Source organism: Schistocerca gregaria, chromosome 9 (assembly GCF_023897955.1).
Source record: "Schistocerca gregaria isolate iqSchGreg1 chromosome 9, iqSchGreg1.2, whole genome shotgun sequence".
Lineage (NCBI taxonomy): Eukaryota > Metazoa > Arthropoda > Insecta > Orthoptera > Acrididae > Schistocerca > Schistocerca gregaria.
The window spans coordinates 145,162,098-145,234,186 of record NC_064928.1 but is presented as its reverse complement, the minus strand read 5'-3'; the positions used below and the strand labels follow the sequence as shown (position 1 = coordinate 145,234,186).

At 42.6% G+C, this 72,089-nt stretch overlaps 1 protein-coding gene across 1 annotated transcript; it reads right to left on the bottom strand.

The window, feature by feature from the left end:
- Positions 1-21,171: 21,171 nt before the first annotated feature.
- On the bottom strand, positions 21,172-52,623 carry LOC126291716 (uncharacterized). The gene is made up of 7 exons (XM_049985372.1): positions 52,433-52,623; positions 31,897-31,954; positions 29,073-29,125; positions 28,032-28,067; positions 26,728-26,854; positions 25,856-25,938; positions 21,172-21,487 (listed from the first exon to the last, which is right to left on the bottom strand). Exons 1-7 carry the CDS (start codon positions 52,559-52,561, stop codon positions 21,440-21,442), a joined length of 534 nt encoding a protein of 177 aa, XP_049841329.1. The 5' UTR covers positions 52,562-52,623; the 3' UTR covers positions 21,172-21,439.
- Between the last annotated feature and the right edge of the window lie 19,466 nt (positions 52,624-72,089).

Genomic DNA, 72,089 nt, shown 5'->3' with positions numbered 1-72,089 from the left:
CTTGTATGTTCGCGGGCTGCTCCCACTCGGCCCCACCGCATTTTCATTACCGGCAACCCCACGACCATCCCTGTTGCGGATGCAACATTTTGGCAACGAGATAAACCGTAGTAATTGTTAGCATAGAGGCTAAGTTGGTCTGTCATCTGGAACAATGGCAGCAGCTTATGCAGCAGCAGCAGCTCCAGTTAGACATCTTACAACAGTCGATGTGGCTGCTAATGGAAAAAGTTGATGACCAGGATGCAATAGCACAACAGCTTCCGAGTTCGCAGGTGTCCGATGCTTTCCCACATCCGCCGTCGTTCACACCATTTAATGACGCTAAAGAAGACTGGGAAACATACTTAAATCACCTGAAACAACATTTCACCGCTTTTCAAGTCACGAATTCCTTGCAGCGGTCGTTGTTCTTATCTTGGGCCTCCTCAGACACATTCATTCTTCTCCACAAGTTGGCGTCTTTGTCCGATCCTGCGGCTCTCTCTTTCCAGGAGACATGTCTTTTGCTGACAAACTATTATTCACAGTGCTACCACGTGGTCAATTGTCGGCAGGAGTTCCACCAGTGACATAAACAGCCTGATCAATCATATCGTTCCTGGGTCACGGACTTTCAGGGTCTCAGCCGTCGATGCAGTTTTACACGCTCCAAATCAGTAGTGTAAGGCTTCGTATGCGGACTCCCTGATCCAGGATGTAGTGGTTCAGCTGGCTCCCGATCTAGGGGTCCGCACTGCGGCATTGAAAGTCGATAATCCCTCATTGGAAGAGATTCTTTCCATTGACGATTGATTTGAAATTGCTCCGGCGGATAACGAGCGTCTCATGGCACGGCTGCAAGTGGCGGCGATCGATGCATCTCGGCGGGTTCCGCCCTCGCGACGTCGACGTGGCCCGCCCAACAGAGGCCAGCGCCGTCGGGACTCCTCTTTGTCCGACGTTTCTATGGCATCAGAGCCTCCGGTTGCCCCTCGTCGCCGATCGCGTGGCCCACTTCCATCTTGCCCACAGTGCCTTACCACACACTCTCGAGCTGATTGCCCCCAACGCTCGAAAACGTGCACGTTGTGTGAGAAGGAGGGCCACATATGATCTGTTTGTCGTAGTCACTCGACTTGCTCCCGTCCTGTCACTACTGGGCCTCAGGATACAGTCAGTACATGCTCTGCAATCAGTCGTCCCGCTGGAGGACCCATCAGCATGGAAGCTCTTCCTCACGCTCCGCCTTTTTACTGAGGATGTCAGTTTTCAGGTGGACACTGGGGCCACCGTCTCCCTGATTAATTTTGTGACATATGCCCGCCTGGGCTCGACAGCATAGTCACCTCCCTCTCCGCTTTTGGTCGCCTACGGCGACGGTTCCATTCCCTTTCGTGTGCAGTTCGTCTCCCAGGCGACATACAAATATGTTCCCCGGATCCTTACCCTGCTTGTAGTCCACCATCCGTCGGCTTCGAATATTTTTGGCCTGGATGCGTTTCAGCTGTTCGGTTTTCCAATTTCCGATGAAATTTAGGTCATTTCCACAGCTATTCCCTTTCAGCACTTGGACGGTCTGTGCTCGGCCTTTGCATCATTGTTTGCAACGGATCTCGGGGGTGCTTCACGTTTTCAGGCACACACCACACTTCGGCCGGATGCGCAGCCTCGCTTTTTTTGGGCCAGACCCATTCTGGTCGCCTTATTCTGGTCGCCTTATTCTGGTCGCCTTAGGGCTAGCAGTCAAGCAGGAACTTGACCGGCTCCAGGCTGCTGGTGTCCTCGAACTGGTGACATACAGTGCTTGGGCGACACTATTTGTGGTCGTATGGAAACCCAATGGGTCCCTTCAACTGTGTGGGGACTTCAGTGCCACTGTCAATGCTCAGTCCTTGGTAGACACTTACCCCAGTCCCTGACAGGAAGACCTTCTCGCCAAGCATATGGGGGGAGAGTACTTTTCTAAGATCGACCTGACTAGGGCATACCACCAGTTGCCCTTGGATGCCGATTCCCAGAACATCAGGGTTATCAACACATCTGTCGGATTATACAAGAACAAGCGCCTTCCATTTGGTGTCTCTTCAGCGCCAGCTATTTTCCAGCGGTTCCTGGAGCAGCTTACACAACCTATACCAGCCTTCGTGAATTATCTGGATGACATCTTGGTCACTGGGCGTTCCCACAAGAAACATTTGCACAACCTTAGCGCCTTATATCACGCTCTGCAATCTGTGGGTTTACGCTGTCGGCTGGACAGGTGTTGTTTTTCCAACTGGAAGTGGAATACTTAGGCCACTGGCTTAGCAAAGATGGCATTCGCCCTTTGGATCATAATGTCGTAACCATTGAGGCCCTTCCTCGTCCCAAGGACTTAACTGAACTCCAGGTGTTTTTGGCAAGGTTGCTTATTACTTTGCTCAACCCCTCAGTCACTTGCCCTTTTGATTGGACTCCTGCCTGTGACCAGGCTTTTCTCCATTTAAAGATGACGCTGAAGTCTGCCCCCTGCCTTACTCCCTTCTCTCTGGACCGACCCTTGGTTGTGGAAGCTGATGCGTCGGCATACGGCATTGGGGCCGTCCTAGCGCACCGGGATCGCGATGCTTCTGAACAGCCCATCGCTTATGCCTCTAAGACGTTGACCCCAGCGCAACGGAACTACTCCCAGATTGGAAAGGAGGCCCTGGTGAATCGCGTTCGCCGTCCAAAAATTGTACATCTATCTCTTTGGGGAAAAGTTCACCCTCCTAACGGATCATAAGCCCTTAGTTATACTTTTTTGGACCCCACTCTCACCTTCTCGAGAGGACGGCTCAACATCTCCAGCACTAGGCATTATTTTTACGGAATTACATTTACACCATCCAGTATAAGCCCACCGCCCACCATGCTAACACAGACGCTTTGTCATGTCTCCCAGCAGGCCCTGATTCTGCGTTTGACCAATAGGAAGTCCTCTGCTTTTACATTGATTCTGTCTGCCGAGATGCGCTGGATGGTCTGCCTCTTATGGCTGCTCACATTGCCACAGCTACACACTGTGGCCCTATCTGCTACGTGGTCTATGGTAGGCCCTCCTATATTACTTGTCAGATGCGGACTGACTTCAGCTCCTGGCGCCACCCGTCCCACAGGCTCTTCATGGTCTATGATGTCCTTCTGTTGGCCATGGAGTCGGATGCCATCGTGTGGTCACTCCTCCGGATTTTCGACATCGTGTGCTCAGTTTGTTACACTGCGGTAACTGGGGTATGTGCTGCATGTAAGTTTTGGCTTGCCTTCATGTGTATTGCCCTGGTATTGATGGTGATATTTACGGCCTGGTCCGTGGGTGCACTGAGTGTGCGCGTCACCAGGCAAGTCCCCATCAGTCATTTGCACCCTGGCCTGTGCCTCGCCAGTCCTGGTATCACATCTATCTCGATTTTGCGGACTTGTTTTTGGGGTCCACGTGGTTAGATATTGTTGATGCCTACTCCAAATACCCATATGTCGTCCGCACTCATGGCCCTGGCCCACGCTCTCGCCTTTGAGAGCCTACCTCACACATTGTTCTCCGATAATGGCCCCAAATTCACGGCATCCTCCTTCCATGACTTCTGTCAGGCTAATGGTATCTAACATATCCATAGTCCGCCTTTCCACCCTTCCTCTAATGGTGCAGCAGAGAGGCTTGTCTGCAAATTTAAACAACCGTTGACAAAGGCATTCGAAACATCTCCAACCACTTCGGCCCTCGCCCTGTTCTTGAGCACGCATTGCACCATGCCAATTGACTGGCATAGTCAGGCGGAGCTCCTCCACGGGTGACAGCCACAAACCCCGCTCCATTTGTTGATGCCATCAGCCACTCCCGACGCTTTCAGCGTTACATCCCCGACACAGCCATGTGATCCCGCATGTACGGGAGCAAAGTGGATTGGTCGCCTGCCAGGCTCATCGTGGCACATGGGTGCAATGTTGAAAGGGTTGGAGCACTGCCATCATAACCAACTCCACCAGTGTACCCCTGCGGGACTCCTGCCGCCACTGCCTCCTCGTACACTACCTCCTTCGGGTACCGACATGGTTCCCAAGTCGCCACAACTGCCCCTGGTTGCTGCCTCCATACGAGGCTACCACCGACCCTCCCCACCCCCAAGTGGGTTGGAGGCTCCCTCTGATGCCCTGGCCACTGGGTCAGCCATCATGGACACCTTGGACGTCCCTTCCTCCCCAACAATATCAATTGATGAGTCCAGGTCTTCTCCCATCTGCCGACCACCATGGCAAAGTCGTGTTCGTGGGCTGCTCCCGTTCGGGAGTGGCAACCCCATGACCATTCCTGTCACAGTTACAACAGTCACCATCATTTCAGTTTTGTTCTTGCTTCACCATATCTTTGAACAACTTCCTGGTTGTAACTTTAATCCATTCACTTAGTTATTGAACTGTGTGTGTGGTGTGCGTGTGTGCAGGGGGGGGGGGGGGGGGGGGCTAAAGGGGGGAGGATGGTAAAGTATCTGGGAGACTAATGCACAGGTTCTGGGGGATGATGTAGGTTGCAGTGGTTACAGAGAGATGATGAGGCTTGAACAAATTAGACTGGGATGGAGAGCTGCATCAAACCAGCTTCTGGTCAGACAGCAGCAGCAGCAGCAGCAACAACAACAACAACAACAACAACAACAACAACAACCTACTATAAAATAAGATGGTAAAAACTGCAGTTTTGTTGAAGTCATGGCTGTGACTAATGAACAGTCCCCTTTTAGTAATAGAGGTAAGTTCAGGGCATTCAAACACACTTTATTTTACATGAAACAGATGTGTTTGAAACCTTAACTGTTTTGCCACAGTCATCTGCCACTGCCAAAGCAGCACTCTTTTGATCAGGCTTGTCCTTAAGGCGTTCCCAGTTGGTTGTCATTTCTTTACTGCTTGCAACATCATACTGTCCATGTGCAGAGAGCTATTATGGCAGAGAACAGATGTGTGTGAATGAACACACATGATGCCAGATAGCCAGTTACTAACTAGGCAGGAGGGAGGAAACTTGTAGATTTATTCTTACCTGGTCAAATAGTATGAAATGGAAAGCACATGATGCATCTTCAGCAGTTACATCCATAATTTCAAATTCAATGTAATGAATAGTAATTCATTTCTCTCATAGCACACATTTATTAATCATCTAATTAAGGTGCAGGAACTGCATCAAAAATTATATTTTTCCTGAGAATACTCATTTCTTTAAAATAACATTGATGATTAATGGTGTCCTGTTTAAATTATATAAATCACCCTTCATGAACTCCTCCACCAGGTAGTAATATCTCTGTAAGCGAGTATCATGTACATTCTCTCACAATAGACCTAGCATCGTGTTGAGAATGTCTTTATCTTTTAGCATGTTGATAATTTCTATTCCCATGTATAGAGGACTCTGTGCATTTAATTTTAGTCAACAGACTGGAAGCATAAAGTAATCTTTATTAGTTGTGTTGTGGGAATGTCAAAATATTCTTTTCCATAAATAGTAATTCTCATTTGCCATATAAAAATATTACTATCTAACAGTTGAATAGGGAGGGGATGTGAAAAGTTCCAGGTTCTTAAATAATTGATGACATGATTGAATTCTGATGTAAAGGATATGTTTCTGGTGACTTGTTTCTGGAGCTTCAGTATATGTGATGTATTACTATAATTTCCCCAGTCGATTAATAAATAGAATAATTACTAAAAATGTAATTACTAAAAAGTTCACTCATACTCATCTTTGTTTCTACTAAATACCAAATAATCTTTTGTTACATGCACCACCAACAGAATGAAACTATGACTATACACAAATAAAATGTAGCAAAAAAAGGAAAACTAATATTTTTAAACTAATAGTTATGTTCCATTCTTGTTAGTTCTGTTAATCACTAAATAGTAACAATTCTTATAAAATGAAATGACTAAAAATTTGAAGATGATAAAATGTATTTCTCCACAATTCACATTTTATGACTGCAAGACTATCTGTACTTACAAATTTCATATCCAGTGTAATACAGCCAATAAATCACTAAAAGAGGAAATGCTGTACATTAGTTAAAACAGTTTTCTGCAGTTCATTTAGCATTCAGCACTTACATATTTCAAGTAAATTAAATGTACATGATGAAAATTATTGGCCCCTATGTTTGGAAAGACAGCAATGGCTGGGAGTATGTTGTGCTGATCCCATGTCTCTCCATACCAAGCCACCACTGGTGACAGAGAATGATATGGTAGCCAGTTAACATCACGTGGTCCCCTCTGAATGTTTCACAACGTTCAGTTTAGTATGAATGGATTGTTGCTGTTGTTGGTGGTGGGTTGCTCTAGTACAAATGGAATGAAACTCTATGTTATGCACACGTATGATACAAAAGGGCACCTGCTAACTATGGGTCCATTGTTTTATCACCCATGCCCTAAAGATAAATGAAGAAGTCAGCAGCTTACATTATAAGAAAGATATGCCCAAAAATGGAAGTCATATTGTAGTAGTTAAATTGATACTGTGACCCTGGACATTTGAGGTGAAGTAACTTGCATTCCAGTATTTTAATATACAGATGCAATTGCCAATGCTCTGTGTATACAATAACTGTACAACACTGCTGATAATTGTGCAGTGTAATACACTGGGTAGAGATTAGTCTACAAATAAATAAATGGAAATATACAATAAATTTTACAGCTTGTGTTATTATTTGAGAGATGACAGAAGATATTAAATACAGTACTTCCTACACAACATTTTAGAGGACCTGGGAAACACACAATACATTTTCAAATTGGACGAAACCAACACAACGAAAGATAAGCATTACAATTTATTGAGAATCAGCCATCTTTGCAGCAATGTGGTTTGTTGGGCAAATCTCATGACCTGGGAGCGTACTCGCAAGTCTCAGACAAGAAGGGTGAATGATATTTCAAGATAGTAACTTTGCCAGCTTCAACATAGAGGTGATAAAGGTAGAGAGAAGTAAAAACAAAAGATGACAGTAATGGGCAAGGGTTGGTATAGTGCAGTTACCAAAATGAGGAGATGGGCTGCAAGAAAATAAAAAGTGGGGATCAAAAGCAACAATGCTGAAAGTCTACGACTCAGTGAGAGATGCTACATCACCAAAGACTGAAAGGAAAGAATGGACATTAAGTGAAATTATGAAATTTGAATTAGATAACCTCTTATTGTTAGACAGCTAAGGGATTAGAGCAACTAATAAGGTTATAACATAGACATAGTTCTTTCCTGCACTTTCAAAATGGGTAATCGAAGAGCAAGAATGGAATGAGGGATTTAAATAGACAAAACCTAATGCACAAAGAGAATAAGATGTATCTCAGCATCAAGTTCAATCTGTGATAAACTTAGAAAGATGCTAAATACATCATATTATAAGATAAATAAACATGTATTGTGAAGTGTCATGGAAGAAAGAGTTGATATAAGTTAATTGGGTACACCTCAAATTCATATCGCTACAGCACTCTTTAAAATACACTGCTTGACAAAAATTGAAGTACCCACAAGAGAAGGAGGAAATGAAATGAATCTTCACTGGTTGCATCAGTATGTGATGTCACTCAGTGATTACAATCACGAGTCAAATTTCCAAAAAACTTGGCAGTATAAGCCCAGTTATCAGTATGACGATGAGTCCCCTCTCACCTGGATGCATGCTCTGATTTGGTTGGGAAGAGTGTCACAGAGCCATTGTATTCTCATAGTAGGTGAGGCGTCCCATAACTATTGTAACTGGTCTTCAATATTTTATGCACAGGTACTGTGACAGAGTTGACGTCCAAGTTGGTCCCACACATGTTCTGTCAATGACAGATACAGGGATCTCACTGGCCACTTGAGTGCCTCAATATCATGCAGGCAGTTCACAGATACATGTACCATATGTGGATGAGCATTGTCGTGTTGAAAAATGCACCACAATATTGTTGCATGAGAGGTAACACCTGAAGACATACGATGTCTGTGATGAACCTTTGTGCCATCAGAGGTCGTCAAGCCACTACCAGCCACAATGTGATGTCATAGCCCATGACTCCTCACACCATGGTGCTAGGAGTAACACTGTTGTGTTTCTCCAAAACACTGGAAGAATGGGATCTCTCCTGAAGTCACCATCATACTCTCTAAAGATGGTACTACTGCAAACTGTGCTTACTAGTGATAGCACTACTGAAAACACAGCTGTTTGTATTGTGGTGTTAACAGCAGCCTTCACAAGGGATGATAATTCCCTTCTCCACCTGCTGCTAGTCTCTCCCCAGTGGTAGTCAGATGTGGTTGACTCGAACCTGTACAACCAGTGTGCATACCCTCACATTTCCTAGTAACTGAACATCAGGTCACTGTCACAGTCAAATTAGCCCCCCCCCCCCCCCCCCCGTAATCTCCCAACCAGCATGCCAAATGGATCCCCTTTAAAAAATTGTCAGGTGCTGATAATAATGTCTCACAGGAGTGTGTGCGACCTCCATATACCTCACAGTACTCACCGTTGACACCCATTATGTATCCTATCAGGCCTGGTAACGAAACTAAACAAACATAATGCACTGTGGTACCTGTTCTACTGGTCACAGAGCATTGTGACATTAATTTTTCACATATCCACTGATAGTGTGTATGTGTATGAAGTTACATTGACAATGTAAATAAAACAGAAAGAGACTTCCACATGGGAAAAATATATTAAAAACAAAGATTCCAAGACTTACCAAGCGGGAAAGCGCCGGCAGACAGGCACATGAACAAAACACACAAACACACACACAGAATTACGAGCTTTCGCAACTGGCAGTTGCTTCGTCAGGAAGGAAGGAAGGAGAGGGAAAAATGAAAGGATGTGGGTTTTAAGGGAGAGGGTAAGGAGTCATTCCAATCCCGGGAGCGGGAAGACTTCCCTTAGGGGAAAAAAAGGACAGGTGTACACTTGCACACACACACACACACATCCACCCGCACATACACAGACACAAGCAGACATATTAAAAGGCAAAGAGTTAAGGGCAGAGCTGTCAGTCGAGGCGGAAGTACAGAGGCAAAGAAGCTGTTGAAAGACAGGTGAGGTATGAGCGGCGGCAACTTGAAATTAGTGGAGGTTGAGGCCTGGCGGATATCGAGAAGAGAGGATATACTGAAGGGCGAGTTCCCATCTCCGGAGTTCGGATAGGTTGGTGTTGGTGGGAAGTATCCAGATAACTCGGACAGTGTAACACTGTGCCAAGATGTGCTGGCCGTGCATCAAGGCATGTTTAGCCACAGGGTGATCCTCATTACCAACAAACACTGTCTGCCTGTGTCCATTCATGCGAATGGACAGTTTGTTGCTGGTCATTCCCACATAGAAAGCATCACAGTGCAGGCAGGTCAGTTGGTAAATCACGTGGGTGCTTTCACATGTGGCTCTCCCTTTGATCGTGTACACCTTCCGGGTTACAGGACTGGAGTAGGTGGTGGTGGGAGGGTGCATAGGACAGGTTTTACACCGGGGGCGGTTGCAAGGGTAGGAGCCAGAGGGTAGGGGAGGTGGTTTGGGGATTACATAGAGATGAACCAAGAGGTTACGAAGGTTAGGTGGACGGCGGAAAGACACTCTTGGTGGAGTGGGGAGGATTTCATGAAGGATGGATCTCATTTCGGGGCAGGATTTTAGGAAGTCGTATCCCTGCTGGAGAGCCACATTCAAGGTCTGATCCAGTCCCGGGAAGTATTCTGTTACAAGTGGGGCACTTTTGGGGTTCTTCTGTGAGAGGTTCTGGGTTTGAGGGGATGAGGAAGTGGCTCTGGTTATCTGCTTCTGTACCAGGTTGGGAGGGTAGTTGCGGGATGCGAAAGCTGTTTTCAGGTTGTTGGTGTAATGGTCGAGGGATTCAGGACTGGAGCAGATTCGTTTGCCACGAAGGCCTAGGCTGTAGGGAAGGGACCGTTTGATATGGAATGGGTGGCAGCTGTCATAATGGAGGTACTGTTGCTTGTTGGTGGGTTTGATGTGGACGGATGTGTGCAGCTGGCCATTGGACAGATGGAGGTCAACAATTAGGAAAGTGGCATGGGATTTGGAGTAGGACCAGGTGAATCTGATGGAACCAAAGGAGTTGAGGTTGGAGAGGAAATTCTGGAGTTGTTCTTCACTGTGAGTCCAGATCATGAAGATGTCATCAATAAATCTGTACCAAACTTTGGGTTGGCAGGCTTGGGTAACCAAGAAGGCTTCCTCTAAGCGACCCATAAATAGGTTGGCATACGAGGGGGCCATCCTGGTACCCATGGCTGTTCCCTTTAATTCTTGGTATGTCTGGCCTTCAAAAGTGAAGAAGTTGTGGGTCAGGATGAAGCTGGCTAAGGTGACGAGGAAAGAGGTTTTAGGTAGGGTGGCAGGTGATCGGCGTGAAAGGAAGTGCTCCATTGCAGCGAGGCCCTGGACGTGCGGGATATTTGTGTATAGGGAAGTGGCATCAATGGTTACCAGGATGGTTTCTGGGGGTAACAGACTGGGTACGGATTCCAGGCGTTCGAGAAAGTGGTTTGGTTCATCCCTACGAACTCCCCAAACCACCTCCCCTACCCTCTGGCTCCTACCCTTGCAACCGCCCCCGGTGTAAAACCTGTCCTATGCACCCTCCCACCACCACCTACTCCAGTCCTGTAACCCGGAAGGTGTACACGATCAAAGGGAGAGCCACATGTGAAAGCACCCACGTGATTTACCAACTGACCTGCCTGCACTGTGATGCTTTCTATGTGGGAATGACCAGCAACAAACTGTCCATTCGCATGAATGGACACAGGCAGACAGTGTTTGTTGGTAATGAGGATCACCCTGTGGCTAAACATGCCTTGATGCACGGCCAGCACATCTTGGCACAGTGTTACACCGTCCGAGTTATCTGGATACTTCCCACCAACACCAACCTATCCGAACTCCGGAGATGGGAACTCGCCCTTCAGTATATCCTCTCTTCTCGATATCCGCCAGGCCTCAACCTCCGCTAATTTCAAGTTGCCGCCGCTCATACCTCACCTGTCTTTCAACAACTTCTTTGCCTCTGTACTTCCGCCTCGACTGACATCTCTGCCCTTAACTCTTTGCCTTTTAATATGTCTGCTTGTGTCTGTGTATGTGCGGGTGGATATGTGTGTGTGTGTGCGAGTGTACACCTGTCCTTTTTTTCCCCAAGGGAAGTCTTCCCGCTCCCGGGATTGGAATGACTCCTTACCCTCTCCCTTAAAACTCACATCCTTTCATTTTTCCCTCTCCTTCCTTCCTTCCTGACGAAGCAACTGCCAGTTGCGAAAGCTCGTAATTCTGTGTGTGTGTTTGTGTGTTTTGTTCCTGTGCCTGTCTGCCGGCGCTTTCCCGCTTGGTGGGTCTTGGAATCTTTGTTTTTAATATATTTTTCCCATGTGGAAGTCTCTTTCTGTTTTATTTACATCGTCATTAATTTGAACCCAACAATTACGTTTGTTATTGTCTCTGTTGCATTTCGAAATCTTCTCTATCGTCTTACTTTCTCTTTTCGTTTGTACAAGAAGTTCCACTTTGTATTCATCTTCCATTTTTCCGTAATCTACCATACATTTTATCCTGCCTAATTATACTCAATAATACGTAATTTACTTCCAAACCATAACCTAAAATTTTCAACGCTTTCAACATAACCGCTGCTATAAAATCCATTGTTCCAAGTTTACAAACATTTCGTGTAAACTCGTGAATACTATTTCACAGCTTCAGTTCCTTTCACCCATTACACAACCATCTCAGGTTTTTTTTTTTTTTCCAACAACTTTCGTTTTATTTCCATTCCCGTTTTTCCCACAAAACCGATCATTTTTTAGCAGCTTCCCACAGGTTTACACGTTATTATTTCTTCATCAAACAATTGTTAGCCTCATTATCATAACCTGCCAGTACATAACCAGTTCTTTGAATACATTTACACACATATTCTTCGAGATTTTATTCGAAAATTTTTTTCGAATTTTATTTTTTCGCAAATTATTGTTTCGAAACTTTTTTCGAAAAAATTTTTTTGTTGAAATTTTTTTGAATTTCTCGAAATTTTCTTGAATTTCCCCACCCTTTAACGTGATCTGGAGACAACATAACTACCCAACCTTTGCACCCATTGTTGTTCACCAACCTAAGTTCAGCACATGATCAACATAGCTCATCTCAAACCAACACTTTTTCGACTTTTTTCACACCTTTATCTCTCCCTATATAAATCTCTCTTTACTTTCACTTTAACCTCATATTACCCTTTCCACCTACCAATACCATGTCAACCTCACAACATCCCTACAACGACCCCATTAAATTTTATTTACATTCCCTCCGCAAACATGCCTTCACCCTAGCCAGATTACGCTCCCATATTTTATTTACTCAGGCTTGTCTGACATTTGGCATTACTCCCAAAGGCCTCACACTTAAAGTTCCCATCTCTGGCTGCAATCCTTCTTTCCATCAGTCCTTATACCAGTTCCAAACAGCACAATCCATAGCCCTCACCCGCCTAATCCTTCAGCTATACATCGACTCGGCCAATGAACACACCCGTCAGCTCCTATCCCAAATCAAAGTCCTCAATCTTTCCTCTCCCACATCCACACCGGCTGTACATAGCATCCTCCTACAGGCCAACCGCAAATTAGAACAACATGCCACCCTCCACCTCAAAAAACTATCCAATCTCCTGGTTTCCCACCTCCGGAAAGGCAACTCACTCACCCTCCACAACCTTTCCAACAAACCTCAACCTCCTCTCATTGCACACAGACCCAGTCTCTCCCATCTACTCAATCTCCCTCTTCCAGCTCCACTCCCCCCAACACCTCAAAATTCTAGTCAACACAATCTGGAACCACAACACCCCAATTCAGTAGTTAACCTTTCCTCCAAACCCCTCTCCCAATCCGAAACCTCTGTCCTATCCAAAGGCCTCACCTTCAGCCCCACTCCCAGGTTCAACCAAACTGCCCTTGTCAAGGATTTACTGTCCTACACTCGTAGTATCTGCTGGAAATATCACTTTGCCACGAAGAAAAACAATCCTGATCCCACTCCTAATGATCCAACTCCCCAAGACACTATCCAAATTGAACCCTGCCTGCAACAGTTCCGTCCTCCATCACAGCGGGACCCACCTCCTCTTCCTCAAAATCACCCTCTCCAAACCTTCCAGGAATTTCTCACTTCCAGCCTTGCCTCTCAATCTTTCTTGAAAAACCTTAATCCTACTCCCAACATCACCACAGCCGAATCCCAGGCTATCCGTGATCTGAAAGCTGACCGATCCATCATCATTCTTCCGGCTGACAAGGGTTCCACAACTGTGGTACTTGATCGTCGAGAGTATGTGCCTGAGGGACTGCGTCAGCTTTCAGACAACTCTACATACAAAGTTTGCCGAAGTAATCCCATTCCTGATGTCCAGGCGGAGCTTCAAGGAATCCTCAGAACCTTAGGCCCCCTACAAAACCTTTCACCTGACTCCATCAAACTCCTCACCCCACCGTCACCTCGCACTCCTACCTTCTACCTACTTCCTAAAATTCACAAACCCAAACATCCTGGCCGCCCCATTGTAGCTGGTTACCAAGCCCCCACAGAACGTATCTCTGCCTATGTAGATCAACACCTTCAACCCATTACATGCAGTCTCCCATCCTTCATCAAAGACACCAACCACTTTCTCGAACGCCTGGAATCCGTACCCAGTCTGTTACCCCCAGAAACCATCCTGGTAACCATTGATGCCACTTCCCTATACACAAATATCCCGCACGTCCAGGGCCTCGCTGCAATGGAGCACTTCCTTTCACGCCGATCACCTGCCACCCTACCTAAAACCTCTTTCCTCGTCACCTTAGCCAGCTTCATCCTGACCCACAACTTCTTCACTTTTGAAGGCCAGACATACCAACAATTAAAGGGAACAGCCATGGGTACCAGGATGGCCCCCTCGTATGCCAACCTATTTATGGGTCGCTTAGAGGAAGCCTTCTTGGTTACCCAAGCCTGCCAACCCAAAGTTTTGTACAGATTTATTGATGACATCTTCATGATCTGGACTCACAGTGAAGAACAACTCCAGAATTTCCTCTCCAACCTCAACTCCTTTGGTTCCATCAGATTCACCTGGTCCTACTCCAAATCCCATGCCACTTTCCTAGATGTTGACCTCCATCAGTCCAATGGCCAGCTGCACACATCCATCCACATCAAACCCACCAACAAGCAACAGTACCTCCATTATGACAGCTGCCACTCATTCCATATCAAACGGTCCCTTCCCTACAGCCTAGGCCTTCGTGGCAAACGAATCTGCTCCAGTCCTGAATCCCTCGACCATTACACCAACAACCTGAAAACAGCTTTCGCATCCCGCAACTACCCTCCCAACCTGGTACAGAAGCAGATAACCAGAGCCACTTCCTCATCCCCTCAAACCCAGAACCTCTCACAGAAGAACCCCAAAAGTGCCCCACTTGTAACAGAATACTTCCTGGGACTGGATCAGACCTTGAATGTGGCTCTCCAGCAGGGATACGACTTCCTAAAATCCTGCCCCGAAATGAGATCCATCCTTCATGAAATCCTCCCCACTCCACCAAGAGTGTCTTTCCGCCGTCCACCTAACCTTCGTAACCTCTTGGTTCATCTCTATGAAATCCCCAAACCACCTCCCCTACCCTCTGGCTCCTACCCTTGCAACCGCCCCCGGTGTAAAACCTGTCCTATGCACCCTCCCACCACCACCTACTCCAGTCCTGTAACCCGGAAGGTGTACACGATCAAAGGGAGAGCCACATGTGAAAGCACCCACGTGATTTACCAACTGACCTGCCTGCACTGTGATGCTTTCTATGTGGGAATGACCAGCAACAAACTGTCCATTCGCATGAATGGACACAGGCAGACAGTGTTTGTTGGTAATGAGGATCACCCTGTGGCTAAACATGCCTTGATGCACGGCCAGCACATCTTGGCACAGTGTTACACCGTCCGAGTTATCTGGATACTTCCCACCAACACCAACCTATCCAAACTCCGGAGATGGGAACTCGCCCTTCAGTATATCCTCTCTTCTCGATACCCGCCAGGCCTCAACCTCCGCTAATTTCAAGTTGCCGCCGCTCATACCTCACCTGTCTTTCAACAACTTCTTTGCCTCTGTACTTCCGCCTCGACTGACATCTCTGCCCTTAACTCTTTGCCTTTTAATATGTCTGCTTGTGTCTGTGTATGTGCGGGTGGATGTGTGTGTGTGTGCAAGTGTACACCTGTCCTTTTTTTCCCCAAGGGAAGTCTTTCCGCTCCCGGGATTGGAATGACTCCTTACCCTCTCCCTTAAAACCCACATCCTTTCATTTTTCCCTCTCCTTCCTTCCTTCCTGACGAAGCAACTGCCAGTTGCGAAAGCTCGTAATTCTGTGTGTGTGTTTGTGTGTTTTGTTCATGTGCCTGTCTGCCGGCGCTTTCCCGCTTGGTAAGTCTTGGAATCTTTGTTTTTAATATAAGTTACATTGACATACAGACATGTCTTCAGGTGCTTCACTTTTTTTGTCAGGCAGTGTATATGATTCTGTATCCTCATTAAAGTAACAGACAGAAAGAAGTCAGGCTGATGAAACTTGTCAAATACTTTGTACCTCTGAGCGTATGTGCTCCAAGCATCAGTGAATTGCATGGTTGCTTGTTCTCATTTGTTTATTTTTTCCATCCAGGAATTTTCATTACAATAGTAGTTTTCAAACTAAGTATTTTAGACTGTAGCAATTCTTCCTGAATATTTGAGTGTTTTCTTTTCCATTTCTCACTCTTCAACATATTTTCCCTAATTTTCCTTTTTGATTTGCTTTACATTCTTCACAGATTACAGTATGCTGTAGTAATCTCCTGTAGTGTGGGAATTTTGCAAGACAGCAGTGGTTCGTGGCTTAACTGCTCAACACAAGTTTCATTCACTGTTTAAATTTTTGTGTAACATGAATACCTGTTCCAAAAAGAATAGTACCCTTAAGGCTTGTGATGCCTTCACTATTTTTCATAATAAATGACATACTTATACAGTTATATGTTTTCTTGTAAAATAAACACAGTATTAGTGAATTACTGATGTAAGGAATATTATCATTATTATACTCGTATAGCATAACTCTAAAGCTGATGAAACATTTTAAAATACCATTGTAGGTAAATGGCTAAACATAACATAACAAATGATACAGTATGTAAAAGACATGTGGTGCTGGCAAGTTTGGGAAACCACTGACAGGGTGCCATTGTCAGTAGAACTGTCAATCACATTACATCACCTACCTTGACATGCTGCAATTTTGCCTCATACCACAACTTCAAAATGATAGCAGGCATTTTGTCCTTAAAAACGTGGTGCTGTTCTACATATGTGTATGAGATTGCCTGAGAGAGATGTTGCAATGTCACTGGATAGGCATTTTTGTGGCTACTGGCCTGACACTATTCTTGCGGCCACCACACTCGTTGGACCTGGCTACTTGCAATTTTTTGTTACAGAGCTACATCAAGGATAGCATTCATGTTCCACCTTTCCCAAAGAACCTCAAAATTTTGCTACACCACATTGTTACCTTCATTCCTGATATTCTGTGTCAGGTAAGCATAGATTTTGACTACCAATTAGATATGTGCCAGGTGACATAGGGTGGAGACATAGAACATTTCTAAACATTGGAAAAAAGCTTTGAAGGTTTGCCTTTCAGATATTGCACCATTCTTTACATTGTTCTTGTCAACTGCTCTGCACCAATTTCTTGAAAAGTTTCGTGGAATTTATACACCAAGAAGACGAAAGGCATGGGAGTCCTCCTAATATCATATTGGATCTACTTTTGCCTAGTGTAGTGCAGCAATTCAACATGGCATAGATTCAACAATTCATTGGAAGCTTCTATGGAGAAATACTGAGCCATGCTGCCTCTATAGCTGTCCATAACTGCAAAATTGTTGCCAATGCAGATCTGCACATGAACTGATCTCATGACTGTGTCCAATAAATGTTTTGTGAGATCTTGTTGGACAATCTGGGTTCCTAAATCATTCACTCAAATTATCCAGGTTATTCTTCAAACCAATTGAGAACAATTGTGCTCTGATGACAAATCCCATTGTCATTCATAAAATTAAAATCCATGAATGGCTGCAAATGGCTGTCAAATGTAACCATTTCCAGTCAATGATCAGCTCACATGAATCAGCAGACGCAGTCCATTCCATGCAAATATAGCCTGCATGATTATGGAGCCAGTACCAGCTTGCACAATGCCTTGTAGACAATTTCAGTCCGTGACTTCATGGACCCTGCACCATACTGGAACCCTACCATCAACTCTTACCATCTGAAATCAGGATTCATCTGACAAGGCCATGGTTTTCCAGTCATGTAGGGTCCAACCGATATTGTCACGGGCTCAGGGAACATGCCGCAGGCTACTTCATGCTGTTAGAAAAGGCACCTTATAGTGCTTTGAGAATTTTGGCATAAATTCTAGAACCACTCGGCCTTCCATCTTCTCGAACACACGGGCAACTTACAAGAAGTCAAGTATTTATGTGAGAAGTGATGGTTTGTTCTTTATGAAAGATTAAACATATTGACAGTGAACTAAAAGTGTTCAAGTGTGTTCTTATTTCATGAGTAAAGAGAGAGTCTTATATATTCCTTTCAGAGAAGATGTTTTTGTAGACTATCCAGAGAAGATCAGCTGTGCATACCATGTAAGTTGACACGTGTTGCAATCCACCTACACACATTCTTGTTGTCAAAATGTTAGAACCTGCATCAGTTGTCTGTTGCCATAGCCCATTAATGCCACATTTTGCCGCACTTTCCTAATGGGTATGTTTGTCTTACTTTCCACATTGTTTTCTGTGGTTATTTCATACAGTGTTGTTTGTCTGTTAGTACTCACAAGTCTGCGTAAATGCCACTGTTCTCGGACATTAAATAAAGGCTGTTTGTCACTGCGTTGTCTATGGTGGAAGATAATGCCTGAAATTTGGTATCCTCAGCACAATCTTAACACTGACAATCTCTGAATATTGAATTCCCAAAAAATTTCTTAAATGAAGTGTCTCGTGTTTAGCTTCAACTACTATTCCTTGTTCAAAATTCCCATTGTGCGGTCATAATCACATCAGAAACTATTTCACATTATTCAGCTGAGTAGAAATGACAGCTCAGCCAGTGAACTGCCCTTTTATATCTTATATACATGATACTACTGCCATCTGAATATGTGTATATTGCTATCCCATGACATTTGTCACCTTAGCATAATTACCTTGTATGCTAAAATTTAGCTGAAAATTAAGCATGGCATGGTGCCTTCATATGATAGCAAAATGTCAGTTATTGAATGTGACAGGATAACAACTGTAAACATGATGGAAATTTCCAAGTGTAGTAAAGAGTAACTGCTGCAGTGAAATATAAACATTCATCATTATATACATTGTAACTCAAATCTTTTGGAGGACACATTACTTCCTGCATATTTTTCTTAATGACCTTCATCTCATTTGAGATACTGTCAGTACTAAGCCAATTTTTTTGTAGTGTCTTCTTGGGTCCCCCCCCCCCCCCCTCCCCTCCCCTGGAGCTGGGGATGTCACAGATATACGGATATGAGAAGGTGATTGTAAGGTACCAAAACTTGCAGCAGTGTACTGGAAAAATGGAATGTTCTCGAAGGATGTGTGTCCAGAATAGGCATCAAGGACCTGGGATTCTGAGTACATCTATAGAAATATTGACGATGAGTGGATACCATTTTATTTGTTTCACTGGAAGGGTTCTTAAACTTCTGTCTTGTTGTTATTGACACTAATTGCACATTGATGTAGATCCCTCATAGAGCTACTTTTCTCACACTGAGAAGCTTTTGTCAAATAAGTGTTTGTGCCTTGGGAATTGATGTAATTTTACACATGTCCTGTTGTTCTGCAGTCACTGATTTTCATTATTTTTCGGCAAGAGGGCATCCTCTATTGATCTCAGTTGTCTTGTTGGTCTGGTGATGATCACCTATTATGTATGAACCTATTGTATGTTTTCTCCTATATATCTCTATTTGTTGATATTGTTATTTCAAAATATATATCGAAAATATTAAAAAAGGGTGGTTAAAGTGGCTAAGGGAAAAAGTGGCTGAGGTGACAACTCGCGATAAGTGGGAAATCCAGGTTTGAATCCCAGTCTGGTATGAATCTTGATGTGTCACAAACAGCTGATGTGAATGAATAGTCGCAGTACATGAAACTATATTCATGGGGAAAAAATCACAACACCATAAAATAATCAATGTAGAGTAACAAAATTTCGGGAATACATTCATCTAGATAAGATATTTCAAGTGATTAACAATGCAAGATAACAGGTTAGTGTAAGCACAAAATAAGCCATTGCAAATGTGAAAGGCCTGTACTGTAATAACCCGAGAATCCTCCAGAATGTTAGTGGAAGCATGCAGATGTGCATCCATTGTTTCATTGTTTTGTACAGGTGCCAAGTGGCAGTACGTAGTATGGATTACCATGCCTGTTGCATTGGTTGGTCAATACAGAATGGTTAATGCTGCTTGTGGATGATGCTGGAGCTGTCATCTGATGATACTGCATATGTGCTCGAGTGGAGACAGAATTGGTGATCGAGCAGGCTGAGACAACACGCCGACACTCTGTGGAGCATGTTGGTTCATAACAGCAGTATGTGGCCATGTGTTATCCTGGTTAGAAGACACCAACTGGAATGCTGTTCATGAATGGCAGCACAACAGGTTGAATAGCCAGACTGACAAACAAATTTTCAGTCAGGATGAGTGGGATAACGACAGAGCGCTCCTGCTGTCATACAAAATCTCACAGTAGACGGTAACTCCAGGTGTAGATCCAGTTTGTTCAGCAGATATGTTTAAGGCATGTGAGACTTTGATGACAATGAAAAAACATGAAATGGGAGATGTTTGAAGTTGAATGCTATCTCATAAAAGCCTACCTACAATGTTTCAAGAACCAGTGTTAGTGAGGAATCTAAAAATATACTAAAATGTTCTGTGTTTTGATCGCATGGGTACCACAAAGACAAGAGTAGACTAATTACATTCCATACATGAGTAGAAAGGGGATACAATGGGAAATAACATTTGCCATACACTTCACAGTAATAGGCAGAGTGTGCATGTTCATGTCAATGTAGAAGTTCTTGGGTTATTTAAGCTTGCATCAGTCCATTTAAAATTTTAATATTTGTCCTGTCATACATTCTTCACATTACTCTTACAAAATACTGTAAAAGACCCTTAGCGAGAAAGACCTGAAAAATAATTTGGTTCTTTTACCTTTCCTCATGTTTATATCCAGTCTCAAAAGTTGCTGTAATATGCATACAAAAAGTATTCATATGTATCTTCCTGACAATAAAATGATATAGGCAAACCTCACACAAAAAGTACTCTGTGTTATATACATTGTAACTAGCAGGTAATTATTATAAAATGGTTGCATTAGTATGTTTTGTGTTAACCCCATTTTTCAGGAGTTGGAAATTGCTGTAGAGATATCATTAAAATGTTTGGCTTGTAAGTGAGATTCAACACATCTGCAAATTATCAGTGCAATGGATTGGGCCTGGAACACACACATGGTGAGGGGAATGATAGACAACCACTGAAATTGCATTGGACAGCAGTATGATGCATATTTTGTTGGATATTCAAAGATATGTGAACCAAGTACTGCAACTGATTCCAAAGGAACTCTTTAGGTATTTGCAATAACTTTATGAATGGTTCTCAAAGTTTATTGCTGTCAATGGAGATTACTTTGAAGGCAAACATGTGCATTTTGATTGTATCACCTATTATTTATACATGTAGTGAATATTTCAGCTGGATGTAGGGATTTGTATTTTTCTAGTTTCATTGCAGGTTGAGTCATCAACAAACTTGTGTTTTCAAGTCATCATTGTAAGTATTTAATGGCAGTTATTTCTTATATTTTTGTATGTTCAACAAATTTATAGGAAACCATATTACTAGATATTTGTGTGTAATATTTAAACATTAATTAGAGATGAGCTCTAAAAACTGAATTCCTCAAAGCAAGTGACTCTCTTGTTCATTTATTACTTTTTTACAATGTAGGTACATGCAAGTATGAATTGCTTATATAAAATAGACATGTTTCATAGAGAATTACATTTTTGGTCTTGCGTAAATACATTTACTAATCTAAATATTTAGTCAAAAAGTTGTTATTTTTTAAGCTTGATCCAGTCACATTTTCTTTGAAGATTCTTTTCCATATTTCAAGACACCAAATTTTGCTCCATCCATGTACCCACTGCATAATAGACGACACTATCCATCAAGTTTTTGAAGTACTTTGTCAATTCTGGCAAATGATTCCTGGAAAAAAACAAAAAAAAAATTAAAATGTGTGTAGCACTAATGTTAAACTTAAAGACTTTTGTTTCCTTTTTCTCTCTTTATATAATGAAAAAATCAACACATCTGATCACTTTAACCCATTTCTGAACACAAATTCCATTAGACTTATTTGCTATTATCTTCTATGAATACCTACATACTGCTACTCCTGTCTATTGTAGCAAAAAAATATTGTCAGTACTACATATTAGGCTTAAAAAACTAAAGAACATTATAAATATTTGTTATCAGGAAAGACCCAACAAAATTATTTTACATATTATCCTTGATTATTACTTGTTTTCCAGGTCATGAGGGTTTTCCATCAACAAGATATGAATACCGCATGTGTTGGAATAAAACCATAAAAAACTCAGGCTGTGTACCAGATATTTTCCAGAAAAGCATAATCATCAGCAGATGCTTATCATACTCATCTCCTAAAGTTCATACAGTTTTCAGAGCCAGCTGGTACATATTTTTCTGATACATTTTGTGTGCTACATGAGGCATTTTGTTATCTTCAAAAAGGACAAAATAACACAAGCTGTGACCTGCAAGTTCTGATCTGCAGTTGATATATCTTGAATAACTGTCTAGGGATCAGCCTTGCCATATGTAACATATACATATACTCTTTTTTTCTTCACATTACTTTGTTCATAGCACTTTTAATTACTATGTGGTGTGTGACGTCAATCCTCTTTTAAATCCTGCTGCTAGCAGAAAATTCTCTGTTGTAGAAAATTCTCTGTTTCTGAAAGCCTCAAATTTCAACACCTTTCTTCATAGAATTGGCTCCTCCTAGCCCCTACACAAGATGCTTGCCTGGATTGTCATCATTCAACTATATCTACAAAAAGGAATACATTGTGATTCATGGAATATGAAGGTTAAGTATTCTGTGCTTGGCACAGTATCTTCCCACAGACTGGCATGTACAATACTTGTGTAGACGACAGTAATACAATGCTAGATCAACTTTGACCATCAGGCATAATTGGCAATAAGGCCAAAGGGTTTTGGCATTCTTGCCACTTTCACAACTGAAACTTGCACTGCGATTTTCATCAAAATTCCTCATTTCAGCAACAGGGCTCCATAAGGCATGTAGAATGAAATAATCTGAAATGTATGTATTTTATAAGATTTAGAAAGGTTTGTAGGAATTAGGTTGTGTGCAATTTCTTTTTGTATTATTTCTTTTCCTATCATCTCTTCTGTGACTGCTGCAGTGTCGTTATGTGAGATCTGTTCAAAGAACCATGGAACATTCATAATTTCATGCCAATTATGTGTTGAAGCAAAATGCAGTTGGCAATCCTGCACATACCTGTGTTTAATGTGCAGTTGCTAGAAGTTTTATTGTTGTATGTTTGTTTGTTATTTTTCAGTGCTGAAACGAGTAGAACATTGTGTTGCACAGCTAGCAAATTTCGAGATGGCAGAGTTAGAGGAGCAATGCATCTACATTAAATTTTGTGTAAAACTCAAGTAAACGTTTACAGAGACATACCAAATGATGAAGGAAGCCAACAGTGATGAGTGCTTAAGCTGTAATTATTGCTATGAATGGTTCACAAGTTTTAAAAATGCCTGGATACGTTTCTGTCAGGTATGTCAAAGAAACTGTGCATTCCAATCAAAGACTGATTGTCTGAGAGATTGCAGAAGAATATAATATTTCAGTTGGATCATGTCATGAAATCCTGACCACCATCTTGGGATGCATCATCTTACCACCAAGTTTGTCCCGGGGCTTATGAGTCAAAATCAAAATGACCTACACCTGGCAGTCAGTGAAGAGCTTTTGGATTGCGCAAATGAAAATGAGATGTTCCACATGAGAATCTTAACTGAGGACCTGGCCCTGTAGATTTTTTTTATTTCCAAAGTTGAAAGCCCCATTGAAAAGATGATTTGTCAACAACAGACAAAATAAAAGAAAATTCACAGATGACACTTTGTGTGATCCAGTAAGAGATGTACCGCTACTGCTTCCAGAAGTGGCATAGGCGTTGGGAGTGGTGTATCAATTGTGGAGGAGAGTATTTCAAAGCAGGCCATGTATAATAAATAAAAGGTAAGTGCAGAAAAATTTTGTGGACAAAGTTCCTGAATTTTTCGAACAGACATCATATATTTAAACAGCACACTGCTTTGTGTAATGTTGTTGCATACCTGTCTCTGATATGCAGTTACCATTTAACTCCTACTGTTTGTACAATATCTATTTATCAGTCTGTAGACAGTTTTTAAGCTGCATAAAGTATTGTCTCCAGTTACATATACATAATATGTTGGTATCTGTTTAAGTACAGGTAGCATAGGCAAGTACATTATTGCATAAACACTGATAGAGGGAAAGACACATTTTGTTTGAACACCAGTTAAGTTGTCAGTAATCACATCATATCTCCTTAGCCACAGAAAGCTTTTGAAAGTCAGGAACGACGACACTCACTGCACATACGCCTTAAGTTCAAGAAAGATAATACACTGTTCCTGTGTTTATAAAACTGCTTGTCATTCAAGCACATTCTGCCTTTTGTTATACTGTTAAGGTCTTCTGAATCAGTTGCTGTGTACGAACATCTGGTTTTAATGTGCACAAAATGGGTGTTTTGCATTGCAGTACTATCGTGGATTAGTAGCATAGACTTCAGCGTTCCTGAAAGAAATTGCAGTGTTTGTGATACATATAGTGCTTTGCAAAATGTAGGTGTTTGGAGAAATGCAAGGCATGCATTTCATGTATGATGAGACACTGGTAAATCACATGAAGCTTGACACCTATACTGCACTCAGAACAGAAACAGGCATCAACCATCGCCTTGCATATTTCAATCCTTTTACCATTTTACCATTTTGGGAGATGGGTCCCTTACATCCAGTGCATTTTGTGGACCACCAACAGGGTGCTCAGAGAGTTGATATGGAAGAGGAGGCAATTGCACATGTGGAAGAAAAGCCATTAGTAAATACATGTACCACCACTCATTTCATGGATACATCTCAAAATAATGTGTACCATTTCCTACATGACAACAAGTTACACCCCTATTATGAATAGTGAGTCCAGGGTTTTATGTGTGAAGGATTTATGAGAGAGATCAGTTTTGTGAATACATTATGAGAAAGGGGCCAATTTTCTACGTAACATACTGTTCACATACAGTTTACTAGAGAGCGTTTCTTTAACTGTCTTAACTGACCCATCTTTTTCAAACTTGGGCTGACATTACCTGTAATTGTGTGATTAGACCAGACCACCATGTTTGAATGGCGTGAGGTATAAGGTCTCCATTGAACAACTTCCTCCACAGCTATTAGAGGCTGTACTACTTAATGTCTGTCATCAGGTGTGGATGCAAGTAGAAGGAACATCTGCATCCTTTTCTCTGCAAGTATGTGACAAATTCAATGGCACATACCCTTCACAGAAGTGGAGATTCAATGGCATGGCAAACTTGCTCTCCTAATCTGACGTTTATTTTCTTTTTATTGGGGGGGGGGGGGGGGGGAGCATTTCAAAAGCCTCATTTACAGAAAACCATTCATGGTGAAGAAACACTTTTTGCTACCAGAATGCTTGCAGTATATAATGCGATATAGCCAAGGTGTGGCATACTTGATAAAGCATGCCAGAATTTTCTACAAAGATATTATGCTTGTTTCAATGTGATGGTTGACATTTTCATCACCCTCTGTAGTGTACAGCAATGTTGAGCAAACAGTACATTATCTTTACTGAACATAAGGTGTGTGTGCATTGATTGCTCCTGTTTTTCCTACAATGAAAAACTTTCACAGGCTCAGAATGCAGAGTTGTTGTCTTTCAACTCTTCCATCAGCTCCTCCAGTTTGTATGTAATCTTTTGAATTACTTTGTATTTGTCATAATTTCTATACACATTCTCTTAGGAAGAATGGAGAAAGAAGCTATTTATTTAGAACTAAATTAATAATAATGAATTTACAAATTCATCAACAGTAAAGAAAGCCAGAATTCTATTGCCTTTCTGAACTTACTAATTTTCAGTTGTCTGATCTGACTTGGTAACATGGACACTGGCAACTGATTACCAACAAAAGAAACTTTCCTGTTTACTGTCAAAATTTTGATGCAACCATAACAAGCATTAGTAAGAAGCCAGCCTCTAAAACATAAGATATGGGTTGCAACACTTATGTCAATATGTCATACTCCTAGAATTTATAAATGGGTAGAGATTACTTCACTGTGAAATGGAACTTGTATGTGTGTGTTCAGATTTCTATTTTTATAACTAGTCCACTTCTCACAGGTGTTGTGCATACTAAGAAAACAGTCAAATCAGTCCTTACCTCATAGCCTTTAGCCATCATCCCCTTTATCAAGCAGCCAACAGTCATGGGACCACACTCACAGTAGCCATTGCATCCAGTAACTGGAACAATAAGTGGTAAGGTGTTACTTAATGTCTTTCACACTGAGAAAAGTACTGAGGAATAAAATGTGTCAGTTTGTATGACATAGGATGCAGCAAACAATTTTCATTGGTCTTTTGATTTGTTGGCAACTCCCCACATGGGTCCGATATAAGCTAATGCCTTTACTTTTCCTTTATTATTGAACAACATATTACTTATGGTTAAAAAAAAACCCAGTCAGGCTCTTGCTTGACCTTTCTTCACAGTTAATGCTCCTTCTAAAATGTTTATAAACAAATGGTTGAGGTGTAGTATGTATCCACACCAACCACACCACCATTATTTCATTTTTGTCTTGAATGTTCTTGTCTCATCATATCTTGCTGGTTGTTGCTTTGTGTTCGCATGTGTTGGTGGTGGTGGTGGTGGTGGTGGTGGTGGTGGTGGTGGTGGTGGTGGGGAGGGGGGGAGGGAGTAATGGGGGTTAAAATTGCAGAGGGAGACCAACGCAGGTTGAGAGGGATGATATAAGTTGGGCAATAGATATGGAAACATGATGAGGCTTGCGCAACATGGACGGTTATGGAGAGCTGTAACAAATAGCTTTTGGTCACAGAGCAGCATCAACAGCAGCAGCATCAACAGCAGCAGCAGCAGCAACAGCAGCAGCAGCAGCAACAACAACAACAACAAAACATTATAAAATAAAATTGTACAAACTGCAACTTTGTTGAAGTGATGGCTGTGACTAATGAGTCACAAAGTACAACTTTATTTTACAAGAAATTATGTGTTTGAAACCTTACCTGTTTTGCCACAGTCATCTGCAACTGCCAAAGCAGCACTCTTTTCATCAGGCTTGTCCTTAAGGTGTTCACAGTTGTTTATCATTTGTTTAGTGCTAGCAGCATCATACTGTCCATCTGCAGAGAGCTGTTGTGGCAGAGAAACGATGTGAGTCAAGGAAGACATATGACGCCAGATAGCAATGGTGAGGAAATTTGTTACAATTTATACAGAAGGGATAAAACTTGTGAATTTAGTCATATGTGGTCAAACAGGACGCTGTGGAATGCACATGATGCATCTTCAGCAGTCATACTGGGCATTTCAAATTCAGTGTAATGAACAGTGATTCATTTGTCTTGTAACATAAACTTATTATCATCTGATCATGGTACACTAAACACATCAAAAAATATATTTTTCCTGAAAATAGTCATTTCTTTAACATAAGATTGATGACTAGTGCTGACATGCTTAAACTATATAGACCATTCTTCATGAACTCTTTCACTGAGTAGTAATATTTCTGAATCAGAGTATCATGTACATTCTCACACAATAGACCTATCATCATGTTGAGAATGTCTTTATGTTTTAGAATGCTGATAATTTCTATTTCCACATGTAGGGCTGTCTGTGCATGTAATTTTAATCAACAGACCGGAAGCATAAAGTAATCTTTATTCCTTGTGTTGTGGGAATGTCAAAATATTCTTTTCCATTAGGAATAATTCTCATTTACCATATACAAATATTAATATCTCACAAATGAATAGGGAGGGATGTGAAATGTTGCAGGTTTTTTTAATAATTGATGATATGATTAAATTCTGATGTGAAGAACACAATTCTGACAACTTTTTTCCATAGTTTCAGTATAACTGGTATTTTACTAGGATGTCCCCCAACTGATTAGTATCTAGGATAATATGTAGAATGCAATTATTATAAATGTCACTCTTGATCATCTTAATTTCTTCTAAATACCAGATAATATATAGTTATATGCAGGCTGAAACCAACACCACACATGAAAAAATGTAAGAAAAGAATAAACTATTTTCATAATTTAATAGCTTCAGAAATCACAATATTGATTACTATTTGTCGTAATGGAGGTCTTCCAGTCCAGTGCAAAATAAGTTAGAGAAGTTACATTACGTTCTACACAGTGTCCCAGGAGAAATGTTCATTTCTGGGAATTCTGTAAATCGCCAAATATAACAATTTTTGTGGACTTAAATGAAATACTAAAAGTTTGAAGATGATAAAATATATTTCTCCACAATTCACATTTAAGGTCAACAATAATATCTGTACTTACAAATTTCATATCCAGTGTCATACAGCCAAGAAAGCACTGAAAGAGAAAATGATGTACATTAGTTACAACAGTTTTCTAAAGTTCATTTTGCATCCATCAGTTACATATCTATTGAATTAAGTGTGAAAGATGAAAATTAATGGCCCCAAGGTTTGGAAAGATGACTCTGGGTGGGGGCATGTGTGCTGATCCCATGCCTCCCCCTACCAAATAACTGCTGCTGACAGTGAGTGATATACTGGCCAGTTAATATCATGTGGTCCTTTTTAAATGTGTCACAATGTTCAGTTTAGTATGAATGGATTACTGATTTGTTTTGTTATTTGTTGCTATAGCACAAATGGAATGAAACTATAAGTGTTACGAACACATATGTGACAAAATGGCAATTATTAACTGTAGGCCCATTGTTTTATCACCCATGCCCTACAAATAGATGAAGAAGTTGGCTGCTGCATTGTCTGTGGTGAAAGATAATGCCTGAAATCTGGTATCCTCGGCACAACCTTGACACTGGCAATCTCAGAATACTGAATTTCCTAAACGTTTCTGAGATAAAATGTGTTGTGTGTTACTCCAACTACTATTCCATGTTCAAAATCTGTTGATTCCCATTGTGTGACCATAATCACATCAGAAACTGTTTCACATTAATGAGCAGAGTAGAAATGATAGCTCCACCTGCGCACTGCCCTTTTATATCTTATATAAATGATACTACTGCCATCTCAAAATGTGCATGCTGCTATCCCATGACATTTGTCGCCTTAACGTACTTACCTTGTATGTTAAAATGTAGTTGAAAATGAAGCATATGGTGCCTTAATATGATAGCAAAAGATCAGTGATTGAATATGACAGAATGAGAACTGTAAACATGAAGAAGATTTCCAAGTGTAATAAAGGGTAACTGGTACAGTTAAACATAACCTTTCATCATTGTATACATTGTAACACACATCATTTGGAGAACCCTTTACATCATGAATTTTTTTAATGACCTTCAAAGCACATTCAATACAGTAAATAGAATCTGTTTACCTTCTCTTCACTGGTGAAGGGTTGTCTGTTAGCCTTGATTCCATCCAAACTGTCTGTAACACACAGCAATAATTATAATATTAGTTAATGAACAATTTCTTGATACTCAATAGTTCACATTTTATCTTTATATGATTCAAGTTACATTTTGGACTGAAAGTTTCAGTTCTACAATCAACTGTGAATATAGCAAACCGGAGAAATCAAATGCTTTGTAACACTCCTTACTTAAGTCAGTCTTGCTGAAGCATGCAGATATTTTTTGCATTCAGGCTAATTAAAAATAAAAATAAAATTGCATGATTTAATACTCAGTCTTTGCCAAATTAAGTATGGGAGCTTTGTTGTTTAATGTTATTCGGATGTAACTGATTTACTAGGATTTTTTTGTTTACAAGAACTGTAAAATATTCAAAGATAAGTTGGTTCTAGATGGGGGCAGTTGGAAACCTCATAAAGATAGTGATTCAACCTTCAAAAAGTGTGCTATGATTCATAATTTCATTTGCTATTTAACATTTTAGAAACAGTTGTCAAAGTAACAAAATATGTTAATGGCTTCACAAATATTCTTGCACATCACAAATTATGCTATTCCAAAAGATATGGGCTACATGAGGAGAAAATTGGTTGTGGAAGGAGCCAACTAATCATGAGCCTTATGTAAAAGCCTAAATTGGAGTGTCCTAACTCAGTGTGAACTACATAATATGAGAGTGCTGAGCTTAACTTGAAGAGTGTTAAGTCATTTCTTACTAAGTAGAGTATCGGGCTGGATGTTCAACAACAGTGAAAATATTTTGTTGTTGGCACAGAAGATGTATTCTTGCCCATATAAATTTTAAAATGCGTAGTCACATCAGAAGGATGTGCCTAACAAGTTTCAGTGACTAATCTTAGCCTTTCTATCTTGCTAAATGCAAATCTGTATATGGGCACATAAATAATTCAAAATTTGAAGTTCAGTTTCTGTCCTTGCATAGAGTTTTTGAAGTTCTAAATCTACAATAGTTTGAAAGAATTACAAGAATCTTCTAATTTTGCACTCAGGTATTCAACTGCTCACTATGGAATATGCTTTGCAGTTGTTTTCATTTAATTTTCTCCATAGTAGTGGAACCACAAACTGAGTTGTTTGATCAGCAGCATACAAATTACACAAAATTATATTCTTAATTAATTGTTAAAATGTCACCACTTCACATCTACAGCATACTATACTTGATGGTACTATTATTTTCATTACATTTTGTAATTTTATTTGCTGTATTATTAGATGCTCTTAGCATGTTAGCCTACAGTTTTGTCTTGCTTAATCACAAGCACTCTAGTGGATGGATTAAGCTTTCACAGCAGTCTTCAATTTAACAGTTTGGTTTTCTTTAAACCCCACTCATCTCACAAGTGATGTAAGTACAACTATTTGTCCTAACAAATACATTCTCATCATCAACTTCATCAATTGGGTTTGTGTCATTGTTCTATCTTAATTTGCTCCAGGTGGATACCCACAAATATTGAATTGTTGTAGCTAACTGATATCAGTGCCTATGCAGTGATGGTGTAATCAAATAATCAAGATACATTGCATTACACTTGATTTATGCTGTATGCCAGTTGCCAGTATTTGTATCAAGTTTTGATAATCTCCAGTGTTTTATTTACTTCACAGCCATTTTCTAGTCATGCTAAAAGCACCTACCCATGCACAACTGTGATATCTGCAGATATCCGCTGCAAGCAACTGAATATACCTCTGAGGTCACATATACACGGTATGTCATAGATACTAATGGTACTATCACACAGCACTGAGGCACTGATATTGCTGCTTCCATAGTTGATGATTTATTTAGATTAACAAAAATGTACACATAATGACTAAACATATATCATGTACCTGATCACTGATTGATAACTACGTATGAATAGTGACCTCCATTAGTTAAGATTTGTCAATTCTCACACACATGTGTTTTTTGAGCTCGATTTTATTCAGGATTCCAGTGCACCATATTATCTCCTACTCTTTTGGCTACAAAACCCTATTTTTCAATACAAGCTCTGTTTAATGCTATGGGATAATGCCACCTTACTGTGAGGACCTGTATGGCCGCATGAGTACCAGTCTACTGGCTGACCTCGGAACCAATATCCTCCTACTTCAGTAACCTTCCCATCATCACCCATGTACTGTTTCATGCAGAGTGCGCCCTTCACTGGGCAGTTCCACATACACAGTTCTTAGCTGCTCTATATGGTCTTCTGTAAGGCAGTGAGGAACCCATAGGGGACACACTTTTGAGTACCCCTACTGGTGGACAAGTGTTTCAGCACTACCAACAGAGAGGTCCAGTTGAGCAGCAAGGTGTTTGGTTGTGATACATCCAGCACCTAGGCTGAGAATGCTCCTACATTCCAACAACACAGCTGTGTACTACCGGCCAGCACATGGGAGACCAGATAGGTCCCACAACCTTGTTGTGCTGATAACAGGTGTCACTGTACTTTTGTTCACTGACATGTATGCATATACATTCTACAAGCCCCTATGAATATCTGTGATGCTCTAGCTCTCCGCCAAAAGAAACTCAATGACAGCTCTCTAGAGCTTGTAACACAACTCCATTACAGATGCCATTTTGACGGCTATTTGTAGCACTGGTACCAATCGCAACTTCATGAATCTACAGGGATAGAAGCGGAAATGTTCCACATGTCCCACAAGAAATTTCAGATCTTTTCAATCGAAATTGGCAGAGAAAAGAGATGGATTGCATTACTTACTGAACGCCCCTATATAATCACTACCAGTGTAACTTACCTAGGTTTTCAGATGCCTTGCACTTTTCTACAGCTTGTTTCAGCTTCGCAGGGTCTGCCTGTAACAGAAAATACAGAGATTATTTGAGTCTTGGGTCAATATTGCAGCAGAGGACTTAAAACTACTTTTTGAGTCCATGCTAGGTCGAGTTACTGCACGACGCAGGGCAAAAGGAGGTCTGACACGATATTGGGAGGTGTCCCATTACTTCTGTTACTTCAGTATATACTAAACACAGTAACATTAAAATTAATAATTTGTGTCTATGTCAACTAATAAAACTGGGCAAGAATATTGTCAGTTCTTTCAAGCTTTTTTGCCATTTATGACTTAAGCACACTGGACAATTAAAGTCGCGTGAAATAGTATGATTATGTGAGTTCTGTTAGACATTTCAGTTTGGTGACACAGCAGGCACCACTGTTTATGTTATAACATGTGTAAATGTCAAATTGGTTCAAATGGCTCTGAGCACTATGGGACTCAACTGCTGTGGTCATTAGTCCCCTAGAACTTAGAACTACTTAAACCTAACTAACCTAAGGACATCACACACATCCATGACCGAGGCATGATTCGAACCTGCGACTGTAGGAGTCGCACGGTTCCGGACTGCGCGCCTAGAACCGCGAGACTACAGCGGCCGGCTGGGTAAATGGCATATTCCGATGGAGGTACCATCATCAGTCGCAACTGGGCACGGAAATAATTCAGTGGCGAAAGTTGATAATTTGTGTCAGGCCGAGACTCGAACTTGGGTTTGCTGCTTTACACTAGTAGTCACCTTAAGCCGCTTCAGCTACCTGAATAGTCTTCCAAAACTCAGGGTAGGCCTATCTTGCGTTATTCCAATGACATCTGCAATTGCCCTCTTAAGAGCTTCCAAGATCCTTGGTCTAACTTTATAAACCTCTGATCTAAGGTATTCCCAAAGAAAAAAGATCACAGGGGCTCCAATCTGGACAGCTGGGGGGGGGGGGGGGGCGGCACAAAACATCCCCTCATAAGAAGATGAGGCGGCTGGGACACTGTTCTTGCTGAATTTGGCATGAATGATGGCCAGGGGGAGCTGTGGCACCATCCTGTTGAAATGAAAAGGCTTCTGTGCCATATTCTTCACCATACTCTTCCATTACGGAGAGTAAAAATTTCTTCAGCCCCTAACAATGCAGTAGCAAATAGAGTTCACAGTAACAGTTGCACTTGGAGATTCAGAAAAGTAAGGAAGGCAGGCCCAATAATGTCTATGGAGGATACAGTGCACCAAACTGTCATTTTGGGCTTTACGGACGTCTTTGGTGAAGTTCATGACGATTTTCAGTCGGTCAGTAGCAAAATGTTTGCTTATTTACTTCATTGCTAGACCACAGAATAGTGTTTGGTTTTACAGATGCTAAGATTGCACTGTAAGCATCTATATCTTTCACCCAGTCTGCTGGACTAAGTTCTTTTGCAATCATGGACTTGTAGAGATGTAAGCGAATGTCAGAGTGTAAAATTCGCCTTACTGTTCTGGACGATATTCCAAGAGTAGCAGCATGTTTCCACGCAGAGTGCGATAGAGACTGTTCGATGGACACTCACACTGCCACGATGTTTTCAGGTGTCCTCACACTTTTAGGTCCGCCAGGTGGCTTTCTAGGAAGTGCATATTCTGACACTAGTAATCCATTTCCTAATGATTTTAGCATCAGGAACCCCAGCATGTCGATTTAAACCAAACCACCTACGAAAAGCCCTCTGAGTCACCACGACACTATCATTGTTTTTTAAAAACGTTTCTATGACAAATCCTCGATGCTCACCAAACCACGGTCCGCCCTCGTAGCTGAGTGGTCAGCGTGACAGACTGTCAGTCCTAAGGGCCCAGGTTCGATTCCCGGCTGGGTCGGTGATTTTCTCCGCTCAGGGACTGGGTGTTGTGTTGTCCTAATCATCATCATTTCATCCCCATCGACGCGCAAGTCGCCGAAGTGGCGTCAAATCGAAAGACCTGCACCAGGCGAACGGTATACCCAATGGGAGGCCCTAGCCACACGACATTTCCATTTTACCAAACCACGACACGGTGACTACTGAAAATGGCGTCGTTCTCCCCTCCTAACGCCACTACTCCCACTCCGATACTGCACCTGCGCGCGCTTCAGTGATTGAAACTAGCTAGTCCATTCTGCCCCACTCTGTACTAAGTATGTATTACGGGGCGTAAAGCAGGAAATCCGGGTTCGAGCCCCCAATCTGGTGGAAGTTTTCAAGGGTCGGCATTGAATTATTTCAGTACCGAATTGGGGTTGACGTCGGTATCTCGCTCGATATATTTCACTGACATTCGGTGAAATACGTTTAATCACTCTAGCTCACACAGTTCCTCCTCCTCGAATACAGTTCCGTACAGTTATGAAGGTTGCTCCTCGCATACAGTTCCCTAAGGTTATGAAGTTTAATACTGCAGCGATTATCCACACATTTATCCAGCAGCAACGCTGCCCACCTCCATGCGGTTTATTTGTATAGGCGTACATGAACGACACTTCTATACGGGCACGACTGAAGAACCGAGTGTCCAGTAGTGTTCAAAACCTGAAACGAGGCAGCTATCGTACCACGGGCGTAAAATTATCGTAAATGGGTCAAATCTAACCAAAATTGTCGGGCTTAGCAGCATAATGAATATAGTACATAATAATGGGCGTTTATACTTACATTATATCTCTTGACCAAAATATAATATTGTTTTCGAATCAACAGAAATTTTTTAGAATAGAGATTAAGGTTTTACGGATGAGATGTAAAACTGTTCCATGAAAAGTTGTGCTATGACCCCTTCGTTAAGATCCGTCACATATACAGGGTGTTTCAAAAATGACCGGTATATTTGAAACGGCAATACAAACTAAACGAGCAGCGATAGAAATACACCGTTTGTTGCAATATGCTTGGGAAAACAGTACATTTTCAGGCAGACAAACTTTCGAAATTACAGTAGTTACAATTGTCAACAACAGATGGCGCTGCGGTCTGGGAAACTCTATAGTACGATATTTTCCAGATATCCACCATGCGTAGCAATAATATGGCGTAGTCTCTGAACGAAATTGCCCGAAACCTTCGACAACGTGCCTGGCGGTATGGCTTCACATGCAGATGAGATGTACTGCTTCAGCTGTTCAATTGTTTCTGGATTCTGGCAGTACACCTGGTCTTTCAAGTGTCCCCACAGAAAGAAGTCACAGGGGTTCATGTCTGGCGAATAGGGAGGCCAGTCCACGCCGCCTCCTGTATGTTTCGGATAGCCCAAAGCAATCACACAATCATCGAAATATTCATTCAGGAAATTCAAGACGTCAGCCATGCGATGTGGCCGGGCACCATCTTGCATAAACCACGAGGTGTTTGCAGTGTCGTCTAAGGCAGTTTGTACCGCCACAAATTCACGAAGAATGTCCAGATAGCGTGATGCAGTAATCGTTTCGGATCTGAAAAATGGGCCATTGATTCCTTTGGACGAAATGGCGGCCCAGACCAGTACTTTTTGAGGATGCAGGGACGATGGGACTGCAACATGGGACTTTTCGGTTCCCCATATGCGCCAGTTCTGTTTATTGACGAAGCCGTCCAGGTAAAAATAAGCTTCGTCAGTAAACCAAATGCTGCCCACATGCATATCGCCGTCATCAATCCTGTGCACTATATCGTTAGCAAATGTCTCTCGTGCAGCAATGGTAGCGGCACTGTGGGGTTGCCGCATTTGAATTTTGTATGGATAGAGGTGTAAATTCTGGCACATGAGAAGATACATGGACGTTGGCTTCATTTGGACCGCAGCTGCAACACGGTGAACGGAAACCCGAGGCCGCTGTTGGATCACCTGCTGCACTAGCTGCGCGTTGCCCTCTGTGGTTGCCGTACGCGGTCGCCCTACCTTTCCAGCACGTTCATCCGTCACGTTCCCAGTCCGTTGAAATTTTTCAAACAGATCCTTTATTGTATCGCTTTTCGGTCCTTTGGTTACATTAAACCTCCGTTGAAAACTTTGTCTTGTTGCAACAACACTGTGTTCTAGGCGGTGGAATTCCAACACCAGAAAAATCCTCTGTTCTAAGGAATAAACCATGTTGTCCACAGCACACTTGCATATTGTGAACAGCACACGCTTACAGCAGAAAGACGACGTACAGAATGGCGCACCCACAGACTGCGTTGTCTTCTATATCTTTCACATCACTTGCAACGCCATCTGTTGTTGAAAATTGTAACTACTGTAATTTCTATAGTTTGTCCGCCTGAAAATGTACTGTTGTCCCAAGCATATTGCAACAAACGGTGTATTTCTATCGCTGCTCGTTTAGTTTTTATTGCCGTTTCAAATATACCGGTCATTTTTGAAACACCCTGTAGGTTCCATCCAGAACACACTGCGTCTACTCTCTTCTTTCTCCCATTGCGGCCAATGCCAGCTACAAAATAGTTCCGCGAACGAACTAATTTTTGTCTAACTTGCTACTAAAAGTAGCTATGTATTTGTAGACGATCATCTGGATAATGCGTTTTCATCTAAGCCTTAGCAGTTGATGGATGCGACAAATATAAGTTGTGACCTCTTTACCTATGGTTTTTGATTACAGCGAATGAGACAATTTGAAACGGTAAACCATATGCTGGCGAGAGGAGAAGGAGAGAAGAATTTGCTTTTTACTGATCTTTCTATGCAACTGTTTTTAATATTTATTTTTGAGCCATGCATCTCTGAATTTCTGCTGACGGTGTTTATTGCTAATTTTGGCAGTTTTTCTTGGGGGTAATTCATTCCGCTGACTGTCGCTGTCTTCGCACAAGGAGTTCATATTTCTTTCTACAAAGAAAATTCATAGAGATAACGATCTATGTGTAATACGTAGCCGAACAACTAACATATTTGAGAGATACACTTACTTATCAATGCAAAAGCAATCACTCGTCCAGTCACATAGTCGTTGCCTCAGAATATCCCTTCCGTTAATGAGTATGTGAAACTTCGACATCATTAATCACGTGATCATACCGCCATCTTCAAACACGTTTAAGGGAACTGTTAACACTCCAGTAGAAAATATGCGAGCGCGAATATCAACAATCAATTATAGAACTCTAACAACGTCATTATATTCTTGCTCAGTGATCGATAGACGTTCACTGCCACTGAGATGATTAAAGCGACAAGTTTATTTACGAAAGTATCAAGCCAGTAGGGCTGTGAGAAAAAATCATTCTTTGTTATTTAATTGTTCTCGATCACAATAAGAGTATTTGGGGATGTACGAAGGTGCCACAGCTCCATTTGACCCAGAATTACAGCAAAATATCTAACACGTAAGTAAGGTGTATGGTCAATTGTGTTACACGAGGCACTTGTGCAATGCAGCTAATGACCTGTGGTAGTGCATACGTTTGTTTCACGAAGTTGAACACATTATAGCCGTCTGTAGACACTACACCTCCCGTAACATTGTTACTGAGCCACGGAAGACATTCACTTGAAATATATTTTCCTTACACAGCAGACCGCGCGAATCAAAACAGCAGCAGCGCAGGTATTTGCTGGAGAGGCAAGTAAATTACGTTTTCCTACCTCTAGCTTTATTGCGTATTAAAGGCTTCGGCCTGTAGACATAGATAAGAAGTGCACGCCCAGGAGAACTCACAGTTTCTTTCTTTCCTTTTTCCCCCCATTCAGCAGCTTGTCCACCTCTTCTATGCCTGTACCTTTGGCAGGGACTAGAACTGTCGCTGTTTTTGAAAATATCGCGAATCTGATATATTGACGCTTTAAGAAAACCATTAACGGCCCTCGAGATATCGGAAAAATTGTCGATATATCGACGGAAGAAATGTTGACATACCTTCAAAAATATCGGCTGCGCATTGTAAATACACTCCTGGAAATGGAAAAAAGAACACATTGACACCGGTGTGTCAGACCCACCATACTTGCTCCGGACACTGCGAGAGGGCTGTACAAGCAATGATCACACGCACGGCACAGCGGACACACCAGGAACCGCGGTGTTGGCCGTCGAATGGCGCTAGCTGCGCAGCATTTGTGCACCGCCGCCGTCAGTGTCAGCCAGTTTGCCGTGGCATACGGAGCTCCATCGCAGTCTTTAACACTGGTAGCATGCCGCGACAGCGTGGACGTGAACCGAATGTGCAGTTGACGGACTTTGAGCGAGGGCGTATAGTGGGCATGCGGGAGGCCGGGTGGACGTACCGCCGAATTGCTCAACACGTGGGGCGTGAGGTCTCCACAGTACATCGATGTTGTCGCCAGTGGTCGGCGGAAGGTGCACGTGCCCGTCGACCTGGGACCGGACCGCAGCGACGCACGGATGCACGCCAAGACCGTAGGATCCTACGCAGTGGCGTAGGGGACCGCACCGCCACTTCCCAGCAAATTATGGACACTGTTGCTTCTGGGGTATCGGCGAGGACCATTCGCAACCGTCTCCATGAAGCTGGGCTACGGTCCCGCACACCGTTAGGCCGTCTTCCGCTCACGCCCCAACATCGTGCAGCCCGCCTCCAGTGGTGTCGCGAGAGGCGTGAATGGAGGGACGAATGGAGACGTGTCGTCTTCAGCGATGAGAGTCGCTTCTGCCTTGGTGCCAATGATGGTCGTATGCGTGTTTTTAGCCGTGCAGGTGAGCGCCACAATCAGGACTGCATACGACCGAGGCACACAGGGCCAACACCCAGCATCATGGTGTGGGGAGCTATCTCCTACACTGGCCGTACACCTCTGGTTATCGTCGAGGGGACACTGAATAGTGCACGGTACATCCAAACCGTCATCGAACCCATCGTTCTACCATTCCTAGACCGGCAAGGGAACTTGCTGTTCCAACAGGACAATGCACGTCCGCGTGTATCCCGTGCCACCCAACGTATTCTAGAAGGTGTAAGTCAACTACCCTGGCCAGCAAGATCTCCGGATCTGTCCCCCATTGAGCATGTTTGGGACTGGATGAAGCGTCGTCTCACGCGGTCTGCACGTCCAGCACGAACGCTGGTCCAACTGAGGCGCCAGGTGGAAATGGCATGGCAAGCCGTTCCACAGGACTACATCCAGCATCTCTACGATCGTCTCCATGGGAGAATAGCAGCCTGCATTGCTGCGAAAGGTGGATATACACTGTACTAGTGCCGACATTGTGCATGCTCTGTTGCCTGTGTCTATGTGCCTGTGGTTCTGTCAGTGTGATCATGTGATGTATCTGACCCCAGGAATGTGTCAATAAAGTTTCCCCTTCCTGGGACAATGAATTCACGGTGTTCTTATTTCAATTTCCAGGAATGTATAACGCCTGTGTTAGAGCTGTATATTTAAGTACTGATTTTTTGTTAGACACTCTGTGCACCAACAAGTTAGCAGCCAGCTTATCCCCCTTAGGTCAAGAATTGAAAGGAAAACGATGTATGTTCATGCTTGGAGAATAACCATTTTGCTAACAATGGTAACTGTATGTAAGTGGCACATATGGATTTGTATGGAATACTTCATGTCGGATTCCCTTTTTTTCATTTAAGCAACGGCAGTGACCTAGCAGTCGTAGTGTTAAAATTGTGTGGTGAAGCTAAACGTTGCAGTTTCTGTTGGTAGTGCAAAGGATCGATTACGTCAGCATTTCCCCTCACACGTCTCTGCCCACCGCAAAGACCAATTTTGCCATTCAGATTATTGTTTCATAAAGTGTTTTGGAAGAATCTGGATAACCGGTCGGAGTGTCCGAGCGGTTCTAGGCGCTACAATCTGGAACCGCGCGACTGCTACGGTCGCAGGTTCGAATCCTGCCTCGGGCATGGATGTGTGTGATGTCCTTAGGTTAGTTAGGTTTAAGTAGTTCTAAGTTCTAGGGGACTGATAACCTCAGAAGTTAAGTCCCATAGTGCTCAGAGCCATTTGAATCATTTTTTTGGATCTGGATATTAAATCTTGTTACTGCATTCACATGCCACAGTCAAAGAGAAAGACTGGAAGTGATGAACGCTCAAAAACTAGTAAGACACCTTCACACAGTGAAAGTAAAATTATGTTCTACTAAAATTTCAAAACAACGATTTCGAATATATACTGCAACTTTCGAAAAAAATATATATATAAAATAAAAACATCGACACTCCATATTCATACTTCAATATCGATATATCGGTGTAATAAATGTCGTCGATATATATTGGAATTGCTTGGAAGATACATCGATAAATCGGTATGTCTATATTTTATCAACTCGCCATCCCTGCTTCCGTGACTTGCACATCGTGGTTGAGACGGGCCCAGTTTATGGCGCAGGCGGTACAAGCAGTCACTTGCGGCGGCAAACTGAGACGAGCACCTCCAAGTGGAAAGTTTGTACAATGGGTTTGCTACAAGCATTAAGTTGGTAGCGTTTTTGTTTTTCATGTTAGTATTCCGATTACTATGGGTTTAGCGGTGGTCTCGCGGTTCTAGGCGCGCAGTCCGGAACCGCGTGACTGCTACGGTCGCAGGTTCGAATCCTGCCTCGGGCATGGATGTGTGTGATGTCCTTAGGTTAGTTAGGTATAAGTAGTTCTAAGTTCTAGGGGACTAATGACCACAGCAGTTGAGTCCCATAGTGCCAGAGCCATTTGAACCATTTTTGAACTATGGGTTTATTTACTGGTCGTAATTTTGTATTTCTAGTTCAGTGTTTTTATTTGAGTGTACATATTGTCACATTATGACCGAGTGGTAGAGAATTGAGTGTCAAGTGGAGAAATTGTAAAATTTCCGTTATATTCTTCTGTTTCATTTCAGTAGAGGGGAGACAGCAGAGGCACCCAGAAACATTTGCACCACATGTGGGGATAACGCCATTGTACCGAGCACGCCAAGAAAATAATTTTCTCGTTTTGAGGAGGACCTTTTTGACATTGGTAGCTCTCCACCTTCAGGAAGACCTTGGGGGTTTGATGAGGATAGTTTAAACACATTAATCCGCAATGATCCATGGCAGTGTATGACTCGCCAGGTTAGCCTTGGGCGCTAATGCACTGCTTCCTGGACCCAGGTATGCGCTGGCCCTGGCGGATTACTGATGTGGCCTGGTGTGCCGCCCAGTCTGGACGTGGTTTTTAGGCAGTTTTCCACATCGCACTAGGTGAATACTGGGCTGGTCCCCACGTCCCACCTCAGTTGCACGACTCGCAGACATTTGCAAAAAAACATTCGCACTTTTTTAGCTGGAGCCGCGAAAAGAAGAAAAGATGATGAATAAGACCTGCACACAGCGCTGCCAGTGGCACCAAACAGAAGAGCCAGCTGCCACTGCTCTCGCTGAGCGCCCTCCCCCCTCCCCCCTCCCTGCACTCAAGAGGCAGGAGGTGGAAGAGGGTCATGTCATGGTGAAGACATGGCCACAGTCTCTGGTGGCATGTGCTCCTAACTGCATTTTGCTGTATTGATCTTGTTGTTGACACTTGCAAATAATGTGATAGTTATAACCTTCTGAAGAAGATGCAGCTGGTTGCTTATTACTTTGTTACAGATTTCACTGTAAGTAGGCCTACAGTACTTGGCTGTCTGACATGACCCTGCTAGGTTCTCCAAGGAACGAACCTGACGAAAACGCCCAAGCCAGTTGAAAAGATCTTGTGCGAAGAAATGGAATAGGCCTCGGTAATGACTTCCAAATGTACACTGATGAGCCATGGCGTTGTGACCACCTGCTAATGACATGCTGACAGACCTGTGTATCGAAGAAAAGAAGCGATTCTACGCGCCATGGAACTGACAAGCCCTCGGTAGGTTTACAGAGGTACGTGGCAACAGATGTGAACGCACGGGTCACGCAGTTCCCGCAAATGACGAACTGGTGGTTGGCGGGGCCGAGCTGGCGACCGGACGTCAACAGAGTTCGCGATCGCGCTCCCCAAACCACTGTCGCACAGTTCTGGTATTGTGTTATCCTGCTGGAAGACGCCCTCGGCGTCGGGGAAGACGTCGAGAGTGAAGTGATGCTGATGAAATTTTGTCATAAATAATCCATCACAATTTAAAGAAGAACAGTGAGGTCCGTGGCTACGTCACTGGAGGGAAAAATGACCTTTATTATCCGCTATTAAAGCTGTGGCACAGAAAGGAGTTCAATATGCAACAACAAAAATTACTGACCATTTCACCGATACCATAAAATGTCTGACAGGCACGAAAACCAATTTAAAATCGTTTCTCCTGTCTCCTGGAAAAAATGGAAATGAGCGTTTGGCGTTATTGTCCGGGAGACCCCTTGCGGGGCAGATCCGGCCGCCTTGATGCAGGTCGTATTACGTTCGACATCACATTGGGCAACCTGCGCTCCGGATGGGGATGAAACGATGATGAAGACAGCACAACACCCAGTCTCTGAGCGGAGAAAATCCCCGACGCAGTTGGGAATCGAACCCGGGCCCGTGGGACGGCGATTCGTCACGCTGACCACTCAGCTATCGCGGCGGACCCTGTCTGCTTGTGAACTCCTTCTATTCCACAGACGAATTTCTGTTTAAAATAGGGTAGCCAGTAAAAAAAACACTTGTTTTTAAGGGTAGTTGCATGAGTAGGACTAAAATAATGCGTTCATTAATGTTAGCACTAATCATGGTCACGTATCCTGTAAAGTGACTCATTCCATATCAGTCCGATAAAAGAATCGTTCAAATGATCTATGGCGTGACTAACTAGCTAACCAATGCATGTGGCGCAGTTGTTGTGTTTTTGAAAGATAGTGTGATTCACAGCGAATAAGGGCTGAAGGGTGTGTCAGGAGGCGTGTTACCAACAGGCAACACTGCCCTTAGCGTCTGCTTCTACGTACTCAGTACAGCAGTCCTACCATGGATCCTGGTAAAACCGTCGATGTCACTTCACGCACAGAATCCACATCTGCCACGACGCACTGGGTTCTACAGATGATCTGGATGGTGTCGAGACCAGGCAAAGGCACATGAAACAGAAAGACTGTGTAAGGTTCCCTGTACGGGAGGGAAGTAGTGGAAATCGCTTCTTCCAAACCTACATCTGCAGTTTGTAAACTGCATCTCACTTTGCAGCGTCTGGCGTAGGCTACATGGCAAAATACCACAATTAGTCAGCCATCCCCCTCCATTTGCTCTTACGAATCAGACTGGCGCAGCGGAGACACGCGGGTTTTAGATTCAGGGAGACAGCAGATCGACTCCTCGTGCGGCCATACGGACATCGCCGCAGCAATGTGCTAGGCTGGCTTCTTTGAAAAAGACGCGCCCCATCCATGTCCTTGCTGCATCTGTAATGATCTTGTCGTAGACAAGACGTTAAAGACGATATTGCAGTGCCCGAGTTGTTCATATCCGAAGGAACATTCTATCATGCTTCTGCGATAGCATATCTATCCGTCGACTTCAGGCAGGTGACCTTCGATTAAAATGTCTCCCCCGTTCGGGAATATACGAATAATAGATGTACGAGTGCAGTTTGTAGATGCGTGGTTTACCATATATGGAAGTATGTGTCTGACTATGAGGTGCCCTCGGATAGCCCATTGGACCATTCGCGATAAGCGGGAGATACGGTTTCGAGTCCTGGAGCGGCACAAATTTTCGTTGTCGTCATTCCATTACACAACTGATAGTTGTCCATAATCGCGTAGAGGTTAAGGAATTTACTTTTTTGTTCCATTTTCGAACTGTGCTCTGCAAGATACACTGACTGTACGTACGCCTCTGTGACAGCCAGAATATTTTCAGTTTTAATGTGCTTGTGGTGGAATTGACTGTAGTATCAGATACGAAGTGGCTTAATTTTTTTTTTTATACGTGAAATTCAGATCCAACCGTAAAAAATTCTCGAGTGCATCAACTTTTCCGGTGATCTTTAAAACGCTAATGCAATGTCGATTTTTCTCTCAACAGGCTCTGTGGTAAGAATGCTCCCCTGCCATATAGGGAGTTTAGGATCGATTTCCGGCTGATTCAAATTTTTTTAACGAAACTGTATCTTCTGATAACAAATTCATGATATATAAAATATATAAAGATGGAAAAAGTGAGTAGCGCTCGAGTCTGGCAATCGCTGGTTCGAGTCTCGTTTCAGTCATTATTTGTTCGTTTTTCCCGTTTAGTTCACACATCTACATCATTTAAACATAAAATTGATCAAATATATGCTAATTACCAGTATCTAATTGCTATTTTTATGGAAAAAGCACGTTTTCTTGTTTTTAGTTACATATTGCTCACAAATATCCGATTTTCGTTGTAAATATGAACTCATAATTACTGATCATTTATAAAAGATTGTTTACACTAAAAGAAACATCACAATATAAATTCTTTTTCATCCTTAATTACTGTAGCCTTCAGTGAAATTTTCATGGGACATGCACCCATGTTTGAAATTTTCACAGGGCTACGAATCGAATCCACGCCATTCACATGTTAGGCGAGCATTCTGTCAGACAGCCACATTGTGATATGGGGCGGTTGTTGTTGTGCCACTGAGATTCAAAATTAAAGCACCGTGATCGGAAAACAGTGAAGCTCCCTATGCTTTCAAGCAATTTCACTTTTAAAAGGTAATGAAACAAGTCGCGCAACGGATGACGTCTTAGTAAGTCTCAATTTAACACAGGTAGGTCCATCTTTAGAAGTTAACAGTCATACATAAAATATACAGGTAGGCCACTACACGACAGTACGTTTTAGTTTAAGGAGGCATCTAACCATTAAAAGAGAATGTATCCTTACGAAAGATGCTTTTTATTTCCATTAACGGGCATTCAAGTGGCAAAACCTTAACAAGCTAACAATGAATGCAAAACGAAAGGTGCAATTATGTCTAAGTCAGATCTTGGTAGCAATCTTAGGATAGTGTAATGAATGTTTCCAATGGTGAAGAAAGGAGCGTATTAGCTAGTTCTAATGAAAAGTGAACTCAGAAGAACAAAGACGGTTCACAGATCCAAAGTGCATCCCACAAATCAAACAACTAGTAGCACTCATCAGTTGTAAAAACGGCTAACTCCGAAAAGTTAACAATTACCCTGCCACCTAAACTATTTCACGGAAAAGCATTACTGGCCGAATCTCACCAAAGTTCCAGTACTCAGATGCATGTTAACGGCAGTGCACAGCGTACTTGCCTCATCTTCACGTGTGCGGCCCGCGAAGATGCCAGCAAGATCGTCGTTTGTGGACGCAGATGGCAGAGTCTCTCAACAAAAATTCTGACTTCTTCCGCCAGTTTTGGAAAAGCTCCAAGTCATCCGCCAGTCACGGTAATGATTCTGAGACCCGTCCAGCCCCAAGCCAAGTTTTGCTGAGATTGCGACTACCACCTCAATAAAATTTCAGTTTCGACAGAGCGCCAGCAAGACTTTTTACTCATTTTGTGAATGGGGCTAATGGTGTTACTAAAATATCGATCTATCGATTTTTTCCAAAATTAACATATATATCGGCGATTTTTTCACCAATGTATCGATATCGAGATGGAAATGTCGAGCGCCGATATTTTTATTATATTTTCACAATATTCGGTACATGTTTGAAGTTGCTCTCTTCAAACTGTAAATTTCCTTTCACTGTGTGAAGGAGCCTTACTGCTTTTTGAGATTTCATCAGGTCCATTCTTTGTCTTTGACTGTGTGAAGCAAGTATAGGTGGCACTAGGAGGGGGTGGCGGTGTGAATGGAATAAGGTGATTTCCAATGCATGCAATATGTAATTAGAAACAAGAAAATGTGTATTATTCATAAAAAATTATGATGAATTTTACAATTACTGGGTGTAGATACTTCAAATTGAACGAAAAAAGAAGATGACTTAGGCGATCCATGAAATGCACTAGATTACCAGCCTACTACGCTCCCCATATTTTTTTTTAAATCTGATTTTGTTCGCTTTTGTTCGTTGCACCTGCACGGGGCGGACGTCATAAGACATCTGCTTAAGTTCGTCGTTGATCGGTTTATTTAGTTTTTTGTTACAGAAAGCAGCCAACCATCTGAACGAACACGCTGAGTCACCGTGCCGGCATTAAAGTTCCTACGAAAACCTCAGCCGGTTTCTTCTGTAAAATTCCCCTACCGTAAACCATTAAGAGAAGCCTATTTCTCGGCGCTTTTCAATCGTGTTCCATACGCGTGTTTTACTACGGAACATCAAGGAGTCGCAGCTATTTTCATACTGCGTATTAATCATACTGCGCGAAAATCAGGGTATAACAGTATAGAGACTGTGACTGTACACGATTTTTGAATTGAAAAACTACATAGCTGAGACGTGATTAAGAAAAACGTTGATGGCTATTAATACATTAGAAACAGCTTAAAGTTTTATTTAACGTAACTTAGTAATAATATGTCTAATACATACATGGTGTTTCAAAAATGACCGGTATATTTGAAACGGCAATAAAAACTAAACGAGCAGCGATAGAAATACACCGTTTGTTGCAATATGCTTGGGACAACAGTACATTTTCAGGCGGACAAACTTTCGAAATTACAGTAGTTACAATTTTCAACAACAGATGGCGCTGCAAGTGATGTGAAAGATATAGAAGACAACGCAGTCTGTGGGTGCGCCATTCTGTACATCGTCTTTCTGCTGTAAGCGTGTGCTGTTCACAACATGCAAGTGTGCTGTGGACAACATGGTTTATTCCTTAGAACAGAGGATTTTTCTGGTGTTGGAATTCCACCGCCTAGAACACAGTGTTGTTGCAACAAGACGAAGTTTTCAACGGAGGTTTAATGTAACCAAAGGACCGAAAAGCAATACAATGAAGGATCTGTTTGAAAAATTTCAACGGACTGGGAACGTGACGGATGAACGTGCTGGAAAGGTAGGGCGACCGCGTACGGCAACCACAGAGGGCAACGCGCAGCTAGTGCAGCAGGTGATCCAACAGCGGCCTTGGGTTTCCGTTCGCCGTGTTGCAGCTGCGGTCCAAATGATGCCAACGTCCACGTATCGTCTCATGCGCCAGAGTTTACACCTCTATCCATACAAAATTCAAATGCGGCAACCCCTCAGCGCCGCTACCATTGCTGCACGAGAGACATTTGCTAACGATATAGTGCACAGGATTGATGACGGCGATATGCATGTGGGCAGCATTTGGTTTACTGACGAAGCTAATTTTTACCCGGACGGCTTCATCAATAAACAGAACTGGTGCATATGGGGAACCGAAAAGCCCCATGTTGCAGTCCCATCGTCCCTGCATCCTCAAAAAGTACTGGTCTGGTCCGCCATTTCTTCCAAAGGAATCAATGGCCATTTTTCAGATCCGAAACGATTACTACATCACACTATCTGGACATTCTTCGTGAATTTGTGTCGGACAAACTGCCTTAGACGACACTGCGAACACCTCGTGGTTTATGCAAGATGGTGCCCAGCCACATCGCACGGCCGACGTCTTTAATTTCCTGAATAAATATTTTGATGATCGTGTGATTGCTTTGGGCTATCCGAAACATACAGGAGGCGGCATGGATTGGCCTCCCTATTCGCCAGACATGAACCCCTGTGACTTATTTCTGTGGGGACACTTGAAAGACCAGGTATACTGCCAGAATCCAGAAACAATTGAACAGCTGAAGCAGTACATCTCATCTGCATGTGAAGCCATTCCGCCAGACACGTAGTCAAAAGTTTCGGGTAGTTTCATTCAGAGACTACGCCATATTATTGGTGGTGGTTGTTAGTGTTTAACGTTCCGTAGACAACGACGTCATTAGAGACGGAGCGCAAGCTCGGGTGAGGGAAGGATTGGGAAGGAAATCGGCCGTGCCCTTTCAAAGGAACCATCTCGGCATTTGCCTGAAACGATTTAGGGAAATCACGGAAAACCTAAATCAGGATGGCTGCAGACGGGATTGAACCTTCGTCCTCCCGAATGCGGCCATATTATTGCTACGCATGGTGGATATGTGGAAAATATAGTACTATAGAGTTTCCCAGACCGCAGCGCCATCTGTTGTTGACAATTGTAACTACTGTAATTTCGAAAGTTTGTCTGCCTGAAAATGTACTGTTGTCCCAAGCATATTGCAACAAACGGTGTATTTCTATCGCTGCTCGTTTAGTTTGTATTGCCGTTTCAAATATACCGGTCATTTTTGAAACACCCTGTAAGTAGGACCTATTTCCAAGAGCGCAACAACACCAGTGTACGTGTGCTATGGTATCTGACCAATAGCCGCATTTGTCTTTGTTTTCATCAGGTTCATTCTTACAATGAACAGAGCGTACGCTGCTGTGTGGAATAATAGGGAAAATACAGCTTCTTACACACCGAAGTGAACAGCTACTTCACTTTCTACCTTGGCCGTAAGCGACATGTGGAACTACATTTGCATTTTACAAGTTGTTTTTGTGGTCTTCAATCCTAAGACTGGTTAGATGCAGCTCTCCGTGCTACTCTACCCTGTGCGAGCCTCTTCGTGTATGAGTAACTACTGCAACCTACATTCTTCTGAATCTGCTTAGTATATTCATCCCTTCGCCTCTCGACTTTTACCTCCCCCCCACCGTCCCCCAAACTTCCCACCAGTACTAAATTTGTGATCACTTGATGTCTCAGAATATGTCCTACCAACCAATTCCTTCTTCTGCTTAAGTTGTGCAGCAAACTTGTCTCCCAAATTCTATTCAGAAGTTCCTCATTACTAGCGTGATCGACCCATGCAATATTCCGCATTCTTCTGTAGCACTACATTTTGAAAGCTTCTATTCTCTTTTTGTCTTAACTGTTTATCGTCCATGTTTCACTTCCATGCATGGCACACTCCATACAAATACCTTCAGGAAAGACTTCCTAACAGTTAAATCCATATTCCATGTTACGTAATCTACTCACCTAGTCTTCAGCATTCTTTTGCAGCACAACATTTCGAAAGCTTCTATTCTCTTTTTATCTAAACTGTTTATCGTCCACATTTCACTTCTATACATGGCTGCATTCTATACAAATACCTTCAGAAAAAACGTCCTAAAAGTTAAATCTATATTCCATGTTAACAATTTCCGCTTCTTCAGAAATTCTTTCCTCGCCATTGCCAGTCTGCATTTTATATCTTCTCTACGTCGGCCATCACTGGTTATTTCGTTGCCCAAATAGCAAAACGCATCTACTACTTTAAATGTCCTATTTCCTAATCTGATACCCTTAGCACCATGTGATTTAATACGACTACATTCCATTACCCTCGTTTTGCTTTTGTTGATGTTTATCTTATATCCTCCTTTCACGGCACTTTCGATGCCGTTCAACTGCTCTTGCAGGTCCTTTGCTGTGTGAGAAATATAGTTTTATCGGAAAAACTCAAAGTTTCTATTTGTCCTCCCTGAACTTTAATTCCTACTCCAAGTCTCTCTTTGGTTTCTAGTATTGCTTGTTCAGTGTACATATTGAATAACATCTGTGATAGGCCATAATACTGTCTCACTCCCTTTTCAACCACTGTTTCCGTTTCATGTCCCTCGACGCTACTAACTGCTACTTGATTTCTGTACAAATTGTAAATAGCCTTTCGCTCGCTGTATTTTACCCCTGCTACCTTCAGAATAATCCAATTAACTCTGTCAAAACTTTCTCTAGGCCTACAAATACTATGTACAATATGTAGTTTTGCCTTTCTTTAACCGTGTGTGCAAACATTTCTCCGGAATCCAAACCGATCTTCCCCGAGATCGGCTTCAATTTTTCCATTCTTCTGTAAAGAATTTGTGTTAGTATTTTGCAACCATGACATATTAAACAATAAAAAAAGGCTATCAGTAGTTCTGACACAATATCGTCTACTCGCGGGGCCTTGTTTCAACTTAGATCTTTCAGAGCTCAGTCACATTCTTCTCGCAGAATCGTATATCATATACCATCTTCACCTGCGTCCAATTCTCTTTCTATTATATTAGTTTCAAGTTCATCCGCCTTGTACATATCCTCTATACAGTCGTTCCACCTTCTGCTTTCCATTCTTTCATTAGGACTGGTTGACATGTGCTTTTAAATACTTACAATTGTCCTCTAGCCATTCCTGCTTAGTAATTATGCAGTTCCTGTCAATCTCATTTTTAACACGTTTGTATTCCCTTTCACCTGCTTCATTTGCTGCATTTTCAAATTTTCTCCTTTCATCAAATAAATTCAATATTCCTTGTATCATTCAAGTATTTCTACTAGCCCTCGTCTTTATACCTACTTGATCCTCTGCTGCCTTCGCTATTTCATCTCTTAAAGCTACCCATTCATCTTCTACTGTATTCTTTTCACCTGTTCTAGTCAATAGTTGCCAAATGCTCGCTCTGAAACTCTCGACAACCTCTGGTTCTTCCAATCTATCCAGGAGCCATCTCTTTAATTTCCTACCTTTCTCCAATTTCTTTAGTTTTAATCTCAGCGACACAGATAGCCATACCGTAAGTAGAACCAGAACAGACGGGTATCTATTGAGAGACGAGCCTTTTCAGTAGTTGCTACGGCAACGGTCTGGATGATTGATTGATATGGCCTTGTAACATCAACCAAAACAACTTTGCTGCGCTAGTACTGCGAATGACTGAAAGCAAGCGGAAACAACAGCCGTAATTTGTCTGGACGACATGCAGCTCTACTGTATGGTTAAATGATGACTGTGTTCTCTTGGGTAAAACATTCTTTAGGTAATATAGTCACCCACTTGGACCTCTGGCCGCACAAATGTTCACGATGAACAGCGGAGTGGAAGGCCCAGTACTCTGACCGTCGACATCGCTGATCAAGCGAACCAAAAAGTTCTAAATGGTTCAAATGGCTCTGAGCACTGTGGGACTTAACATCTACGGTCATCAGTCCCCTAGAACTTAGAACTACTTAAACCTAACTAACCGAAGGACATCACACAACACCCAGTCATCACGAGGCAGAGAAAATCACTGATCCCGCCGGGAATCGAACCCGGGAACCCGGGCGTGGGAAGCGAGAACGCTTACCGCACGACCACGATCTGCGGACCAAAAAGTTCGAAACGATGTCGAGTGACGATTAGTTGTCTGACTGATGAATTCCAAAATGTTTCTGGAACCTCAATTTGCATGGCTCTCACTGAACAGCTTGCATACCACAAACTGCACGCGAGGTGGGTTCCAAAAATGCTTACTGATCAGTCCAAAGAGCAAAGAATGCGTAGTACATCACAGTTTTTGGAGCGCTACAGACAAGAAAGAGATGATTCGTTTTCCACAGTGTTATGGGCGGCGAGAAGTGAATATCGTATGCCAACGCAGAATCGGAACAACAGTTAATGAAGTAGCGCCATTAAAGTTCGTCCAAACGAAAAAAAGTTTAAGCAATCTCCGATCTAGAATCGAGAAATGATGGCTACTTTTTTGTGGGACGAAAAGGGCGAAGGGCTTGAAAGGGATGCAGTAGGTGAGAAAGGAGAAAGATAGAACTGCAGCCTATCCCCGATGTTATTCACACTGAGCAAGCAGTAAAGGAAACCAAAGAAAAAATTGGAGTATGAATTAAAGTTTAGGGGGAAGAAATAAAAAACTTCGGTGTTTGAGAATGACGTAATTTTGTAAGAGACAGCAAAGAACTTGGAGGCCGGCTGGAGTGGCTGTGCGGTTCTACGCACTACAGTCTGGAAGTGAGCGACCGCTACAGTCGCAGGTTCGAATCCTGCCTCGGGCATGGATAAGTGTGATGTCCTCAGGTTAGTTAGGTTTAAGTAGTTCTACGTCCAGGGGACTGATGACCTCAGATGTTAATTCACATAGAGCTTAGAGCCATTTGAGACACTTGGAGACGACTTTTATGATTTGGGCAGTAAAATAATAGATGATGTCCGAAGTAGAGGGCATACAAAATGTGGACTGGCAATGGCAAGTAAAGCGTTATTGAAAAAGTAAAGTTTGTCAAGATCGAATATAGATGTGTTTGGAATTTTTTTTTATGAAGATATTTATTTGGAATATAGCCTTGCATGGAAGTGAAATGTAGTGCTGCAGAAGAATGCTGAAGATTAGATGGGTAGATGAAGTAAGTAAAGGGGAAATATGAACAGACTTGGCAGGGAAAGAAATGTGTGCCACAACTTGACTAAAAGAAGGGACTGGTTAATGGGATACGTTCAAAGATATCAAGGAATCATCAATTCAGTACTGGATAGAAGTGTGTGGGGTAAAAAAATTGTAGAGGGAGGCCAAGAGATTTATATAGTAACCAGATTCAGAAGGATGTAGGTGAAGCGGCTTGCACAGAACAGGGCAGCATGGGGAGCGCCATCAAACCAGTCAGTGGACGAACACCAAAACAGCAAGGAGGCTAAAGGCGCTGTTACGCGGTATTTGTCTCATGGATAGTGATTAATTTTTTGTACAGTGTGCTTTTTATAACAAACTTGTCGGCCTATGTACACCCAATTTTTTTTGTTCCCGTTATTAAGATATGGTTGAGATGTGCACTTTCCTGCCGCAAGAGCCGTGAGTTGCTCCACCACTGTGTGCACAAAACAGAGTTTATGTTTACCTTAGCGACGGCGAAGAGAGCGACAGCTGCAAATACGAAAGCGAAGTAGCTCTTCATGTCGACAAATCGCTGATGATCGATACTCGCTGGTCGGCCACCAAGTGTCGCCACAGGCCAGGTCACCGCCATATTTGTACCCAGCCGAGGCTCCGGGCCTTGTTATTCTTCCGGCGCGCGCGACTGTCACACGCTTCCGTTAAAACCCAGACCCTGTTATTAGCGCTTCTGACGTGTGAAAAAACGGACGAAAGCGCCAGCAGAAAAAAAATTGTCATGACTGGCGGAAACGAGCGTGAAAAATCACTTGTAAAGCTGCAGGTGGCTGTTAAAAAAAATGCAGGCGCATTTCCTGTGCCACGTTCGACGACTTTGTGTTTCAGAGTCTGGCCCGGATTTAGTCTCGAACAATTATGGCCAAACCGCAACCACGAGACGCTGCGTCGCTTTTAAGTCAAGAAGAATTTCCGATCATACATACACTACTGGCCTTTGAAATTGCTACACCAAGAAGAAATGCAGATGATACACAGGTATTCATTGGACAAATATATTATACTAGAACTGACATGTGGTTACATTTTCAAGCATGGGTGCGTAGATCCTGAAAAATCAGTTCCCAGAACAACCACCTCTGGCCGTAATAACGGCCTTGATACGCCAGGGCATTGAGTCAAACACAGCTTGGATGGTGTGTACAGGTACAACTGCCCATGCAGTTTCAACACGATACCACAGTTCATCAAGAGTAGTGAATGGCGTATTGTGACGAGCCAGTTGCTCGGCCACCATCGACCAGACGTTTTCAGTTGGTGAGAGATCTTGAGAATGTGCTGGCCAGGGCAGCAGTCGAACATCTTCTGTATCCAGAAAGGCTCGTACAGGACTTTCAACGTGCGGTCGTGCATTATCCTGCTGAAATGTAGGGCTTCGCAGGGATCGAATGAAGGGTAGAGCCACGGGTCGTAATACATCTGAAATGTAACGTCCACTGTTCAAAGTGCCGTCACTGCGAACAAGAAGTGACCGAGACGTGTAACCAATGGCACACCATACCATCACTCCGAATGATACGCCAGTATGGCGATGACGAATACACGCTTCAATGTGCGTTCTCCGCGATGTCGCCAAACAGTGATGCGACCATCATTATGCTGTAAACAGAACCTGGATTCATCCGAAAAAATGGCGTTTGGCCATTTGTGCACCCAGGTTCGTCGTCGAGTACACCATCGCAGGCGCTCCTGTCTGTGATGCAGCGTCAAGAGTAACCGCAGCCATGGTCTCCGAGCTGACAGTCCATGCTCCAGCAAAAGTCGTCGAACTGTTCGTGCAGATGGTGGTTGTCTTTCAAATGTCCCCATATGTTGACTCAGGGATCGAGACGTGGCTGCGCGATGCATAACACCCATGTGTATAAGGTGCCTGTCATCTCGACTGCTAGTGATACGAGGCCGTTGGAATCCAGCACGGCGTTCCGTATTACCCTCCTGAACCCACCGATTCCATATTCTGCTAACTGTCATTGGATCTCGACCAACGCGAGCAGAAATGTCACGATACGATAAATCGCAATCACGATAGGCTACAATCCGACCTTTATCAAAGTCGGAAACGTGATGGTACGCATTTCTCCTCCTTACTCGAGGCATCATAACAACGTTTCACCAGGCAACGTCGGTCAACTGCTATTTGTGTATGAGAAATCGGTTGGAAACTTTCCTCATGTCAGTACGTTGCAGGTGTGCTCTAAAAAGCTAATCATTTGCATATCACAGCATCTTCTTCCTGTCGGTTAAATTTCGCATCTGTAGCACGTGATCTTCGTAGTGTATCAATTTTAATGGCCAGTAGTGTATTAATGCACAAAGGAACTAAAGACTTTAGCTGCCAGTGGACATTTATTGTTATCGATGGAACAAGTTGAAAATTTGTGCCATAATGGAGTCGAACCTGGGTCTCCTGGCGAGGTACGAGGGTGAGTGAAAACCTTACATTTGTAATAACAAATCGAAATTTCGCGCCGTTATCCTGTAAGTTGGTAAGCGTGCTACAAACAACGTGCAGAATGGCCTGTAGGTTGTAGCATAGAGCAGATGCACACATTTCTTCGCAGTATCGGTAGACAGATTGCCGCCCCAATTGCATCAGGGAAGAACAGCGTTCTGTTATTCGGTTTTTGCGTAGTGAAGGTGTGAAACCTATTCAGATTCATCGACGAATGAAGGTTAAGTACAGTTATGCATATTTGTCAGAGCAGCAAGTCTACGAATGGAGTAGGAAGTTCGCAAATGGTGAGACCTCAGTGGAAGATGCTCCTCATCCAGGTCAGGCACAACGAGTTGTGACTCCACAGAACGTTGCAGCAGTTGAAGCCATAGTGAAGGAAAACCGCCGAGTGACACTGAATGACAATGCAGCATGTTTACAGTCATGGGTCAGCACACCACATCGTGCATGATGTGCTCCAGTTTCACAAAGTGTCTGCAAGGTGTGTGGCACGGCAACTGACTCCTGAAATGAGAGAACGACGTGTCGATGCTTGTGAAGAATATCTTCAGCGCTTTGAACGAGAAGGTGATGACTTCCTTGCAAGAATCGTTTTTGGGAATGAATCCTGGGTTCACTTCCACCAACCGGAAACGAAGAGAGCGGGCAAGGAAAAGCACCATTCCTCATCACCAAAACCAAAGAAGTTTAGAACAGAAACATCAGCAAGGAAGGTTTTGCTGACTCTCTTTTGGGACGAAAAAGGCGTCATTTTAGAGCATTACATGCCTAGAGGGACCACTGTCACCAGTGCATCATACACAGATCTCCTAAAGAATGATCTGCGGCGAGCAATCAAATCAAAGCGACGTGGACTGCTGTCAGCGGGTGTCCTTTTGCAATATAGCAATGCAAGGCACGACACTGCCCGTACAACGGTTGCAACAATCACAGACCTGCAGTTTGAGTGTCTTCCTCATCCACCATACTCACCAGACCTTGCCCCAAGTCATTTCCATATGTTTGGACCACTCAAAGACGCAATGAGAGGAAATAAGTTCCGTTCTGATGAAGAGGTACGCCACGCGGTGCCTGAGTGGTTGTGCGGACTACTAAAAGAATTGTTTTCTAAAGGAATTTATGCACTTTGTAAGCGCTGGAGGACTTGCATTGAGCGTGGGGGAGAATATGTTGAAAAGCGATACAGCTTTGTACCACTTCTGCACAATAAATAATATTTAAAAAATATTTAAGTTGTGATTTGACTCACCACAAGGGCATGGACCACCCTAGAATCGGCGAGATGCCACGACTAATGAGGATCCAGCAAAACGAAAATCCCGTATTCCACACCACATCTTACTTGCTAGGAGCCAATTATTTGCGATGGTTCCATCCACTGAGGATATGTGATTCTGCTCATTTACTCTCCGTTCATGTAGGGATCAGCTTTATCCGTAAACAGTACGTCACCGTGGAAACAACAGTTTTCTTCTCCAGCTCCCACGTCACCCAAACTGCAAACTAAACCTGGCGATCTGGATCGTCCTGGGTGACATAACGTAACATTACCATTTTCTAAGACTGCCTTTAATGTGTGGCCAAAATTCTCATTATTGATGCATGGCTGATCCCAGTTATGTGTGAGATCCACTCTAGACCAGGAGTGCCCAAAGTTTCTGGGCTTGGAATCTGCTACTTATAATTTGGTCCATTTAGAGAGCATCTGACTTAAAAATTCATGAAGGGTTGAGGGGAGACAAAAGGCAATTTTTATCCCTATCTGCCATTGCTATTTTATCCTTTGAGTAGGTACACTTTTCAAAATAACTATAAGTGATAAAACAATAGTATATATATATATATATATATATATATATATATATATATATATATATATATATATATATGCCTCAATTTACAAGTAAAATGAACATAATACCTCTTATGGTTTTGAAAAAATACATTTATGCTTTCACTAGTAAAATTTAACTTTTTTGTACATTAATTACTATAAAACAGTTTCTGATTGTTTAGTGGTCCTCAGTTTATTTGTAATAATTTATTACCATCTGCAGTACAATTTGACCAAATTTCATGTTTCTAACCCCATTAGTTTATCAAATAATGGTACATGAACGTAAAAAAATGTAGTTTTGAGAAAAAGCCATTTAAAGTTTAATATTGCAATTCTAGTATAGTTATTTATGAAAATTACTAACCACAAATATTTTCCTGCACCATATTGAGCATCATCTGAATCATACTGATCTTCTTTTCTTCTCTTGGTCCCTCTTCTTTTTTGTATGGTTTATTTTGTGCATTTTAAATTAGCTATATCTGCTTTGCGTATTCTCTCCTTATCTATTTGCACCAAGGAATGTGCAGTATTTCCACTAGATTTTATTCCCAACAATTCCAAAACATCCGGTTTTCTAATTACGCCGTCACTGAAGCATAAAATGGCATTGTAAACGCCAAATTTGAGGGTTGTTAGCTGAACAAATACAGTTTTCGATAACAGGTTCCAAATGACAGAATTCACACATTCATTTAAATTTTGGATTTTCCCATGAAGACATTTTTTCAGCTAGGTATCTTTACAAAGGTCTCTAAATATGGGTTGATTTTCATTCATTACTGACGCAGACAACAATGTTTGTGGTCATATCTGGCACTTCTCCTGTACTTGCACCAAGTATCAGGATCATTCGGGCAAAGACCATGCACTGGATTTTCATTCGTGGAAAGTTTATGGAAAAAGATAGCCCATATAGCTTTTTTCATGTTTTCTAAATTCCCTATATTTCTTCTTATGGCCAAGCCATACTTCCAAAACTATTTTTGACTATTCTTTCAAAATCTTCTCAATCTGGACTCCATTCTCTTCTGGACATGCCCAACGCACTCTAATTTAGAAATTGTGACGTTAGTACCGTAGGGTTGTTCTGCACATATGCCTTGCTGTCACCGTCCCCAGACTGCACAGAGCGTCAGGAAAACCATCACATCTCACGAAAAAATTATGGTATTTATATAAAACAAAAACTGTTTCACGCAGGAAATACCAGGCATTTCAAATATGCCAAAATCTAAAAATCGAATTTTGTTAGTCCACATGCCTTTCCGTCTCCCTTTAAGTACAAAACACTATCGCAGCCAAAATTAATAATTTTAATTACGCAAAATACATACAACCTAATTTCCTCTCAATCAAAAGATCTAGACCGACCACTCTATTTTCAAGATATTACACAAGTGAAAAAAATGCTACCATTCTTACCGTATTTGAGGAAAGTCCCTCATACTTAATTTCTGTGACTGTGCTTTCAAAAGATCAAGTTCGCACGAAACATTTTATAGGAAACAAAAGAGTTGCGATGGTTGATTCTTTGCCTTGAAGTTCTTCGTTTAATCCATGTAGTTACCTGTCATATCAGGTCCAACAACCAGCTCATATCACAAAGTTGTGAGTAATCTTCCACTCTCTCAGACACAAAAAAAAAAAAAAAAAAAAAAAAAAAAAAAAAAAAAAAAAAATACCGCTGGCAGAAGTTCTCTACATCTGTTTAGAACCATACCTACACTCAGCCGTCGAAGTTCGGTGTGCTATAGCAGGTCTCCGGACTGGCTTGTTTTCCTGTCTTTGGCTGCACTCATTATTCACGAGCGCACGCAAGAGGAAAGGCTGTTACTTGGCGCAAACGTTAAAGGCGGTGAAATACGAATGTAGAAGAAATAAGTGGAGACAGTGTTGTCAAATTTACCACCTACGAATACCGTGCGAAACACTCTTTGTGAACAAACCGATATTTTACAAGAACAGTTCAGTTAAACAAATTTCAGACAAAGGTTTTGAATGATTGACTTACAAAGGCAAGGCGATCGACGGGTTGGGCAACCCTGCTCTAGACTGTTACTGAACGACGCCGGAACACCAGTTGACGGTGCTTCATCTGCAGCCTTGCTCACTTGGCGTCGTACACTGCGCGGACCGTTTCCAACAGTAACACGCAAAAGAAAAGTCGCGGATGCGTAAGCCGTTAAGTGCACTTTTACCCATATTTTGTAAACCAATTTTATTGATTTCTAACATGTATTGATGTAACGTCTGCCGCTGGAGTTTGACGAACATCTCCAAGACGTTTCCATGTTTACTAAACCAAATCGGCTCTGTTTTGAATCTTCTCGACTTACTCACTGAATCAGTCCTTTTTTTTCCACAGAACACGTAACATTTATTTCCCTTCATGGTCAAACACCAGTACCTGTACCAGGAGACAATACTCGGCAACTCTTCCCGCATTTTGCTACAGATGTCGAGCATTCTGACTTTTTTTGTATATTGCATCACCATCCGCAAAACTCCTTATGGAAATCCCGTCATCATTGACTGTCCCTATCGCTCTCTCTCTGTAGTTTCACCAGTATTTGCCTCGGTGTTTACAAATAGACTCCTGCAAAGACTTTCATCACAACGTCAAAAGCTCCCTGCAGACGATCAGGTTTGGTCGTCCCAACGAAATCTGAAAAGGCATCTATATGTTCTCCTGATCTCCTCATCGACTTTTGGGTTCTGTGGACAACACCTTCGCGCAAAGGCCAAGCCTTCCATTTTATTGAAAGAGAAGGCAACCAGAACTGAGCTGACAGCACTGCTAGACGCATCTAATGTAAGAAAAGGAAGCATGAGTGTTAAAAGATCATTATGGAATCGTAGCCAGATTAGTCACCTGAGACTACTGAAAGTCGTCGATGGTTACAATGTCTGTGTTAAAGTGTATGCATCTTCAAAATACAATGTTTTGCAGACAGTTGTAATCGTCAGAGACAGTGTCTGTCCTTTCAGACATGCATGTATTTCTCAAGGACATTGTATTGTGAAGATACAGCCACTGTATAAACACAAACATTGTAACCGTCAATGATGTACCCCTGCCTCAACAGCTAAAATGGCGATAGACAGTTGTCTGTGCTGCAGGTATCATGAATTATACGAGCGTAAGAATTGTGACTACTGACATATGGAAGTCTTGATCAATCCTGGGAATGTGCTCAGAGAGTCGAAGTGGAATTGGACGTCTTGTTTACATCCTTGCCACCGAACTCGCGCTCAGAGTGTTTATGTCATTATATGTAAACTGAAGGTGGAGGGGGACAAAGGAAAGGAAAAGAAAGGGATAAGTGATGTCAGCTGCATGGGGACGTGACGCGGAATCACCGGCGACGAGTGAAAATATGTGCCAGACTGGGATTCGAAGACGGGATCTCCTGCTCGCTACGTTGTTGCGTTAGCCAATGTACCGCCCGGGACACAGAGTTTGTAGCCACCACATGAACTATCTCGGTACACCCCACGGCCGACTCACATTTCCTCCGAGCACCACCTATCAGCAATCCCTGTTCATTTCCTCCATGTCCGAAAGAACAGACAGCAGCCATTTATACAATTGTTTGTGTCATTCGCCTGTCTCCGCACACTAATTTTCTTACAAGGGGAATGACTTATTTCCGCAGAAAATCAGCACTGAAGATCACCTTTTCCACTGAATATTCATGGTCGGAGGCACTTGAACAGTTTACGAGAGATGAAGTGGAGGATGATTCTAACAAACTTGGTGACATCCACCTGTCTTCAGTGAGCAATGTGCTGTATGTGAAATGGATTAACATTGAAGTATGTGATAGAATTCTACGAGCAGCTACAAGTGGTTTTAAACTCCATCACGTAGATGGCCAAATTGGTGAAGTAATTGTGGAACATGCAGTTCTTTGACTACAGGTGATTTGTGCATTTGAACTCACTTTCGAGGTCCCTTTGGAGATGGTGGTATCTGCATTTACGTCATTAGCAGATTAATAATTGTAACCATTACAAATTGTATGGTTTTAGAATGGCCACTACCTCCAAGTAAATGTGGCAAGAGTCGTTAATGCTTATTTCCCTCTGGGCAGCCCATCTGATGCTGAAGTGTGGTCAGATAGGTCCAAAGCGGTTAGTCTATACTGGCGGGTGTAACCCACTTCGTGGTTCAATCCGAGGGTGCAGAAAACATCAGGTTGTAAAGTATTTGACATGTTTGTGGGAAGAATGACGCAGAGAAAAAAAGCCAACACTTATTCTGATGTGTGCAGTTGTTAAGGTACCGTATGTAAAAATATCTGCACTTACATCCATTACACCATTTACATAGGCGGGTGCAGTGTCATTATAATTTATGATGGCCAGCCAAAGATGCGCTCAAGATGTGGCCAAGATGGACGTGTTCATTCCTGCTGTATGTAGTCCAGGTTCACACAGCTACTGCCTGGGAACGAGCGAGTCTCGACCACTGCAACAACACTGCTGCTGATGCTTGTCGAGATTATCCAAAACGACTTTCAGCCATAGTCTGTGCTGACTTCAACTACTCAACTATTGCTGTCTCCAGTATAGCATCTGAGCGTGTTGCAGACAGGATGATGCATTTGCCTTTGCCACCTCCTACACTGCCTTCTGCACATCTCATGCTTTGATGGAGAGCATGGACCTTTATGATCGTGCCTATTGATGCTTTTGTGCCTGACCATCAGGACTTCTAGGCATCTTCAGACACTGAAGCCACGCGTGTAACCAACAGTTCCTAAAGAGAAGTTGGAAGCACTGGATCACCTCATCTGACACCTGCCGAACACCATCTCAAAACAACGAGGATCACACTAGTCAAGAACATCTCTCAACAGATTATTCTGTGGTGGAACCACAAGCTAGCCCGCCAGCTGTGGTGAATCCACTGTCGCACGTACCAGGTGCTGCACTCTTGGATGTTGGACGGCAGATCGGCCAACGCCACTCCTCCGCCAGAGACGCAACACCACCTTCAGACTCGCCACTCACTGTACCCACACAAATCTCTGTGGTTTGATGATGGCGAAGACGAAACGCATGTTGTTTTGACAGCAACGAATGCTGCTGCTCAAAACCATGACTGCTAATCGACAGAAGTAGTGGATGGGGATGTGCCGCCTGCTGGGGTGACACTTTCGTACATTGTTGGTCTTCCTGCAATTTATTTATCGTGTCAAAAGTATATATACCTTTACACAAAAGAAGACCAAACATTGGACACTTCAAGTGCATTTGGTGTAGCTCTCATAAGGTCTTGCATGGTGCAGGTGGGCTTGGTGAGGAACACTGAAGGACATGGCTGTTATTCTTCTCAAGGCCATACTGGCAAAGAACTGAGTCCACAGAGAAACTCCAAGTCTGCAGATTGGTCTTGCATCTCGTTGTGTTTGATCGTAATCTATTGAGAGACCTCCACAGTGACCACTTCTCCGAATATCTAGGGGGAAGTTCTTCCTTTGGATCCATCCACCGGCCTGGGTGGCCGAGCGGTTCTAGGCGCTACAGTCTGGAACCACTACGGACGCAGGTTCGAATCCTGCCTCGGGAATGGATGTGTGTGCTGTCCTTAGGTTAGTTAGGTTTAAGTAGTTCTAAGTTCCAGGGGACTGTTGACCTCAGAAGTTAAGTCCCACAGTGCTCAGAGCCATTTGAACCATTTGGAGCCATCAATTCTCCAAAATACCAACATTTCTCCCGTCATCGCGATATCCTTGCCGCATGTGGATTCTCGATGAGAGCCTCAGTAGTCATCAAGAAGCTCTGTCTTGATTTCAGCCTTGGACGTGCCTCAATGAGCGTCCCAATAGTAACAATTCTGCGACAAGCTCAGTCAGCGTCAACACCATTGGCATGCATGTCAAATTACAATTTCTGCCAGAAATACTGCGGGCATAGGACCCCGATGTTGTCCTCCCACAAGAACTTCCGCCTACAGATGATTTCGGCTGTCTACAGCCATACTGTGCGTCTAACCCCATGTGCTGACAGTGGTAGTCAGATGGCTAAACTCCTAAAAGAAGGCATTTTGCTTGACAAGTGTCTTACCTAGCCCTGGATATAGGTCTTCCTGTTACCTTCCGTAGTGTCTGAATCATCAATGTCTACACTCCCTCGGACATGGCCAGGACACAACCTGATGAATCCATGGACCCTGCATGTCATCAGGGGGCTGGTCAAGCTGGTGGAGGCTCCGTAATGATGAGGGGCGACTGCAGTTTGAGTGATATGGGACACCTTATACGTCTAGACACTACTCTAACTGGTGAGCATCCTGTCTGACCACCTGCATCCATTCATGTCCATTGTGCGTTCCGACGGACTTGGAAAATTCTAGCAGGAGAACGCGGCACCCCACATGTCCAGAATTGCTACAGAGTGGCTCCACGAACACTGTTGTGAGTTCAGATACTTCCGCTGGCTACCAAACTCCCGGCATGACCACTGCTGAGCAACTCTGGGATGTCTTGCAACGTGCTGTTCAGAAGAGATCTCCACCCCTCGTACTCTTACGGTTTTATGGACAGCCCTTCTTTATTCATGGTGTCAGTTCCCTCCCTCACTACTTCAGACATTTGTCGAGTCCACGCCACGTTGTGCTGCGGCGCTTCCGCGTCTTCCTGGGGGCCCTATACGATATTAAGCAGGTGTATCAGTATCTTTGGCTTTTCAGTGTATATACATATACAAACAATTACAGATTTCCTGTAACGTAGAACATATACACAAAATTACTGCAAATCTTCCGGAGGTTCACTCTTTGTCTTTAAGGTGAATTTTGGTCAATACTATTTTTGCTAACAAGGGGACCCTCCAAATCGTAAGTCACGGTTTTTGATAGACTTTAAGTATGTTGTAGAGGCACTTACCTTGAGCACCTGGCTATCCGGTTTTTTAGCGATGGGTCATGGTTTTTGAGAAAATTGATTTTGCACGCTCTGTATATCCGTAACATTACGAGTGTGTTAAATAAGTAAGCGTAGCGCAGCGGTTAAGGTTCAGGGCTACCACGCTGGAGGTACCGTATCCGAATCCTGATCGTATATTTTTTTTTTCAAAATCGACTGAATTTTTTAATTTTATTTCAAAGAATATCAACAAACAGTGCAAAGTTTGCGAAATCATAAAGATATATTCTGTTATTAATTTTTTTCAAATATTCATTTCGTTTGTGGTTCGAATCATATTCTCCCACTTCATCTTCTTCGTTGAAATCTATCACTTCATCATCAGCAATGACCTGTCTTTCGACCAAGAGATCCTGTATTGCGATACATATCTCATCGCCAAATGCAACGGAATTGGCAGAGATCAAGCTAGGCGGTGTATTCGGTACGAGATTCAAATCGCCGAGTAGATTTTTGGCATATTTAATGGCATGTTTGATTTCTTCTTTTGATTCTTCGTTCAACTCCTCTACTTGTGGATCTTCTTCTGGCTGCACTATAGCAGAAACACTTGCTTCTTCCATTTCACAGAATTTTTCTAACACACGGCACTAGAGACGCTTTGCGAGCAACTGATGCTGTAGTTAGATGCGAACGTAAAGGATTGCATCTCACATCCTCATTGGCCTGGGAACTGAGGTTCCCGTTACGGCTAACGGCATTCTCGGGTTAGGGGACGATAATGGACGGAGATTGATTTCAGGTAGTACAAGAAGCGACCATTGTACGAACATCTGGAACTCCAACTGCGAACCACAAACGGAATGGATATTTGAAAAAAACTAGTAACTGAATACATCTTTATAATTTAGCACACCTTACACTGTTTATTGATTGTCTTTGAAATAAAACTGAAAAATTCGGTCGATTTTGGAAAAAAAATGTGCAGGAGTAGGATTCGAACACAGTCATGAACCTTTACCGCTGCGCTACAAATATATATAAAGTTACGGACATACAAAGCGCTCAGTGAACTTGAAAGTCGATTTTGTCAGAAACCAAGGCCTGTCGCTAAAAAACCGGATAGCCAGGTACTCAGCCGACCGGGGTGGCCGAGTGGTTCTAGGCGCTACTGTCTGGAACCGCGCGACCGCCACGGTCGCATGTTCGAATCCTGCCTCGGGCATGGATGTGTGTGTGATGTCCTTAGGTTAGTTAGGTTTAAGTAGTTCTAAGTTCTGTGGGACTGATGACCTAAGAAGTTAAGTCCCATAGCGCTCAGAGCCATTTGAACCATTTTTAGCCAGGTACTCAGAGTAAGTGCCTCTACAATATATTTGAAGAGCATCAAAATCCGTGATTTACAGTATGGAGAGTCCCCTCGTAAGACTAGATTTCGTTTCTCTGTCCTTGTTTTCCATTACTGGTATACATAAAACACAGTACATATGGACCCTTAAAACATTTTTTAGTTATCGTTGCACTACGCACCTCTTAATCCAGGGGTGTACGAAGTTTACCATCCCGCACTTTTAGTGTCCTGGTCATTACGTTCATTTATGGTGTGCGTGATAATTACTTTGCGTGTTTATTTGAAATATCACCACACGTACCCACGCACCATCGAACATTTGAAGAGCGTTGCCGTGGACATTGTTGCTGCATGTGGCAATTACAAGCAACCAGTTAGCCTGCTGGCTTCGTTAGTACTTGTTCGTCTTCTGTGAATGCTGCTACTTTTGTGGGCCCGATTGTTTACCTGTGTTTGTGCGAATGTGTGGATGTTTCAAGCATTCTGATTGTCTCACATGGGAGCACCGACCCACGACGTCACTGGTTCGTGCTTCAGTGACATTCAATGTCTTTTCACTGTGGCTCCGCTGGCACTGTAGTTCAACGAAAATTAACCAACGCAACACTTCGTGTTCACATTTCACACATTCCTCTTTCCAGAGTGGACACACGCGTTTCCCACCTAGGAAGTCCGACATGCAGGTTTAAAATTATACACACTGTATTTTCCACTTTTTACGATATTATTTACACCCCTGCAGCACCCACCGGTTTAAGTAAAAGATCTTTACTACTCTTATTACTTTCATAATTACACATTCATATACATTGTTTTTAAATATTGTTTATACATTTCTCTTACACCTCAGCTCTCCACGTAATGAGTGGGACTTTTTGTTTCTATGAGGTTACACGCCTCCCCCCATTAACCAAGGACCTTGTCGCTGGTGGGGAGGTTTGCGTGCATCAACGATACAGATAGCCGTACCGTAGGTGCAACCACAACGGAGGGGTATCTGTTGAGAGGCCAGACAAACGTGAGTTTCCTGAAGAGGGGCAGCAGCCTTTTCAGTAGTTGCAGGGGCAACAGTCTGGGTGATTGACTGATCTGGCCTTGTAACAATAACCAAAACGGCCTTGCTGTGCTGGTACCGCGAACGGCTGAAAGCAAAGGGAAACTACGGCCGTAATTTTTCCCGAGGGCATGCAGCTTTGCTGTATAATTAAATGATGATGGCGCCCTCTTGGGTAAAATATTCCGGAGGTAAAATAGTCCCCCATTCGGATCTCCGGGCGGGGACTACTCAAGAGGACGTCGTTATCAGCAGAAAGAAAACTGGCGTTCTACGGATCGGAGCGTGGAATGTCAGATCCCTTAATCGGGCAGGTAGGTTAGAAAATTTACAAAGGGAAATGGATAGGTTAAAGTTAGATACAGTGGGAATTAGTGAAGTTCGGTGGCAGGGAGAACAAGACTTTTGGTCAGATGAATACAGGGTTATAAATACAAAATCAAATAGGGGTAATGCAGGAGTAGGTTTAATAAAGAATAGGAAAATAGGAATGCGGGTAAGCTACTACAAACAGCATAGTGAACGCATTATTGTGGCCAAGATAGATACGAAACCCACACCTACTTCAGTAGCACAAGTTTATATGCCAACTAGCTCTGCAGATGACGGAGAAATTGAAGAAATGTATGATCAAATAAAAGAAATTATTCAGATAGTGAAGGGTGACGAAAATTTAATAGTCATGGGTGACTTGAATTCGGTAGTAGGAAAAGGGAGAGAAGGAAGCGTAGTAGGTGAATATGGATTGGGGCAAAGAAATGAAAGAGAAAGCCGCCTGGCAGAATTTTGCACAGAGCACAACTTAATCATAGCTAACACTTGGTTCAAGCATCATAAAAGAAGGCTGTATACATGGAAGAAGCCTGGAGGCTGCAGATTGATTATATGATGGTAAGACAGAGATTTAGGAACCAAGTTTTAAATTGTAAGACATTTCCAGGGGCAGATGTGGACTCTGACCACAATCGATTGGTTATGACCTGTTGATTAAAACCGAAGAAACTGCAAAAAGGTGGGAATTTAAGGAGATGGGACCTGGATAAACTGAAAGAACCAGAGGTTGTACAGAGTGTCAGGGAGAGCATAAGGAAGCAATTGACAGGAATTGGGGAAAGAAATACAATAGAAGAAGAATGGGTAGCTTTGAGGGATGAAGTAGTGAAGGCAGCAGAGGATCAAGTAGGTAAAAAGATGAAGGCTAGTAGAAATCCTTGGGTAACAGAAGAAATTGTGAATTTAATTGATGAAAGGAGTAAATATAAAATGCAGTAAATGAAACAGGCAAAAAGGAATACAGACGTCTCAAAAATGAGATCGACAGGAAGTGCAAAATGGCTAAGCAGGGATGCCTAGGGGACAAATGTAAGGATGTAGAGGCTTATTTCACTACAGAAAAATTAAAGAGACCTTTGGAGATAAGGGAACCACTTGTATGAACACCAAGAGCTCAGACGAAAACCCAGTTCTAAGCAAAGAACGGAAAGCAGAAAGGTGGAAGGAGTATATAGAGGGTCTATACAAAGGCGATGTAGTTGAGGACAATATTATGGAAATGGAAGAGGATGTAGATGAAGATGAAATGGGAGATACGATACTGCGTGAAGGGTTTGACCGAGCACTGAAAGACCTGAGTCGAAACAAGGCCCCGCGAGTAGACAACATTCTATTAGAACTACTGATGGCCTTGGAAGAGCCAGTCCTGACAAAACTCTATCATCTGGTGAGCAAGATGTATGAGACAGGCGAAATACCTTCAGACTTTAAGAAGAGTATAAGAATTCAAATCCCAAAGAAAGCAGGTGTTGACAGATGTGAAAATTACCGAACTATCAGTTTAATAAGTCACAGCTGCAAAATGCTATCGCGAATTCTTTACGGACGAATGGAAAAACTAATAGAAGCCGACCTCGGGGAAGATCAATTTGGATTCCGTAGAAATATTGGAACACGTGAGGCAATACTGACCCTACGACTTATCTTAGCAGCTACATTAAGGAAGGGGAAACCTACGTTTCTAGCATTTGTAGACTTAGAGAAAGCTTTTGACAATGTTGACTGCAATACTCTCTTTCAAATTCTGAAGGTGGCAGGGGTAAAATACAGGGAACGAAAGGCTATTTACTATTTTTACAGAAACCAGATGGCAGTTATAAGAGTCGAGGGGCATGAAAGGGAAGCAGTGGTTGGGAAAGGAGTGAGACAGGGTTGTAGCCTCTCCCCGATGTTATTCAATCTGTATATTGAGCAAGCAGTAAAGGAAACAAAAGAAAAATTTGGAGTAGGTATTAAAATCCATGGAGAAGAAATAAAAACTTTGAGGTTCTCCGAGGACATCGCAATTCTGTCAGAGACAGCAAAGGACTTGGAAGAGCAGTTGAACGGAATGGATAGGGTCTTGAAAGGAGGATATAAGATGAACATCAACAAAAGCAAAACGAAGATAATGGAATGTAGTCGAATTAAGTCGGGTAGTTCTGAGGGAATTAGATTAGGAAATGGACACCTGAAGTAGTAAAGGAGTTTTGCTATTTGGTGAGCAAAATAGCTGATGATGGTCGAAGTAGAGACGATATAAAGTGTAGACTGGCAATTGCAAGGAAAGCGTTTCTGAAGAAGAGAAATTTGTTAACATCGAGTATACATTTTAAGTGTCAGGAAGTCATTTCTGAAAGTGTAGCCATGTATGGAAGTGAAACATGGACGATAAATAGTTTGGACAAGAAGAGAAGCTTTCGAAATGTGGTGCTACAGAAGAATGCTGAAGATTAGATGGGTAGATCACATAACTAATGAGGAAGTATTGAATAGGATTGGGGAGAAGAGAAGTTTGTGACACAACTTGGCCAGAAGAAGGTATCGGTTGGTAGGACATATTCAGAGGCATCAAGGGATCACCAATTTGGTATTGGAGAGCAGCGTGGAGGGTAAAAATCGTAGAGGGAGACTAAGAGATGACTACACTAAGCAGATTCAGAAGGATGTAGGTTGCAGTATGTACTGGGAGATGAAGAAGCTTGCACAGGATAGAGTAGCATGGAGAGCTGCATCAAACCAGTCTCAGGACTGAAGCCACAACAACAACAACAACAAGGTTACACGTCATTCACACATTTCACTATTTAATGATAAGACAACAAAATATCTGCTTGTTTATTTATTGCATATGCGGCTGTTCCAAATGCACAATATTAGTTTTAGAATTTGTAAAAGCGTGCTCACAAAGAGCGTGTTTGTGCTCCACGGATACACATAACGTTTGGTATTGCAAATTTAAGTCCTCACTAAATCCTTAATAACTATTTAAAGTTAACAAATGAACGAAACATGGGCTCATATTGGGCTAAATTAAAATTGTCTTCAAAATTTACACAAAGTTTTCCGCACATGTGCGCGCAAAGTATTCCTTCAAATGGAAATATTCTAGTTTCTGTGCTAATCATTCCACCATGTTATTAAAAGTTTTCGAAGTGATCTACTTCGTTGTGAGTATTGCCGCTCACATACTAATTCACATTACTCAGAAAACTTCTTCAAATAATTTGAAATTACTGTTCGATTTTGATCTTACGCCAGATGTATTACTTTTTCTTAAGCTACTAAATTAATCTACATCATAGAACAACATTTTAGCATTATAGGTGATTTCTGTTTTAAGAAACAAATAAGTAAATTGATCACACATTTTGGTGTAAAATATTCTTATAAAAACACAATTCAGCAAAACTGAGCTCAGAAATCAGCATGCCTTAGGCAAACATTAAAGGAGAAATTACATTATCGTGAACAAATTGACATTTTATACTAAATTTTCATAAGTTGATTTCTGATAACATGACATTGTTCATACAATAGTATACTTGATATTGAACTTTTTTGTACTGCGATTTGCAAATCTATGCTCGTAGATATAATTTTAGGTCGTGGTGTCAGTGAAGCCCTTTGATCCTTAACGATTGAGGTAATGCCAAAAGATAACTTCCAGGGTGTCGTATGTTTACTATCCTGCATGGACCTGTGTACAGTAGAGGACATTTACAGTTTTTCTAAAGTATGGCTGAAGATTGGCGATGAGCGTGTAGAAGTACTATGTCTCCCTCATAGTATTGCTGGGTTTCACCAAGTCTTTTGTCATATACCTTTTTTCGTAGCGTTGTTTGGTTTGTAAGAACAATTAATGTGTCTGCGAGAATCTTCATATTACGGCAGATGCCGTTTCTGACTTTAATGTATATAACTTAACATATCTAGTGAACACATAATTAAATACTACTAAATATTTTACAACACCGTGTCCACCTGGGACTGGACCCGTAATATGGGCCAGACTAATTCTCTGGGTTTGACTAGTGTGACTGGAGATAACTCATTGTCACTACACTAGTTTACTGGCTTAGATTTCTGGCAAGACAAACATGTTTGTCATTGGTTGTGTATGTACCTACATACATTTAGAAAATAACAACACCTGTTGAAATTTTTTAAACGTTTATCTCTTCCATAGTGGTCTTACAAATAAAGAATGTGCAATTCTTTAGCGTGTTTACAAGACTCAGGAATACATACACACACACACACACACACACACACACACACACACACACACACCAATTGTTATGCTTCGCCTAAGAAACTGTATAGAACTAACTAAGCAGGTTGTTTCCTATGACTGCTGCATGGACACTGATGAACCATAGAGAGCGTCTTATAGCCATAAATGTAGGTTCATAAGTTCATAATGTAATTTCGTGAGGCACAGTAGGATGTGAGTCCCACATGCGGTGTGTATTAATTAATGACGTCATGGCATATTTCGCAAATGGCGGCGAATAATAAAGTAATGGGATAATTCAATGGTAAAGTCAGCCGTTTCTGTGATACGGAGCGTCAAATCGCAACAAACAGACACTGTCGCTGGCAGTTTTGTGGGGAACAATGTTCCCCCTGTTTTAATATAACACCTCTGTGTCGTATTTGTCTAAGAGTAGCTTATTAAAGCTGTAAGCAGATAGAATATACACTGAAGCGCCAAAGGAACTGGTATAGCAATGAGTATTCAAATACAGAGATATGTAAACAGGCAGAATACAGCGCTCCGAGCGGCAACGGCTATGAGAGACAATTGTCTGGCGCAGTTGGTAGATCGGTTACTGCTACTGCAATGACAGCTTATGAAGATTTAAGTGAGTTTGGACGAGGTGTTGTAGTCGGTGCACGAGCGATGGGACACAGCATCACGGACGTAGCAATGAGATTGCGATTTTCCCGAACGACCATTTCACGAGTGTGCCGTGAATATCAGGAATCCAGTAAAACGTCTCCGACATCGCTGCGACCACAAAAATATCCTGCAAGAACGGAACCAACAACGATTGTAGACAATCGTTCAACGTGCAGATTTCAATGCTGGGTCATCAACAAGTGTCAGCGTGCAAACCATTCAACGAAACATCATCGATATGGCCTTCCGGAGCTAAATAGCCACTCGTGTACTCTCGATAATTCCACGACACAAAACTTTATGCCTCAACTGGGCCCGTCAACACCTACATTCGACTGTTGATGACTAGAAACGTATTTCCTGGGCGGAGGAGTCTAGTTTCAAATTGTATCGAACGGATGGACGTGTACGGGTATGGAGACAACCTGATGAATCCATGGATCTTGCATGTGAGCAGGGGACTGTTCAACCTGGCGGAGACTCTGTAATGGTGTGGAGCGTGTGCAGTTGGAGTGATAAGGGACTCGTACGTCTAGATACGACTCTGACAGGTGACACATACCTAGCATCTTATCTGATTACATGCATCCATTCATATCCATTGTGCATTCTGACTGACTTGGGCAATTACAGCAGGACAATGCGATACCCCACACGTCCAGAATTGCTACAGAGTGGCTCCAGGAACACTCTCCTGAATTTAAACACTTCCACTGGCCACCAAACGCCGTAGACATGAACATTATTGAGCATATCTGGGATAGCTTCCAGCGTACAGTTTAGAGGAGATCTCCCCCCCCCCCCCCTCCCCATCGTGCTCTTATGGATGTATGGACAGCCCGGCGAGATTCATGATGTCATGCCCCTCCAGCACTACTTCAGACATTAGTGGAGCCATGCCACGTCGTATTGTGGCAATTCTACATGGTCGCGAGGGTCCTGCACGATATTAGGTGGGTGTACCAGCTTCTTTGGCTCTTCAGTGTAGTTAATGGTTTGCCTGTACGCCACTAGTCAAACGGCAGAAATACTGTTGAACACCGCACAGCGGCTGTTCTGTAAGTTACTTGTTAATTGATTCCTCATGGAAGCATTTGGTACGAGTAGAGTGAGGCATATCATAAATACTACACTATTGGCCATTAAAATTGCTACACCGCGATGATGACGTTCTACAGACGCGAAATTTAACCGACAGGAGGAAGATGCTATAATATGCAAATGATCAGCTTTTCACAGCTTTCACACAAGGTTGGCGCCGGTGGTGAGACCTACAACGTGCTGACATGAGGGAAGTTTCCAACCAATTTCTCAT

Excerpts from the sequence above, each read along its gene's own strand:
- LOC126291716 (XM_049985372.1), bottom strand. The coding sequence starts at position 52,561 with ATGGCGGTGACCTGGCCTGTGGCGACACTTGGTGGCCGACCAGCGAGT. Across the intron at positions 28,068-29,072 it reads CCTTCACCAGTGAAGAGAAG|TGCTTTCTTGGCTGTATGAC; the intron begins GTAAACAGATTC and ends TTTCTCTTTCAG. Across the intron at positions 25,939-26,727 it reads AGATGACTGTGGCAAAACAG|TTACTGGATGCAATGGCTAC; the intron begins GTAAGGTTTCAA and ends TTATTGTTCCAG.